The 72,089-nt window shown below is 32.7% G+C and overlaps 11 protein-coding genes across 13 annotated transcripts in view; 7 read left to right on the top strand and 4 right to left on the bottom strand.

Moving 5' to 3' along the window:
• The first annotated feature begins 3,181 nt into the window (after positions 1 to 3,181).
• Positions 3,182 to 4,170, top strand: LOC117914278 (putative [ribosomal protein S5]-alanine N-acetyltransferase). Its single transcript, XM_034829532.1, has 2 exons — positions 3,182 to 3,261; positions 3,574 to 4,170. Exon 2 carries the CDS (start codon positions 3,589 to 3,591, stop codon positions 4,033 to 4,035), a length of 447 nt encoding a protein of 148 aa, XP_034685423.1. The 5' UTR covers positions 3,182 to 3,261; positions 3,574 to 3,588; the 3' UTR covers positions 4,036 to 4,170.
• Positions 4,171 to 4,338: 168 nt separating this feature from the next.
• LOC117914275 (uncharacterized N-acetyltransferase p20-like) lies at positions 4,339 to 5,153 on the bottom strand. The gene has a single exon (XM_034829529.1). It carries the CDS (start codon positions 5,077 to 5,079, stop codon positions 4,537 to 4,539), a length of 543 nt encoding a protein of 180 aa, XP_034685420.1. The 5' UTR covers positions 5,080 to 5,153; the 3' UTR covers positions 4,339 to 4,536.
• A 1,213-nt stretch (positions 5,154 to 6,366) lies between these two features.
• On the top strand, positions 6,367 to 9,914 carry LOC117914277 (uncharacterized N-acetyltransferase p20-like). The gene is made up of 2 exons (XM_034829531.1): positions 6,367 to 6,533; positions 8,816 to 9,914. Exons 1-2 carry the CDS (start codon positions 6,483 to 6,485, stop codon positions 9,281 to 9,283), a joined length of 519 nt encoding a protein of 172 aa, XP_034685422.1. The 5' UTR covers positions 6,367 to 6,482; the 3' UTR covers positions 9,284 to 9,914.
• Positions 9,915 to 23,263: 13,349 nt separating this feature from the next.
• Positions 23,264 to 24,135, bottom strand: LOC117914274 (uncharacterized N-acetyltransferase p20-like). Its single transcript, XM_034829528.1, has one exon. The coding sequence runs from the start codon at positions 24,038 to 24,040 to the stop codon at positions 23,498 to 23,500; it is 543 nt and encodes a 180-aa protein (XP_034685419.1). The 5' UTR covers positions 24,041 to 24,135; the 3' UTR covers positions 23,264 to 23,497.
• Positions 24,136 to 33,704: 9,569 nt separating this feature from the next.
• Positions 33,705 to 50,816, bottom strand: LOC117914273 (uncharacterized N-acetyltransferase p20-like). The gene is made up of 2 exons (XM_034829527.1): positions 50,114 to 50,816; positions 33,705 to 33,890 (listed from the first exon to the last, which is right to left on the bottom strand). Exon 1 carries the CDS (start codon positions 50,705 to 50,707, stop codon positions 50,165 to 50,167), a length of 543 nt encoding a protein of 180 aa, XP_034685418.1. The 5' UTR covers positions 50,708 to 50,816; the 3' UTR covers positions 33,705 to 33,890; positions 50,114 to 50,164.
• Positions 33,845 to 34,652, bottom strand: LOC117914272 (uncharacterized N-acetyltransferase p20-like). Its single transcript, XM_034829525.1, has one exon. The coding sequence runs from the start codon at positions 34,482 to 34,484 to the stop codon at positions 33,942 to 33,944; it is 543 nt and encodes a 180-aa protein (XP_034685416.1). The 5' UTR covers positions 34,485 to 34,652; the 3' UTR covers positions 33,845 to 33,941.
• Positions 35,876 to 37,094, top strand: LOC117914276 (uncharacterized N-acetyltransferase p20-like). The gene has a single exon (XM_034829530.1). It carries the CDS (start codon positions 35,946 to 35,948, stop codon positions 36,462 to 36,464), a length of 519 nt encoding a protein of 172 aa, XP_034685421.1. The 5' UTR covers positions 35,876 to 35,945; the 3' UTR covers positions 36,465 to 37,094.
• Positions 49,317 to 49,688, top strand: LOC117914483 (putative [ribosomal protein S5]-alanine N-acetyltransferase). The gene has a single exon (XM_034829826.1). It carries the CDS (start codon positions 49,317 to 49,319, stop codon positions 49,686 to 49,688), a length of 372 nt encoding a protein of 123 aa, XP_034685717.1.
• A 1,343-nt stretch (positions 50,817 to 52,159) lies between the features above and the next one.
• LOC117914482 (uncharacterized N-acetyltransferase p20-like) lies at positions 52,160 to 53,587 on the top strand. The gene is made up of 2 exons (XM_034829825.1): positions 52,160 to 52,334; positions 53,298 to 53,587. The coding sequence occupies exons 1-2, from the start codon at positions 52,160 to 52,162 to the stop codon at positions 53,585 to 53,587; spliced, it is 465 nt and encodes a 154-aa protein (XP_034685716.1).
• Positions 53,588 to 63,611: 10,024 nt separating this feature from the next.
• Positions 63,612 to 66,400, top strand: LOC117914665 (FCS-Like Zinc finger 8). The gene is made up of 3 exons (XM_034830093.1): positions 63,612 to 64,499; positions 64,594 to 65,447; positions 65,819 to 66,400. Exons 2-3 carry the CDS (start codon positions 64,630 to 64,632, stop codon positions 65,922 to 65,924), a joined length of 924 nt encoding a protein of 307 aa, XP_034685984.1. The 5' UTR covers positions 63,612 to 64,499; positions 64,594 to 64,629; the 3' UTR covers positions 65,925 to 66,400.
• Positions 66,401 to 68,873: 2,473 nt separating this feature from the next.
• LOC117914664 (folate-biopterin transporter 1, chloroplastic) overlaps positions 68,874 to 72,089 on the top strand; it is a 26,025-nt gene continuing 22,809 nt past the window's right edge. For all 3 annotated transcript variants that reach the window (XR_004651299.1, XR_004651298.1, XM_034830092.1), the window contains exon 1: positions 68,874 to 69,169. Coding sequence is in view for 1 of the 3 variants with exons in the window: in XM_034830092.1 (XP_034685983.1) it covers positions 68,917 to 69,169 (253 nt within the window). In the remaining 2 variants the exon portion in view is untranslated. The remainder of the gene's footprint in view (positions 69,170 to 72,089) is intronic.

Here is a 72,089-nt window from a genome sequence, read left to right as displayed (position 1 = left end):
ATGTTAGCTTAATATTAAAATATCAAGTGATATAAATAAGAGGATAGATAATTAATTTCATCACTTATTCTATCTCATATTTAGTTGAACATAGGATAAAATAAATGTAGTTAACCAAACATAATGTTAGACCATATTTTGTTAATAAGATATGTATATCATAATATTATATCTTATCGGATAAGAAATGAAATACATATCCTAAGATATTATATCTTAGGATAAGATATGTATATCATATAATATCCTAAGGTAATATATTCAATGGAATATATTAGGTTATATTATACTTATATTTAATTTGTGAAATAAATAAATAAAAAAATAACATAAAATATATATTGTTTTTCAATTTTAAAATAAAATTTATATTACATTTCAATATTTTCTATTTAAAAAATGGAATTTCTCTTATCTCTTAACAATATTCATTATTAAAATATTTAAATTTTATAAGTAAATTTTTTTATATTATGTTATTTAATATATACATATACATATATATTAGTATTATTTTTTTATCATAAATTTAATTTATAATAAAAAATTATTTTCCTAATGAGTTTATAAAAAAATAAAAATTTGATTAGAAAAACTAAAGTTATGATATATGAGAAATGCATATCATATATCTTAGCATAAGATCAACATATTCTATGTAGAAGTGATATAAAAAAAAAAAAAGTTAATATATCATTCTACTTATCATATCTCATATTTGATTAAACATAAGATAAGACATAATATACTTCTTTTATCATATCTCATACTATATCCATTCAACCAAACATGACCCTAGAGTTTAAATTGTATCTCATCTTTAATCTTATCTCAATATTATATCTGGTCAATTAAATATGACCTGAGACTACATTTAGTTAATAAGATAGGATAAAATATGTATATCCTAAAATGTTATATCTCATTAGATAGAAAATAGATATCCTAAAATATTATTTTCAATGGGCTTTGATATTTTTTGAATACACATATCTTATTAATATGATATTTTAAAGTAATATGTCCAATGAGATATACTATGTTATATTATGTGTATATTTAATTTGTGAAATAAAAAAAATATTATGAAATATATATTATTTTTAATGTTTAAAATAAAAATTACATCACATTAGTTTTTATTCATTTAATAAATTAAATATAAATATAATATAATATAACATATTTAATTAGATATACCACCTTAAAATATCATGTTCATAAAATATCTATATTCAAGGATATCATATTCCATTGAAAATAATATTCTATAATATATACTTCTTATTCAATGTGATATAATATCTTAAGATATACATGTCTTATCGTATCCTATCTTTTCAAATGCCAACCAAACAGAGTCTTAGGGTTTAATGAGAGGAATAAGGTATAAAGTTTATGACAGTGATAATAAAATAAAAATATAAAGAAATAAGATAAAAGGAAAGAAAAGATAGAAATCTTAGGCTATTTAGGAATTATTTTTAAAAAGAATTTTTTATCCTTAAAAAAATACATTTGAAAAAAAAAAATTGTTTTTTTTTAAATGATTTTTTGTGCTTAAAAATAAAAAATAATTTTATATTCTTAAAAACAAAAAATATAGTGTTTTTTGATAATATCTTTTAGTTATTTTTTTTTCTTTCACTTATTTTCTAAGAGTTATTTTGAAAAACAATTATACAAATTTAGAGAATGATTAAAAATAAAGCATTACACACAAAAGTTATTATTTAGACATATTTAAAAATATAGAAAACTCAGGTTCTTAAACAGACTTTTATTTACAAAATATCAAAGAATAGTTTTCAAAAGCGGTTTTAAAAAAAATTATTCTCAAAAATTGTTTTTCACAATTTGTTTTTTAAAACACTTCTTAAACTAAGCTTTAGAATGTCACTAACGTCCTCTAGGAATCTTATCTAGAAGAAAAAAAAAATGGAGTCAGGATCATTGAGAATTGTAACACTTGCAATATCTTGATTTTACATCAATTAACTTTATTTATAAGCTTCTTTAAGAAATCCAAATTCTACTAAAATTCTAATTACCTATCATGACTTTAATAATTAGCTACTACTATTTTAAATACTCTAGCAAATACTAATCCTATTTTAATTTCAACTAACATTAATCTTACTTAAAGTTTATTTATTTATTTATTTCCTTTCTTAAATATACTTTAAAAGGCTTTATCCCATTAATTCTCTCTAACTTAGAGAACACAACTTTAACAAGTTAGATCCTTGATATAATAAATAGAAATTAGGTTAAGCATATGAAAATCCATTATTGTAATCTATGCATTTTTTGTGATGTGATTTGCCTTGCCATTTTACCATAAGTTTTTTATATCACCTTACGTAAAGTAGACACAAGTTGATCATAAAAAAAATACTCAGTCTTAGGACTTGGGGATAGGATTAGGTGGCATGGCAATTAAAGATTTAATTCTACCCTTACTTATCTTGATGACCATGGTAGACAAATAAATTTTCCATATTAAATATTAGACTAACATGCAATCTTGAAGAAAGCTTGGGAAAATTAGAAATTCTCACCCAATCCTTAGCACTCAAAATGGATTTGCTTTTTTAGTTCAAAGCTTTTGATATGTGTCGAGATAAGATATTTCTAGGTGTAAATGAACCACTAGTAGATGACCTTATTGAAACTAAAACTACATATATCCAATATGTATATGTTGCATTTTTATAGTTCTTAGTGCTAATTTTGATTTTCTTTTTTCCTCATGTCTTTTCATGTGTATTTTTGTATAAAACGTGCAAATGCATTACCATCGATCTTGGTTAGTGCAAAAACGAGGTGATGGTACATTTAGTAATGACACATTGTATTTCACATAAAAGAGAAAATTCATTAGGTAATTTTATCATTTTATGTCATTAGTTTAAAAAAAAAAAGAAAAAAAAAAGTTTCTATTTAAAGATAATTTTAGTTTTCATGCTCTATTTTTCAAATTTTCAAATTGACGTATCAAAAGATCTTCTTATGCCCCTTATGCATCAAAATATATGTATTTTCATAGTAATCATATATATATATATATATATATATATATATATATATATATATATATATATATATATATATATATATATATGTAAATCCCTTTTCTCTTCCCACCACATTACCCCTTTCCTCTTCACACCACATCTGGATAGACCTCCAACCTAGCCCAATCATCAACGACATTTGATCGGTCGATGGAAATCACTCTGCGTCCATATCAGCTTGCAGATGCAGATATTCCTTACTTTCTCTTTAAACTTCTCCACTTCTCAAACCATTTAAAGTAAAGATAATTTTAGTTTTCATGCTCTATTTTTTAAATTGACGTATCGAAAGATCTTCTTATGCCCCTTATGTATCAAAATATATGTATTTTCATAGTAATCATATATATATATATATAAATTTCTTTCTCTTCCCACCACATTATCCCTTTCCTCCCTCTTCACACCACATTTGGATTAACCTCCAACCTAGCCCAATCATCAACGACATTTGATCGGTCGATGGAAATCACTCTTGGCCCATATCAGCTTGCAGATGTAGATGTGACTCATGGAATGGGCCTGTGACAATAAGGTGACCAGAAGTTGCAGACTGAGGCACCACTCCTCTAAGGACGATACATTGAACTATCTGAAGGAGGATGCCATACCCCACCCATTGGTACCGAGCCATATGCCTGGGTGGCCGCCCAATTGGATTCATTTCCATTATGCCAGGTTCTTCCATGGGGAAATGCCGGGGAACGATCAGCTATACTGGGGCCGAGGCATAACCACACTGGCTGTGAAAAGGGCTGTTTCAAGTGCGTTTGAAGAGTTCCCAGATCTGGAGAGAATTGAAGGTATTGTTGATGTGAATAATAAGGCCTCACAGAGGGTATTGGAAAAGGCTGGGTTCCTCAAGGAAGGTGTCCTCAGAAAATATCTCTGTATCAATGAAGAAACTATTGATTTTGCTATGTATTTCCTTTTATCCACTGATCCAATTTTACGTTAGAACAACATCTTTCTTCCTTTCTGTTGAAATAAGACTAGTTTTTTTCTTTGGGTTCTAAGATCTGAAAATGGGCATGTTATTAGTTATGGATGGAAATAATGTGTAGTTTGGGGGCTATTCAAAGTCTTGATATCACTTGTTGCCCAATGATCCCATGATCAATACTCTAATTAATAGCTTGTGTTGAAGATCAGTCAATTTTCTATGATCCTCCAGGTCCAAAAATCAATCAAAAACCCTAAATTTCAACAACCAAACAAGCCATTTATCAAAAAATGGCTTCACCTCATGTGAACCCTGAACTAGTCTCATGGAACTTTTCCATTTTCATTCTTTTGTACATCCTTATCTCACATCAACAATCAACCACTTTTTGGCAGGTAAATTACTAAAATTCAGCAACAAGCATCAATCAGATGGAAATATCCTAAAAAGCATGCATCAATCAACCACATTGTCCATGTAGAATTGGCACAAACATAAATCATGAAATACACAGAATCAAGGTTGGGGATCAGTAGACAGGAGACTATAAATCACCATATCTCTACATCTGCCCTTCAGAATAACGAACTTCCTAAGAACACCTTCTCTCTGGAACCCAACCTTCTCCAGCACCCTCTGCGACCCACCATTCTCCACATCCACCAGCGCCTCCAGTCTCTCCAAATGTGGCCACTCATTAAATATAGTAGAAGCCACCAATTTCACGGCCCTGGTCACAATCCCCTTTCCCCAGTACTTGGAAGCTAGCACATACCCAAGTTCACCTCTACATCGATCGTTGCCATTGTTTGCGGACACTGAAATAGCCCCGATCGCCTTATTGTCAAGGCAAATTGCTTTGAACCATGGGTGAGGAATGACGATGTTTTTTATATAATCGATGCCAGCTTCCTTGGAAGTGTAAGTGTCCCAAGTGCAGAAACGACTCACCTTGTCATCTGTGGCCCAGACCATGAAATCATCTATGTCAGAAAGATCCAGCGGCCGAAGGGAAAGCTCTGGGGATCCCTCCTGGCCTTGTTTTCCATCCGCTTCCATGTGTAAGCCTTTGCTAAAGTCGATTGAAGTAGTCAAGCTTTGATGAAAGGCAACAAGGAGATGAGGTGTGGTCTCAAGCTGTTGAATCTATGGCTTTTATATAGGAAAAGTTTTCCAGGAGAGGTAGAGAAGTTGCCTAGAAATTGGCTAAGAAATAAGGTCAATTCTAAAGAACCATGCGTGAGGTTGAGTGGTCAGCAAGAATGTTGATTTACAAGCAGGGCAACCGAAGATCATAGCCGCCTTAGTGGACGATTTCAGAGATGAGATGCTTGGCCCACAAGCCACACTCATGTGGGGAGCTCATGGCGTGTTACATGTTTCATAATTAGGTCGTGTTTCTATTGAACTAATGTATTACATTTACAAAATCAAAATTATTAAAAATATTTTAAAAATTAAATCAATTTTATCATTTCAATTAAACATATTTAAATAGATATTTAAGACTATATTTAAAATACTACAATAATTTTAAAAAATGTTTTTAACATTTATAATAGTCGAAAGATAAAATATTTTAAGTCTTAAAAATATAATGAACACTTTTTAAAATTATTGTTAAACTTATTCTTTGTTTTTTGAAAACACTAAATAAAAGTAAAAAATATTAACGAAAAATATTTTTCTATATTTGATGACATTATTAAAAAAAATACTAATAAAATCAAATGTAATAAAAATTAGTTTAAAATTTATATATTTTAAAATTATTTAATCTTTATATAAATGAATTAAAATAAGTATAAGCATAAAAATAATATTTTATTTTTACTTTCTTTTTCTATTTTATCTTTTTCTCAGTGCATTTGATGTTTGAAAATTTCGAGGGAAAATATAAAGAAAATATAATGGAAATAAAAAATATAGTACGATAAGAAAATAAAAAAATAAAAAATAAATTTAAAATCAATAAATTATTTTTATTAAACAATTTAATTTATTTAACTCATATAAAGATTAAATAATTTGAAAATATATAAATTTTTAATTAATTTTAATTATATTTGATTTTTTTTTCCCATAAAATAACCAAATTTAATTTTTTTTAGTATTTTCATTTCTTTTCTTAATACTTTTCTCGGAAACCAAACATAAGCACGGATCCCCTATCTGAATTTGTGTTTGCATTGCAAGAAGAGATGCAACTTGTGCATCCAATCCTTCTATTGACACTCGTATCTTGTCAAGAATGGCTGCTTGCAACTTGGAAAATTGGTCATCCACCAAAATGCCTAACGCCTGGAGGACATGATACGTGTACATAATGATCTATCCGGTGGAATGGTGGTTTTAGGGTATGGGCCGGCCATATATGGTCCCCATCCAATTACTCCATCTTATATACATGCCTGGGTAACTGGGTTAGCTCGGAACCAATCTTGAAATTATCGTGGGATTTAATGGAGTCCTCCAGAATCTCTCTCCGACCATTCAACCTTTCCGATGTGGAGGTGTCACGACCCAAATTCCGGGCAACCCAAAATTTGACCCGTGACCCCAGGTCAAAGGTTTGACCCTAAGGGTTTCTCCTATTCCACGTTGGCAGTCAACCAAAACACTCTGGATTTTTTTTTTTTATATATATTTTTTTTCATACATCCCACTAGAATTCTCATAAACTATAATATCCCAAAACTACTCAAATAACAAGATTAAATAAATATTCATTATAATCCAAAATAAAAGTTCCCAATTAACAAATTTATCAAAATAAAGCTTCATAACAAATCCATGAGTCATAATCACTAAAACAAATCCCAAAATCCAAAAAGAAACACAATAACAAAAAAATGCCACGCTCCACTAGGCCGCTCCAGGAGCATCCTGAAGTCCTCCCTGCCCCACCTGTGGATCCTCATGAGAGATATCTGCATCTAAAAAGGTATAACAAGGAAGGGGTGAGCATTTCCATATTGCTCAGTAGGGTGCCTAACACCCAAGGGGTTAAGGGGATTACTAAGTTTCAAATAATACGAAAAAGACACTTCAACACAAAAGGAACAATTCAACAGTATCAATCAATCACATAGTTTAATATATAATATTATACACAATTTCACAATATTCAACAATTACATGAATGCACATGAATGTGTGACACACAGTCATACAATGCACTATTGTTCTCGGGCTTTCACCGAAGGATACGCGTCCGCACCCAAATACACTCCCCATTCGGAGTCTTCCCGGGGTAACTTTTGGGTCTTTCACCCTAGGGATCTCTCTCCCTTCTTAATTCGCCCCACACGGGCTTCCACTTCTCATCTCTATTTCATTTTTTTCCATTTCATACACTTTTCACAATCTTCATAATTTTATTTATTTATTTCACATAACCATGATGCACATGAATGCCATAATTCCAATGTTCCTCAATAATTCAACAATCTCAACATTTCCCAATAATCCAATAAAATAATTTCACACATTAAAGTTTCCGATAATAACTCAAACAAATATTCAAAAATTTGCATATCAAAAATCTTGAAATTTTACCACACTTACAAAATTTTTCAACCATTATAATAATTTCTAACATCCGAAATTAACTAACTTTTTACCCTAAAATTTTCGAAAATATTCTAACCAATGCCTAAAAATTCACAAATCATTATATTTGAAATCTAACCCAAATTTTGGAATTTTCCAACCCATCTAATAATTTTTAACATTTCAAAACAATTAATTATCAATCAAAATCAATTTCCCGAAATTCTAAAAATTCCAAACAAATTCCAAATATTCTAGAAAAATTCATACAACACCTATTATTCCTAATTAACTCATAATGACAATATTTACAATTTTTTTCTCAAGGGAAAAACATAAAAATTTAAGCTTTAGGGTTAGGGTCCCCTACCACAAATTTGAGAATCTGGCCGTTAAAAACGAAATCAGCCACCGTAGGCTTGTTCCTCTAATCGAATAGAGTACTTCCTCCGAATTTGGTCCAAAACGGAGATCGTTTGGCCGTCCAAACGGCCGGTCAAAGATCCGGCGAGTGCCCTAATTCCACAGCCACTATTCCTTTCCTTCTTCTCCCCGCGTTCTGGCCGTTTCAAAACTCCACCTTTTCCCTTTTTTTTTTTTTTTAAACAGCCCACTTGGCTTTTAAAAGCCACCAGCCCACTTCACATGGCTTTCAAAAGCCACCGGCCACTTGAGCCCACATCCAAGCCCAACTCAAAATCTAAGCCCAATCCATTATTATTATTATTATTTTCGTTTACAACCCATTATCTTACAACCAATATTCAAAGCCCATTGCATATATTTATTTTATTTCTTTTATTTTCTTTTCTTTTGTTTATTCTAATTGTTTTATTTTATTTCCAATTCATTTTTTTTTAACACACAAATTTATTTATTACTACCAATCTAAAACTAGTTTTTCTCAATTTTATTATTCATCAATTTAATTTAATTGATTTATTTATTTTTCTTAATTAATTCTAATTAATCTTAATTTATTTATTTTTCATTTTCGTTTTCGTTTTTCGTTCCCGGAAATTTCCAATTTCTAAAATCCTAAGAAATTTTCTATCCTAAGGCTGACATGGCATAAAATTTCAACTCGTCTATTTGACCGACACAATAAAACGAAATTCACCAATCCGAAATTGACACGTGTTCTCCAAACACTTTTCTTTTTGACTTTTCAACCATTACACAAAATAAGACTTTTCAAACTAAAAATGCTAACGTGTCATAAAATACCCGGTCATTACAGGAGGACTTCATGTCATGGGCTGGTGATGATAGAGTAACGCGCTATGTAAGATGGAACACCATCACCTCTAGGGAAGAGGCCTTCAAGTATCTGAAGGAGGTGGCTATACCCCACCCCTGGCGTCGATCCATATGTTTGGACGACCGGTCCATCGGATACATTTCTGTGAAGCCTGAATCAGGCGACGACAGATGCAGAGCACACATAGGGTATGCGCTGGGCTGGGAGTACTGGGGACAAGGGATAGTCACAGTGGCATTGAAGATGGCTCTCTCTATTGTGTTCAAGGAATTCCCAGATTTGGTGAGGGTGCAAGCCTTGGTAGAAGTAGAAAATAAGGGGTCCCAAAGGGTGCTAGAGAAGGTCGGGTTCCTGAAGGAAGGGTTGCTGAGGAAGTATGGGTTTAATAAAGGTGAGGTTAGAGACATTTTCATCTATGGCTTCCTGTCCACCGACCCAATTCCTGATTGATGTGGCCTTTACAAAAATCCTCATTCTTCTGCCTAAAGAGTATGAATGGGGTAGACAGAATATTTTTTTCAGTCTTCTATTCAGTTTTGCTTGTGCCTGTGGCATGTAACGTGTTACATTTTCTTTTCCTGTTCTTGTTTTCTCGAACAACATTAGTCCAAGTGAGCCTGGTGGAGTCAAGGTCTAGATTCTTTTAGCCCAATCTGAGCCCACATTGGATAGAACTATTGAAATTACAGGGTAGATGTTCAGTATTACAAAGGGCCAGTGACAAAGGCTGTGTGGTCAATGATCTGGGCCTGAAACAGCCCAAGCCCAACGTCTGAGTTAGGGGTGTAGAGGACTAGATTTCTATCCCTATAGTAGGCAAAGTTGTGGGTATTGTTCCACCATGGGAGTTAAGATAAGAAAAGACGTGATGACGTATCCCCTTGGCAAAATTGGTATTGATTGATATTGTTACTAAAGAAGATAAAAATGGAAGTCTCAATAGAGATATTTGAGGATGAAGAGGACATTCAAAATTGGTTAAGTGAAATTAGTTTGAAGGTATTCAACTATTTTGCTTCCAACAAGGGTGTTTTGGTACCATGTAAACAAATTCAAAAGTGAATGGTATTAAGGTTGTGTATTTTTATTAATGCATATACAATGTTGTTGATCAACAAATCAATATCCATAATTGTAGTAGGTAGTGAAAGTCATTCAAAAGAATAAGGAAACTAATTGTAACATGTCCAAAAGAATCATGAATGAGTGTTCCTATAATTATGGTATATTAGACTTCAATTTAAATTCAAATCAGGTTTTGAAGTGAAACCCTACATGATTTAGGGAAAAAAAAAATGAAAAATTTGCCTACATTCACCAAAATGTTAGGTTAAGTTTAGATTGATTGAATGAAACCTAATCAATTGGTATATAAAAAAAAAAGGTCTAAACCCAAAGTCTTAAGTTCAACTTAGATTGGTCGAATTCAGCCCACAATGTGGGGGCTATATCTCTTAAAAAAGGGAAAAAAAAAAGTTTATACATGTATAAAATCAAAGAGCCCGTCATAGATTATGATTAATAATCCAATACCTCCAAATTTAGAGATATAAACCACCTCATTAAGCATGTCATAGATTATTTAGATTTTATTTTTATATAAACAATGGACAAGAAACGAGGGGAAAAAAATATCATCAATAATCCAACTAATTTCAGCATTAGAGTGTCCATATCAAGCATATTTTTAAAGTAGTCTTTTTCAGGTCTAAAACATTTTGTTACTTGAAGATCCATCAACCCCAACAAAAATGATGTCTACACAAAAATATGGAAACAAGAGCATGTCTCACCCATAGATCTTAACATTTAACAATGTAAAGATGGTTCACATAAGTGCTACAAAGAGACACAAATATACATTTATATATACATAGGGTTTGTATTTTATTGCTGGATATAATTTTTTGAATTTTTATATTTTATTTTTATTGGATATTCTTTATTTTCTCTTTAAATTCCTCTATTTCTCAAGCCATTTAGACCGAGACTAATTTTAGTTTTTATGCGCTCATTTTCAAACTAGCACATAATGAACACTTTTTGTATTGTGTCTTCTCTAACTTAATTTTCAATTGGTGAAACTTCTTTTATTAGACAAAAGATCTTTTTATGCCCTCTGTATATGAGAGTATATATATTTTCATACTCATCATGTTAAACTCTTCTAATATATATATATGGAAAATGTTGTGAATCTTCTTATCTTTTCACCTTTAAGGACAACTAACAAACATTGCACTATAAGACTATGTCTTTCTATCATATTATCATAGTAATCACATTCTTTACTATGTTCACCTCCTCTTCCTTTGGATAATTTTCCAATTCCAGTTTAGGTTCTTAAGCATGAAAGTGTAAACCTTTGCTTAGGCATGCAACAACATAATGACCATGTACACCACACTTAGACCATATCCATGCTTATCATTTTGTCTCCAACGCTTATTGAAGTTTTATCCTTACTAGCATGTGTAGTTGACACATTCAAAGCTAGTTGATTGTTGCCCCTACTATTCATCACACATGAGTAGAAGTTTTGAAATTTGTTGTGCTTAAAGGTTTGCTTCTTAACTGATAGGAGAAAGTGCTCCTAATTTGTGGATTCTTGAATATCTAAAAACTCAAAACTTAACTTATCCATCTATTTTAAGGACTAACTAGTGGATAAACATCATTCATTGTATAATTGTGTGCAACTATCTAGAGGAAGTAGGATATCGGTCCAGCACAACACTCTGTTGGGAGGGATGTATATTTGAGAACAATGATTAATACTTTTGACATGTATTTACCAAAACTGTAGAGCATTAAATTGTTCAATTAGGCACATATATCATACCAACATATTCAACTAAATTTAGTATCACTCAGTGGTCAAAAGACGCATGGGAGATTTTGCCACATCAAGTTTAACTAATTTCGGGGGGTAGGTAGCCACTGCCGCGCTTTGTCTTCCACTCCCACTAGAGCATGGCGCACCCCAACCAAATGATATATAAACATTATTCATATCTCTGCATGTGAGTGTAAGCATTTTTAAACACTCGAATTCCAACATGGGCTGTGGGAAATCAAAAATAGATGATTAAATAAGAACGTCTTCTTTTGATGGTCATGATACATAGAAAAATGACACTTTTTTAATAACCTGATGGAGCAGTTGGGTGGGAAAGTGCCATGCATGACCACACTGGCCGTGAAAATGGCTGTTTCAAGTGCGTTTCAGGAGTTCCCGGATCTGGAAAGAATTGAAGGTATAGTTGATGTGAATAATAAGGCCTCACATAGGGTATTGGAGAAGGCTGGGTTCCTCAAGGAAGGTGTTCTTAGGAAATATCTCATTGTCAAAGGGGAAACTATTGATGTTGCTATGTATATCCTTTTATCAACCGACCCAATTTTGCATTAGAACAGCATCTTTCTTCTTTGCTGTTGAAATAAGACTAGTATTTTGTTTGGGTTCTAAGATCTGAAAATGGGCATGTTATTAGTTACTGATGGAAATAATGTGTTGTTTTGGGGCTATTCAAAGGTTTGATATCACTTGTCTATGATCCCATGATCAATACTCTAATTAATAGCTTCTGTTGAAGGTCAGTCAATTTTCTATGATCCTAGCTCGATGTCCAAAAACAATCAAAAACCCTAAATTTCAACACCCAAACAAGTCATTAGTGTCTCCTGTGAAAATCAATCTTCAAAGCCAAACTTCATAACATCTATGAAAAAATTGACCTCCAAATGAAAAACTCTAAATTACAAATACTTTTTTTAACTAAATAATCTATTGTTTTATTTGTTTTTCTATAAATGTAACCATAAATAAAAACATTAAGGTCTTGAATTATCTTCCAAATATCTTCTATTAACAATATAATAGAGTTAGGAATACTACTCTTCTTGTTATAACTATTTGTTACTACTTTTATGAAATCACCTTCTGTCTTTAGATTTAAGAACTCATTGTTCTTAACAACTAACGCATCATTTCTAAAAGTCATATATTATGTAGTAATTATTGACGCATTGTTCATATGCCTACTTGCAACTATTTTTATTATACTATTAGAATCTAATAACCCATCATGATGCACTTACTATTCTCTACCCTTGAATCATTAAAATTTAATTTGAAATTTCCATTAATTGGAGGAATCCAACAAATCTATTTTTCAACCACTCAAGAGACACAGTATCTTTCATTCTGAAGATGAGATCAATCACATACTCTTGTAGATTTTGAAAGTGAGAATTAATTTTCTCAATTAGGATAACCAATGGCATAACCTAAAGAGGTTTGATGTAAATACATTTATTTATTATTGATTTAAATTTCATCGATTAGTATTCTTATAAATTTATTATAATTATAAAATTTAGTTTTTAAAGAAATTTTAGGTAAAAAGATTTTAAGCATGTATATTTAACAATTTTCTAAAAGGAAATTTGATATATCAAATATATTTGTAGGAGTGTTAATAGATGAAATTTGAAAATTGATGTTGGCTTAATATATTTATACTAAACATTAAAGGATATTAGCGAAATTAACTCAAATAATATACGATAGTCACACTCTATAAATTGTAATGTTTAAGTAATTTTTAATATTAATCATAAAAATATTTAAAATTAAACAACTAAAACATTAAGGACATTGAAATAAAGTTTTAGATTTTATAAAAAAAAACTAAAGAAAATATAAAGGAATGTTTCAAAAGAATTAAAAATAATAATAAGAAAAATTATTAGAAATTTTATAATTTTTATAGCAAAAAATCCTTAAATTTTTTTTAAAAATTCCATAATTTCTCTTATAAATTTTGAGATTTTCAAAATAACTAAATATAAGACGCTTAAAATAAAATTTGTATTATATTACAATATTTTCTATTTAATTTTATAATAAAAAATTTATTTTAAAAAATAAGTAATATAAAAAAGCTAAAAATTAATATAAATAAATAAATTTATGTATATCCTATATGTTAGCTTAATATTAAAATATCAAGTGATGTGAATAAGAGAATAGATAATTAATTTCACCACTTATTCTATCTCATATTTAGTTGAACATAGGATAGAATAAGTGTAGTCAACCAAACATAATATTTGACCATATTTTGTTAATAAGATATGTATATCATACAATATTATATCTTATCGGATAAGAAATGAAATACATATCCTACGATATGTATATCATATAATATCCTAAGGTAATATATTCAATGGAATATATTAGGTTATATTATACTTATATTTAATTTGTGAAATAAATAAAAGATAACATAAAATATATATTGTTTTTCAATTTTAAAATAAAATTTATATTACATTTCAATATTTTCTATTTAAAAAATGGAATTTCTCTTAGCTCTTAACAATATTCATTATTAAAATATTTAAATTTTATAAGTAAATTTTTTTTTTATATTATGTTATTTAATATATATATATATATATATATATATATATATATATATATATATATATATATATATATATATATATATATATATATATATATATATATATATACATATATTAGTATTATTTTTTAATCATAAATTTAATCTATAATAAAAAATTATTTTCCTAATGAGTTTATAAAAAAATAAAAATTTGATTAGAAAAACTAAAGTTATGATATATGAGATATGCATATCCTATATCTTAGCATAAGATCAACATATTCTATGTAGAAGTGATATAAAAAAAAAAAAAAAGGGTTAATATATCATTCTATTTATCATATCTCATATTTGATTAAACATAAGATAAGATATAATATGCTTCTTTTATCATATCTCATACTATATCCATTCAACTAAACATGACCCTAGATTTTAAATTGTATCTCATCTTTAATCTTATCTCAACATTATATTTGGTCAATTAAATATGACCTGAGACTACATTTAGTTAATAAGATAGGATAGAATATGTATATTCTAAAATGTTATATCTCATTGGATAGAAAATAGATGTTCTAAAATATTATTTTTAATGGGATATGATAATTTTTTAATACACATATCTTGTGAATATGATATTTTAAGGTAACATATCCAATGAGATATACTATATTATGACACTGATAATAAAATAAAAATATAAAGAAATGAGATAAAAGGAAAGAAGAGATAGAAATCTTAGGCTGTTTGGGAATTATTTTTAACAAGAATTTTTTATCCTTAAAAAAATACATTTGAAAATTAAAAAAAAAAAAAAACTGTTTTTTTTAAATGATTTTTTGTGCATAAAAATAAAAAATAATTTTATATTCTTAAAAACAAAAAAATATAGTGTTTTTAGATAATATCTTTTAATTATTTTTTTTCTTTCACTTATTTTCTAAGGGTTATTTTGAAAAACAATTATACAAATTTAGAGAATGATTAAAAATAAAGCATTACACACAAAAGTTATTATTTAGACATATTTAAAAACATAGAAAACTCATATTCTTAAACAGACTTTTATTTTACAAAATATCAAAGAATAGTTTTCAAAAACGGTTTTAAAAAAATTATTCTCAAAAATTGTTTTTCACAATTTGTTTTTTAAAACACTTCTCAAACTAAACTTTAGAATCTCACTAAGGTCCTCTAGGAATCTTATCTAGAAGAAAAAAATGGAATCAGGATCATTGAGAATTGTAACACTTGCAATATCTTGATTTTACATCAATTAACCTTATTTATAAGCTTCTTTAAGAAATCCAAATTCTACTAAAATTCTAATTACCTATCATGACTTTAATAATTAGCTACTACTATTTTAAATACTCCAACAAATACTGATCCTTTTTTAATTTCAACAAACAATAACCTTACTTAAAGTTTATTTATTTATTTCCTTTCTTAAATATATTTTAAAAGGCTTTATCCCATCAATTCTCTCTAACTTAGAGAACACCACTTTAACAAGTTAGATCCTTGATACAATAAATAGAAATTAGGTTAAGCTTATGAAAATCCATTATTGTAATATATGCATTTTACATGATGTGATTTGCCTTGCCATTTTACCATAAATTTTTTATATCACCTTACGTAAAGTAGACATAAGGTTATCATAAAAAAGATACTCAATCTTAGGACTTGGGGATAGGATTAGGTGGCATGGCAATTAAAGATCTAATTCTACCCTTACTTATCTTGATGACCATGGTAGACAAATAAATTTTCCATATTAAATATTAGACTAAAATGCAATCTTGAAGAAAGCTTTGGAAAATTAGAAATTATCACCCAATCCTTAGCACTCAAAATGGATTTGTGTGGACCCCGCATTTCGGGCTCAATGCGTTTCCCACTCGATGGCGAAACTCGCTTTTTATTTGAAAAATTGATTTTTATTGATTAAGAAAATGACTTGGAGTCGCCACTTATTTTTGTTTTATTTTTAAAGGGTAAACAAAATAAGAAAGAAAAACCCTAAGTGTGACTCCTTATTTTTGGAAAAGGTGGTCTGTGAAAATCGGATCGGGTTCGGGGGTCAGATTACTTATTGGGAAGGTACGATAAAAACCGTAGCACCCCTCTAAGTCCCTAGAAACGGGTCTCTACTAATGAGATGAAGCAATCATGACAATGGATGAGTAAATCAATGGATACCCCGAATAAATCATGCACATGTGAGAATCAGAACATGCATAAATGATGATCAAAATGGATGTAGAAGCGTACCTGGGCAATGATCCTCAATGCGCTATCAAGAAATGAGGTTGGTGCACAATTAAGGAATAATTTCGAGCATGTCATATAGCAGAATACAATCAATCATGCATGCCAATTTAATCGATCAATCAATCAATCAATCAATTATAAAATCAAGTATGTAGGGCCCCCACCAAAGCCCGTTTTATTTTGCATGAATTAATTCCAATAAAACCATTATTCGGAATTACGGAATTTAATTCTTGCTTATTTTCAAAACATTTTAAAAGAACATGAAAGATTTGAAAATTGCTTGCCGAACGGAAAGTGGAAGCAAATTTTATTAAAATTGATATTTTGAGGCCTAATGAAACTAAAACTAAGGATGAAGATTTGAAAAAGTTAAAACTATTTGAAAATTGAGAAATTAGAAACTATTTGAAAACAGGAAATTTGGAAATTATCTTAGAATTGAAAGTAAAGAAATAAATAGGTAAACAAATAAATAAATAAAGGACACGTGGCCCAAAAGGTGGTCATGCACAGCTGCCTGGGAGAGAATGGGTCTCGGGATGCTTCAGTGGGGTGGATCTCAACACTTTATCCAGAGCTACACCGATGAGAATAGCAAGGTAAGACTAAGGACCCTCATGCGCCTATAATCCAATTTTTCACTTTCACTGCTGATGGAGTTCCACTAGCTTTGTCTGCATCCGTTCATCAAGCCATGATTCAGAAAAATGGAGAGTCACACAATCATGATCAGCCATGCCAGCCTAGTCACTGCCGAACCTGCCGGAGCCACCACCAGCGTTGCTGTCTGTGCCACATCCCAAAGACTTATCTAACCAAAACAGTGAGTGGCAAACCGAAGCATCTCCAGTGGCAAAGGACTGTGATGGAATCCCTGCTGATTTCTTCTTCAGCGAAGTACACAAGACTTCATCCTGCGTGGGCGCCCTCTCTTGAATCTTGTTTTGCGCTCCCACGGGATCTAGAGCCGGACCTTGGATCTGGGTACTGAGAAAACTGTGATCTCCTTTGGATTGCTAAGCATTCAATGCAGTTGTAGCACAGGCTAGGCTTGTAAAATCTACGAAACAAAAGATAAGAGGATCTCTGCCACGATGCTTGGATTCTTTGCTCACGAGGCTTACTTCTTTCTTCCTGGAAGGCCTCCATTCCCATTAACACGAACAGGAAGGCAGTTTGTTTCAAGAAAGCCGTTAACGTCTGCACCGATCTGCTTAAGACCTATGATTAGATCCCCAATTGGTATTTCTCTCATGCGCAACACCCCGTCAATTACATGGCTTGCATTTCCACCAGTAACTGTAACTACAGCTGTCAATGGACGCATTGCTGTTCCAGCATTTGAATCCAAGTCGCGTTGAGGAGAGGACCACAACCTCTTCATGTTATTCGCTATCTCTGTTACTGTCAATCCCCATGAACATCCCTCTGACCGGTAAAACCAATGTTTCGATGTGACGACAATGCACCCAGCTCCCAAGGTATAATGGGGCCACTGATAATCATGTCAGCATCTAAAACCACAATCCGATCAACATCCTTTGCATTTTTACTATGTTTAAGCCAATGGGTGATTCCAGCTGGTTTATTAATTGCAGGATACCAGTCACTAGTTATGGGGTGGCTGCTCATAGAAGGAACCTCCAATGTGGGAGCCAAATTCATCTCTCTGTAATTCCTCAACATCCTATGCACTTCGCATTCGGAGCATACCCAGTGGAGTTGAATGAAGTGAGCTCACAGTTCCTCATCAAAACCAGGTTCAAAAGCCTCATTGTTAACGCGGAACCTCATTGTATACCTTCAGCTTCTGGCGCTTTTCCAAACAACCATGCGTGTTTACTTCGATCACGCTGATGCCTAGAAAGAGTCATCTCCTTGTAGAGGTACTAAATAAAATTCATTGGTGCGCACTGTCAAATGCTTCGAGCATTGAGCTATGTGTATACAAATCTGACATGAGGGAAATACCGCCACCATCCATGCATATAATAGAAGCAAACAACAGCATCATCGGTGGTCCTACATCGACACTTGGCTGCCAAATCTGCAGGACAGTCTGAATATGAAACATGCTGTCTCCTTATGAGCTTTTCAGTCTCATTGCCACTTGGTGTTGGGTTGCCATTACATCTTTTGCAGCAGATTCATCCAAAGGAATGCGTTTCCTTGCTGCACACATATGAACATTCTCCCAATTAAAGAAAGCCAATGCAGCTACCTCTTGGAATTTTGGAGCAAAGATACTGGAAACTGCACTGGTACTACTGCTACTGCTGCTGGAGCTGGTCGCTGTGGTGGTGGTGGTGATGGCGGAGGCGTTTCGCCGCCGGCGGCAAGCCGCCGGCGTCGTTCGAGGACAACTTCTCTACCAATAAAAGCAAGGGCAAGATCCACAGGCTGCTGATCTTTCTCCCCAGGGCACAGCAAGTTTGATCAGCCCTCTTCAGACACAACAAACTTGGTTAAATCCCTTTGAGAGAGTGCCTGATAACTAACAACTTTCTTCATTTCAATCTGGTGAGGGGGCCACAGAAATACCGGAACAGTGGATGGCAAAGCTGGTAAATGAGGTCAGAAGCATTCCATGATATCCTTGTTCGAGATCCCTTAGCATTCATTCCAGCAGCTATCGATTTGCACCATTCAGTAAACATTGCTCGGGTAAGGACTGTAGCGCAAACGGTACCATCTCTTACTACATTATTAATGGTATTTGCAACCAGTTTCACAAGACTTGCACAAGTATTCTTGGCTGTGGCGTCAAAGGCTCGAGCCTCAACCCCGAATCTGATGTCTTTAGCAGTATGGTTTCTGCCCCAGTTCAGCCTACTACCGATCGAATGGGTGTTGTGAGGATTAGAGAATACTCATCGAGCGGGCGGCACAGCTTCTGGTCATACTGAAGGAGAGTGATTAGTCTCGGCATCTGGATCATGAACATAAGAACCAGTGCCTAAGTCCACAAGTTGAGGTGCATGCGTAAAGATTCTTTGGGAGTGTGTCAAGGGGCACCTCACGGTTCAACCTCAAACTCTTGAGATTAGGACATCTTGCCACCAAGTCTTTCAAGGGCAGTCAATTTGACTTTTCCCTTGAGGCATGCAAAATTCAAGGAAATTAGTGATGTGCTGCTGTCATCTATCCTTAGAAACTTCATCTGGTGCATCTTCATTTTTGCGAATTCTCCTTTTTTTCCATCCATAAAATATGAGATTGCATTTGAGATGCAATATTAGATCCTTGAGGTGCAAACAGTTAAGCGTTCTACTGTTGAGAAAGGAATCCTCGCTCCATGGACAGCTTGTAGGTGAAACAAATGAACTGGGAGTGAGAAGCTCCTCCTAATATTAGATGTCTTTGTAACATCAGATCTTGCAAACCCTCCACGCTGGGAGTGATTAACAAGGCGTAAAGGCTGTAGTCCAATCTTTGATTTTGGTTTATATGAAGGACTTGGCACCAGGGTTTTAGGCATGGAAATCACAGCACCGGAGCGAACAGAGAGGGGGAGGGACTTGAAAGGGTCACCAAGGAGAAGCTCCCATATTTGTTCCTTATAAGATGGAGTAAGAGCACCACTTTCAGAACCTTTTTCCTGCAAGGGTTTTGTGCAAGCATAAACCCAATTGGTGTTATTTTTAAAGCATGTTTGATCCTTCCAGGATGAAACAAAAGAACAGCTTCCAGAACTTATTCCCCACTCAACACAGGTCACAGCATCCTCATTAGACTGAGGGTGATTGCTACCAAAGCCAAATGAAAATGCCTCCTGCCAAAATGCCGACCATGACCCAATTTCCAATACCATGCTCCTGCCCTTCCTGTACAAGATCGAAGCTGGCAGCCAACATCACACCAGCAGCCATTCCATTGCATATTCCAGCCCACTGGGGATCAATCTCGACAAAGAAAAATGGGACTGCACCTAATCATGTGGCAGCAGCCATTGCCAGAGGAAATAATGCAACTATGGACACCGTAACTCTGGTGGTACCTCCTTTCCTCTCACCCAGCACACTTTACCATCTTCTGACCGGAAGGCAGTCTCTGTTTTTGACCCATCTATAATATTATCTCCTACATTCCTATATGGAGCAGTTCTTAATTTTGGCAAACTTTCTGTTTCTGACTCTGCTTTAACACAACCAGATAGCACCAAGGAAAAAGAGTGAAAATGACAGAAACTGTTGGAATCCCAGCTGCATTGTATTGATAGATACTTCTCATCAAGAAAAGAAACAATTCGATTCTTCAACTTCATTATTTCAAGGGATCCCTAAGACAATATTCTTGTAGAGGCAAAAGGAAACATCAGTGAGGCTGCTCTCTGCAGATTTTTATGCTCAAAATGGAGAAACAGAGGAGCATCATAAACTGCAGGCCCAGAAAAAGAATCTGCATTAATCCCCTTCACTTCATTTCATGACATTGCGTGCCCTTTCACAACCTGAGCCTCGGTACTCAACTCATCAATTTTCCCTGGAACTGGAAGTCTCCAGCTATGATCCAAATAAATTTCTTGGATCTCCATGGAAGCATCGTTCTCATTCATCATGTCCCAAGCTTAGAAACTGTACCCAAATGGAGACCAATGGCGATGCTAACAAAACTCTTCTCCTTGGGAGTTCGAATGGCCTCCAAAATAAAGAGTAAACAGCAAGGGAGCAAACACAAAAACAGAGGATCAACTGAACCTAAGAAAACACTGACCCGAGCTCCATTTCATGCTGGAATCAATGGGCTTATACATGGGTGGGAAAAAAAAAACAGGGGGAGCTAGTATCTCAAACATCTGGCTCAAACATTCAAATGAGAGCTATAAAGGAATCAGATTATTCTAAAACAAATTTTCTATGAAGAACAAAGCATGGATGCATTATCACATAGTCACAACAGCCCCAAAGATATCAAAGTCAAGCAAAATGTGGTTCAGCAAACGTACCTGAGGATGCTCTTTTCCTCTATTATCTCCTCCTTCAGCTGAATAAACTCCTCTGTAAGTCCTCCCCAAGCCAAGCAGCCTGCCACCCTCTTCAGCTCTCTACAGCCGGAAAAAAGTATCCTCCCCCTCTCTCATACGCTCCTCCCTGCCAGAATCCATGCTCTTTTTCACCCCAAAAATCACTAAACCAAAGGCCCTCCCCCCAGCAAAAGATCCCTGCAGCCTTTCTAAAACAACCTACCTGCAGCAACAGCCATCACTCCTTTTTCTCTCCCAGATTTGCCCCTCTAACCATCTCTGCAACCACAAACACCTCCTCCACTAACCTGTAGCTGCCAGCCTTCACCCCTCCTCACATGCAGCTGGCAACGTCCTAATAGAAAAAAACAAATAAGCTCCTCCTTCTAGAACCTTCCTCCAAGTGTCCCTCTCCTAGTGGTTCTCAAAACCACTACTTTGTTTCCACCACAGCCCATCTCGGATTGACACATGGCCACCTAAAGTGGCGACACCTGTCAATCTTGGCTGCAGCAAAGCAGACCCTGAATGGGGGTCTACAATTTGCTTTCTTAGTTTGAAGCTTTTGATATGTGTCGAGATAAAATATTTCTAAGTGTAAATGAACCACTAGTAGATGACCTTATTGAAACTAAAACTACATATATCAATATGTATATGTTGCATTTTTATAATTCTTAGTGCTAATTTTGATTTTCTTTTTTTTCTCATGTCTTTTCATGTGTATTTTTGTATAAGACGTGCAAATGCATTATCATCGATCTTGGCTAGTGCATAAACGAGGTGATGATACATTTAGTAATGACACATTGTATTTCACATAAAAGAGAAAATTCATTAGGTAATTTTATGTCATCAGTTAAAAAAAAAAAAAAAGTTTTTATTTCTATGAATATTCCTTACTTTCTCTTAAAACTTCTACACTTCTCAAGCCATTTAAAGTAAATTATGCCATTTAAAGTAAAGATAATTTTAGTTTTCATGCTCTATTTTTCAAATTGACGTATCAAAAGATCTTCTGCCCCTTATGTATCAAAATATATGTATTTTCATAGTAATCATATATATATATATATATATATGTAAATTTCTTTCTCTTCCCACCACATTATCCCTTTCCTCTTCACAACACATCTGGATAGACCTCCAACCTAGCCCAATCATCAACGACATTTGATCGGTCGATGGAAATCACTCTGCGTCCATATCAGCTTGCAGATGTAGATGTGACTCATGGAATGGGCCTGTGACAATAAGGTGACCAGAAGTTGCAGACTGAGGCACCACTCCTCTAAGGACGATGCATTGAACTATCTGAAGGAGGATGCCATACCCCACCCATTGGTACCGAGCCATAGGCTTGGGTGGCCGCCCAAATGGATTCATTCCCATTATGTCAGGTTCTTCCATGGGAAATGCCGGGGAACGATCAGCTATGCTCTTGGATCAAAGTACTGGGGCCGAGGCATAACCACACTGGCCGTGAAAAGGGCAGTTTCAAGTTGATGTGAATAATAAGGCCTCACAGAGGGTATTGGAAAAGGCTGGGTTCCTCAAGGAAGGTGTCCTCAAAAAAAATCTGTGTCAATGAAGAAACTATTGATTTTGCTATGTATAGCCTTTTATCCACTGATCCAATTTTACATTAGAACAGCATCTTTCTTCCTTTCTGTTGAAATAAGACTAGTTTTTTCTTTGGGTTCTAAGATCTGAAAATGGGCATGTTATTAGTTATGGATGGAAATAATGTGTAGTTTGGGTTCTAAGATCTGAAAATGGCTTCACCTCATGTGAACCCTGAACTAATCTCATGGAACTTTTCCATTTTCATTCTGTTGTACATCCTTATCTCACATCAACAATCAACCACTTTTTGGCAGGTAAATTACTAAAATTCAGTAACAAGCATCAATCAGATGGAAATATCCTAAAAAGCATGCATCAATCAACCACATTGTCCATGTAGGATTGGCACAAACATAAATCATGAAATACACAGAATCAAGGTTGGGGATCAGTAGACAGGAGACTATAAATCACCAGATCTCTACATCTGCCCTTCAGAATAACGAACTTCCTAAGAACACCTTCTCTCTGGAACCCAACCTTCTCTAGCACCCTCTGTGACCCACCATTCTCCACATCCACCAGCGCCTCCAGTCTCTCCAAATGTGGCCACTCATTAAATATAGTAGAAGCCACCATTTTCACGGCCCTGGTCACAATCCCCTTTCCCCAGTGCTTGGAAGCTAGCGCATACCCAAGTTCACCTCTACATCGATAGTTGCCATTGTTTGCGGACACTGAAATACTCCCGATCGCCTTATTGTCAAGGCAAATTGCTTTGAACCATGGGTGAGGAATGACGATGTTTTTTATATACTCGATTCCAGCTTCCTTGGAAGTGTAAGTGTCCCAAGTGCAGAAACGACTCACCTTGTCATCTGAGGCCCAGACCATGAAATCATCTATGTCAGAAAGATCCAGCGGCCGAAGGGAAAGCTCTGGGGATCCCTCCTGGCCTTGTTTTCCATCCGCTTCCATGTGTAAGCCTTTGCTAAAGTCGATTGAAGTAGTCAAGCTTTGATGAAAGGCAAAAAAGAGATGAGGTGTGGTCTCAAGCTGTTGAATCTATGGCATTTATATAGGAAAAGTTTTCCAGGAGAGGTAGAGAAGTTGCCTTGAAATTGGATAAGAAATAAGGTCAATTCTAAAGAACCATGCATGAGGTTGAGTGGTCGGCAAGAACGTTGACTTACAAGCAGGGCAGCCGAAGATCATAGCCGCCTTAGTGGACGATTTCAGAGATGAGATGCTTGGCCCACAAGCCTAACTCATGTGGGGAGCTCATGGCGTGTTACATGTTTCATACTTAGGTCGTGTTTCTATTGGCCAATGTATTACATTTACAAAATCAAAATTATTAAAAATATTTTAAAAATTAAATCTATTTTATATTGATATTTAAGACTTGTAGACCCCCTCTTTTTAGTTTTGGTTTCCTTTATATATATATTTTTTGTTTTTTTGTTTAGTGGGAAGCGCCTGGGAGAGAACGTTTGAAGGGGACCGGGCTTCTAAGAAGTGAGCCGCATGGAACGCGTGGGGGAGCAGGTGACCGTTGCCATGGCGGTGGTTGAGGCTCCTGAGGATGCTGAGCAGTGAACAGTGGAGTAGCTAATAGCTTGCGGGGGAAGATAAGAGAAAGGGCAAGAAAAAGAGGAAGGAGCGGCGACAGATGAAAGAGGGGGGACTCTTTTACTCGGAAAATTTTTTTGCTTGAGAGGATTCACGCAGGTTTAGCATTCTTACGTCTTAAGTTTCTCCATTATTACTGTTTTGCTATGCTTTTTTTGCTGATATCCGAATACCTGCTTTGATCATCTAAGATGTTAAACTCACTTTTCATGGTTACTTGTCGAGTCTCTGTTCTTTTTCTAAGTGTACTGTATGATGGTTGCGCTACTTATTCATGTGTTAGGATCCCCCACTAGCTTCTTTTGAAAGCTTCTTAATCTTCATTAAAATAGGTTTTGGAGTTAAAGGCATCATCCTCTCTCCCGCATGCTCTGTTTCTTCATTCTATTTTCCTCTGTTTTTGTTCTCTTTCTTTCTTTGAGTGTTGGGCATCTCGTTTGAGTTTGGCTGTCTGGATTGGGGTGTTCTTTGAGGGGGTCTCTACATCAGAATCTTTGGGAAATTGCCATGTTTCCTATTAGACAAGCTGAAAGCCAACAAGTTAAAGGCACTGAGAAGGCGTCAATAACTTTGAGCAGGTTCTTTATGACCTTCCTGTGGATTTTGTGTCTTCCGTAATCCATGAAATGAAAATCATATTTGAAGAATATTCGGATTGTTAGTATGGTGTCATTGCTTGCAACTCCCACTGATGTTATGGTCGATGTTGGTATTAGAGCTTCTCTGAATGTCCTCACCAAAGGTGACCGAGCATTAGGAAGTGCTCATATGCCGAATTGCACCACGCCTGATGGAGATATTGACTGGGACAACTTTTGTGTTAGTCTATGGGGTCCCGTACCTATTAGCTCACTTCCAGATGCAACAACGGAACCTCCTCGGCAAGGTAGCAGAGAGCTATTACTTGGTAAATTGTTTCTAGCTGCTTGTAGCTCCGTATACGCTGTTTTCCCGCGTGGCCAAGAAAACCAGGGACAATCCTTCATTTCCAAGCATTCATACCCATTCCCTCGTACTCATTCTCGATGCTATACTCTCCACAACCCACTCACCTTATATTATCACACCCATCCCATGAGCAAGGCACCGGAGATGACATGGCAGCATGATACGTTCACGGATCAGGCGGCGACCTATCCTGCGCAAGCCGAGGTTGGTGACCTGAAAAGGTATTCAGTCCATTATGATCGGAGTAGGAGATTGAAGGGAACGACAGAGGTTGTCTTCTCCCTACGAAGAGGTGTTGTAGCAGTTGTCAAGAGACAACAACATTCAGCTTGATGGGAAGCCAATGAAGATAGAAATTGTGGGAACAAATATTGCAACACTTGTTGCTGGTGTTTCCCTCTTGCCTGCGATACATGCATGCATGGCTGTATGAAACACTCCACCCCTCACCCCTTCGAGAATCCATACACCCATCATCCTCACTTGAACTAACCCATTCTTCTCCTCATTTCCATACCCATTTCTCGTTAACTCACATCGCCAAATACCATTGACTCTATGCACTCACTGTATCCACCATGCTTTCTCTCACTACACCACGTACATGACCGAATCCCACAACCCTAACCTATGGTGCCCACGTTTTCATTTCTTTCAAATGCCCATCGAATTTGTTTGGTAACCTCAACGAATCTTCAGACAGCGGCATCAATGAGGTTGAGAGCAATTGAAAATCTGAAGAACAACCCATCAAGGTTGTTGTGCTGGTGCCCCCTGCAGTCAAGCCTGCAGTAGTGAAAGCGAAGCCTACTGTGAGTGCCCCCCCCCCCCCCCCCCCCCCCAGGAGATTGCATAATTTATATTAAAGAGTACAGTAAGTTCCCATGCAAATTGAAAATCTGAAGAACAACCCATCAAGGTTGTTGTGCTGGTGCCCCCTGCAGTCAAGCCTGCAGTAGTGAAAGCGAAGCCTACTGTGAGTGCCCCCCCAGGAGATTGCATAATTTATATTAAAGAGTACAGTAAGTTCCCATGCAAAATATTAGTTTTCTTCAAAGTTACCTATTCACTTTTTTGACTTTGATTCTTTATTAAAGTTGATGCTGACATATAAATAAATTTTTATTGGTAAAAGGGCATTCACACTCTCAAACTTACCCAAAGCCATATGTTACATGTCATATAAATGAAAAAAGGCCCGGTTTTCACTAACCCAAAGCCATATGTCATTTTATTTATTTATTACTATTATTATCTTCTTCACCTTTTGATCCCAAAATTTAATTTTAAAAACTTTAATCTTCAAATAATTTTCCTAAACTCCAATTTCTTCTAAATTTAAATTCCAAATTCCCAAATTTTAATTTTCACACCAGTTTATTTAATCATTGTCATTTTATTCATTTATTTATTTGTTTATTTTTAAAATTCCATCTTTAAACAAATTCTTCAAAATTCCGTCTTTCGAATTTAACTTTCATTTTCGAAAATTCCAATATTCCCATTCATTTATTTAATCATTATTTTCGTCCTTATTATTTTTATTCAATTTATTTATTTATTTTAAAATTTCATTTTTTTTTAACATTTTTTTCAAAATTCCAATTTCCAAACTTAATTTCCGATTTCCAAAATTCTAATTTCTTTCTAATTTAATATTCAAAATTCCAATTCTTAAATTTAATTCCCAAAACTTCAATTTTCAAATAATTTTCAAGACTTCAATTTCCAAATAAATTTCAAAAATATAATTTTCCCTCGAACAGTCTTAATTCTATTATGGTTTTCAAATAACCTTCTATTTCTCTATGCTTTGCATAAGTAAGAACGAATTTTTTTTCATAATTATGAAATAATGAAAGTTATCAAATTGATTCATGCAAGATAAATTGGGCTTCGGTGGAGGCCCATGATCCGAGTTTTAAAAATAAATTTGAGTGAAGTGCGAAGTGCCATGCGTGCCATTAATGATTGGGTATTCTGTTTAGTGACATGCGAACTATTTTTTGTATTCATTAATTGTGCACTAACCCCATTTCTTGATAGCGCATTTGTGGCTCGTGGCCGAGGTACGCATCCACTCCCATTCTAGTCAATCTCTATTGCGTGTTTTGATTCTCATATGTGCATGACTGATTTGAGTATCCATTGATTTTCCTTATTGATTGCCACATCAGCTTCATTTTATTAATAGAGATCCGACTTTAGGGACTTAGAGGGGTGCTACGGTTCATACCGTAGCTTCCCGATAAGTAACCTCACCCCCGAGCCCAATCCGGTTTTTCACAAACCACCTTTTTCCAAAATAAGGTGTCGCACTTAAGGTTTTCTTTCTTATTTTATTTACCCTTTAAAAATAAAGCAAAAATAAGTGGCGACTCCAAGTCAATTTTCTTAATCAAATAAAATCAATTTTTCAAAATAAAAATCAAGGTCGCCATCGAGTGGGAAACGCATGAGCCGAAATGCAGGGTCCACAAGACTATATGTAAAATGCGATAATGATTTTAAAAAATGTTTTTAACATTTATAATACTTGAAAGATAAAATATTTTAAGTGTTAAAAATATTATAAACACTTCTTAAAATTATTGTTAAACACACTCCCAATTTTTTTGAAAACACCAAATGAAAGTAAAAAATATTAACTAAAACGATTTTCTTATATTTGATTATACTATAAAAAAATATTAAAAAATTAAATATAATTAAAATTAGTTTAAAACTTATGTATTTTAAAATTATTTAATCTTTATATAAAAGAATTAAAATAGGTATAAGAACATAAAAATAATATTTTATTTTTACTTTTTTTTTTTTTTTTTTTCGGTGCATTTGATGTTTGAAAATTTCCAGGGAAAACATAAAGAAAATCAAATGGAAATGAAAAATATAACAAGATAAAAAAAATGAAGGAAAATAAAAAATAATTTTAAAATTAATAAATTATTTTTATTAAACTATTTAATTTATTTTAACTCATTGATATAAAAATTAAATAATTTGAAAGTATAAATTTTTAATTAATTTTAATTATATTTGATTTTTTTTTCATAGAATAACCGAATTTAATTTTTTTAGTATTTTCATTTCTTTTCTTAATACTTTTCTCGGAAACCAAACATAAGCACGGATCTCCTATCTTAATTTTTTTTTGCATTGCAAGAAAAGATGCAACTCTTAAACACCAACTTGTGCATCCAATCCTTCTATTGACACGTGTATCTTGTCAAGAATGGCTGCTTGCAACTTGGAAAATTGGTCGTCCACCAAAATATGATGCACTTACTATTCTCTACCCTTGAATCATTAAAATTTAATTTGAAAATTCCATTAATTGGAAGAATCCAATAAATCTATTTTAAAACCACTCAAAAGACATAGTATCTTTCATTCCAAAGATGAGATCAATCACATACTCTTATAAATTTTGAAAGTTAGAAGTAGTTTTCTCAATTAGGATAGTCAATGGCATAACCTAAAGATGTTTGATGTAAATACATTTATTTATTATTGATTTAAATTTATTATATTTATAAAATTTAGTTTTTAAAGAAATTTTAGGTAAAAGGATTTTAAGCATGTATATTTAAAAAAATTTCTAAAAAGGAAATTTGATATATCAAATATATTTGTAAGAGTGTTAATAGATGAAATTTGAAAATTGATGTTGGCTTAATATATTTATACGAAACGTTAAAGGATATTAGCGAAATTAACTCAAATAATATAAGATAGTCACACTCTATAAATTGTATTGTTTAAGTAATTTTTAATATTAATTATAAAAATTTTAAATTAAACAACTAAAACATTAAGGACATTGAAATAAATTTTTAGATTTTATAAAAAAATTTAAAGAAAATATAAAGGAATATTTCAAAAGAATTAAAAATAATAATAAGAAAAATTATTAGAAATTTTATAATTTTTATAGCAAAAAATCCTTACATTTTTTCTAAAATTTTATAATTTCTCTTATAAATTTTGAGATTTTCAAAATAACTAAATATAAGATGTTTAAAATAAAATTTGTATTATATTACAATATTTTCTATTTAATTTTATAATAAAAAATTATTTTAAAAAATAAGTAATATAAAAAAGTTCAAAATTAATATAAATAAATAAATTTATGTATATCCTATATGTTAGCTTAATATTAAAATATCAAGTGATATAAATAAGAGAATAGATAATTAATTTCACCCCTTATTCTATCTCATATTTAGTTGGACATAGGATAGAATAAGTGTAGTCAACCAAACATAATATTAGACCATATTTTGTTAATAAGATATGTATATCATACAATATTATATCTTATCGGATAAGAAATGAAATACATATCCTACTATATGTATACCATATAATATTCCAAGGTAATATATTCAATGGAATATATTAGGTTATATTATACTTATATTTAATTTGTGAAATAAATAAAAAATAACATAAAATATATATTATTTTTCAATTTTAAAATAAAATTTATATTACATTTCAATATTTTCTATTTAAAAAATGGAATTTCTCTTATCTCTTAACAATATTCATTATTAAAATATTTAAATTTTATAAGTAAATTTTTTTATATTATGTTATTTAATATATACATATACATATATATTAGTATTATTTTTTTATCATAAATTTAATTTATAATAAAAAATTATTTTCCTAATGAGTTTATAAAAAAATAAAATTTTGATTAGAAAAACTAAAGTTATGATATATGAGAAATGCATATCTTATTTCTTAGCATAAGATCAACATATTCTATGTAGAAGTGATATATAAAAAAAAAAAAAAAAGGTTAATATATCATTCTACTTATCATATCTCATATTTGATTAAACATAAGATAAGATATAATATACTTCGTTTATCATATCTCATATTATATCCATTCAACCAAACATGACCCTAGAGTTTAAATTGTATCTCATCTTTAATCTTATCTCAACATTATATCTGGTCAATTAAATATGACCTGAGACTATATTTAGTTAATAAGATAGGATAGAATATGTATATTCTAAAATGTTATATCTCATTGGATGAAATAGATATCTTAAAACATTATTTTCAATGGGCTTTGATATTTTTTTAATACACATATTTTATGAATATGATATTTTAAGGTAACATATCCAATGGGATATACTATGTTTTATTGTGTATATATTTAATTTGTGAAATAAAAATAATAATATGAAATATATATTATTTTTAATGTTTAAAATAAAAATTACATCACATTAGTTTTTATTCATTTAATAAATTAAATATAAATATAATATCATATAACATATTTAATTAGATATACCACCTTAAAATATCATATTCATAAAATATCTATATTCAAAGATATCATATTCCATTGAAAATAATATTCTATAATACATACTTCTTATTCAATGTGATATAATATCTTAAGATATACATGTCTTATAGTATCCTATCTTTTCAAATGCCAACCAAACAGAATCTTAGGGTTTAATGAGAGGAATAAGGGATAAAGTTTATGACAGTGATAATAAAATAAAAATATAAAGAAATAAGATAAAAGGAAAGAAGAGATAGAAATCTTAGGCTGTTTAGGAATTATTTTTAAAGAGAATTTTTTATCCTTAAAAAAATACATTTGAAAAAAAAAATCTGTTTTTTTTTTAAATGATTTTTTTGCTTAAAAATAAAAAATAATTTTATATTCTTAAAAACGAAAAATATAGTGTTTTTAGATAATATCTTTTAGTTATTTTTTTTTCTTTCACTTATTTTCTAAGAGTTATTTTGAAAAACAATTATACAAATTTAGAGAATAATTAAAAATAAAGCATTACACACAAAAGTTATTATTTAGACATTTAAAAACATAGAAAACTCAAGTTCTTAAACAGACTTTTATTTTACAAAATATCAAAGAATGGTTTTCAAAAGCGGTTTTAAAAAAAATTATTCTCAAAAATTGTTTTTCACAATTTGTTTTTTAAAACACTTCTCAAACTAAGCTTTAGAATTATTTCACTAAGGTCCTCTAGGAATCTTATCTAGAAGAAAAAAAAAAATTGGAGTCAGGATCATTGAGAATTGTAACACTTGTAATATCTTGATTTTACATCAATTAATCTTATTTATAAGCTTCTTTAAGAAATCAAAATTCTACTAAAATTCTAATTACCTATCATGACTTTAATAATTAGCTACTACTATTTTAAATACTCCAACAATAACCGATCCTTTTTTAATTTTAACTAACATTAATCTTACTTAAAGTTTGTTTATTTATTTATTTCTTTTCTTAAATATACTTTAAAAGGTTTTACCCCATCAATTCTCTCTAACTTAGAGAACACAACTTTAACAAGTTAGATCCTTGATATAATAAATAGAAATTAGGTTAAGCTTATGAAAATCCATTATTGTAATCTATGCATTTTTCGTGATGTGATTTGCCTTGCCATTTTACTATAAATTTTTTATATCACCTTATGTAAAGTAGACACGAGTTGATCATAAAAAAGATGCTCAATCTTAGGACTTGGGGATAGGATTAGGTGGCATGGCAATTAAAGATCTAATTCTACCCTTACTTATCTTGATGACCATGGTAGACAAATAAATTTTCCATATTAAATATTACACTAAAATGCAATCTTAAAGAAAGCTTGGGAAAATTAGAAATTCTCACCCAATCCTTAGCACTCAAAATGGATTTGCTTGCTTAGTTTGAAGCTTTTGATATGTGTCGAGATAAAATATTTCTAGGTGTAAAAGAACCACTAGTAGATGACCTTATTGAAACTAAAACTACATATATTTAATATGTATATGTTGCATTTTTATAATTCTTAGTGCTAATTTTGATTTTCTTTTTTCCTCATGTCCTTTCATGTGTATTTTTGTATAAGACGTGCTAATGCATTATCATCGATCTTGACTAGTGCAAAAACGAGGTGATGGTACATTTAGTAATGACACATTGTATCTCACATAAAAGAGAAAATTCCTTAGGTAATTTTATGTCATCAGTATAAAAAAAAAAAAAAAAATTGTATTTCTATGGATATTCCTTACTTTCTCTTTAAACTTCTCCACTTCTCAAGCCATTTAAAGTAAAGATAATTTTAGTTTTCATGCTCTATTTTTCAAATTGACGTAACGAAAGATCTTCTTATGCCCCTTATGTATCAAAATATATGTATTTTCATAGTAATTATATATATGTAAATTTCTTTCTCTTCCCACCACATTATCCCTTTCCTCTTCACACCACATCTGGATAGACCTCCAACCGAGCCCAATCATCAACGACATTTGATCGGTCGATGGAAATCACTTTGCGTCCATATCAGCTTGCAGATATAGATGTGACTCATGGAATGGGCCTGTGACAATAAGGTGACCAGAAGTTGCAGACTGAGGCACCACTCCTCTAAGGACGATGCATTGAACTATCTGGAGGAGGATGCCATACCCCACCCATTGGTACCGAGCCATATGCTTGGGTGGCCGCCCAATTGGATTCATTTCCATTATGTCAGGTTCTTCCATGGGGAAATGCCGGGGAACGATCAGCTATGCTCTTGGATCAAAGTACTGGGGCCGAGGCATAACCACACTGGCCGTGAAAAGGGCAGTTTCAAGTTGATGTGAATAATAAGGCCTCACAGAGGGTATTGGAAAAGGCTGGGTTCCTCAAGGAAGGTGTCCTCAGAAAATATCTCTGTATCAATGAAGAAACTAATGATTTTGCTATGTCTAGCCTTTTATCCACTGATCCAATTTTACATTAGAACAGCATCTTTCTTCCTTTCTGTTGAAATAAGACTAGTTTTTTCTTTGGGCTCTAAGATCTGAAAATGGGCATGTTATTAGTTATGGATGGAAATAATGTGTAGTTTGGGGGCTATTCAAAGTCTTGATATCACTTGTTGCGCAATGATCCCATGATCAATACTCTAATTAATAGCTTGTGTTGAAGATCAGTCAATTTTCTATGATCCTCCAGGTCCAAAAATCAATCAAAAACCCTAAATTTCAACACCCAAACAAGCCATTTATCAAAAAATAGCTTCACCTCATGTGAACCCTGAATTAGTCTCATGGAACTTTTCCATTTTCATTCTTTTGTACATCCTTTTCTCACATCAACAATCAACCACTTTTTGGCAGGTAAATTACTAAAATTCAGTAACAAGCATCAATCAGATGGAAATATCCTAAAAAGCATGCATCAATCAACCACATTGTCCATGTAGAATTGGCACAAACATAAATCATGAAATACACAGAATCAAGGTTGGGGATCAGTAGACAGGAGACTATAAATCACCATATCTCTACATCTGCCCTTCAGAATAACGAACTTCCTAAGAACACCTTCTCTCTGGAACCCAACCTTCTCTAGCACCCTCTGCGACCCACCATTCTCCACATCCACCAGCGCCTCCAGTCTCTCCAAATGTGGCCACTCATTAAATATAGTAGAAGCCACCATTTTCACGGCCCTGGTCACAATCCCCTTTCCCCAGTACTTGGAAGCTAGCACATACCCAAGTTCACCTCTACATCGATCGTTGCCATTGTTTGCGGACACTGAAATAGCCCCGATCGCCTTATTGTCAAGGCAAATTGCTTTGAACCATGGGTGAGGAATGACGATGTTTTTTATATAATCGATACCAGCTTCCTTGGAAGTGTAAGTGTCCCAAGTGCAGAAACGACTCACCTTGTCATCTGTGGCCCAGACCATGAAATCATCTATGTCAGAAAGATCCAGCGGCCGAAGGGAAAGCTCTGGGGATCCCTCCTGGCCTTGTTTTCCATCCGCTTCCATGTGTAAGCCTTTGCTAAAGTCGATTGAAGTAGTCAAGCTTTGATGAAAGGCAACAAAGAGATGAGGTGTGGTCTCAAGCTGTTGAATCTATGGCTTTTATATAGGAAAAGTTTTCCAGGAGAGGTAGAGAAGTTGCCTAGAAATTGGATAAGAAATAAGGTCAATTCTAAAGAACCATGCGTGAGGTTGAGTGGTCAGCAAGAATGTTGATTTACAAGCAGGGCAACCGAAGATCATAGCCGCCTTAGTGGACGATTTCAGAGATGAGATGCTTGGCCCACAGGCCACACTCATGTGGGGAGCTCATGGCGTGTTACATGTTTCATAATTAGGTCGTGTTTCTATTGAACCAATGTATTACATTTACAAAATCAAAATTATTAAAAATATTTTAAAAATTAAATCAATTTTATCATTTCAATTAGACATATTTAAATAGACATTTAAGACAATATTTAAAATGCGACAGTAATTTTAAGAAATATTTTTAACATTTATAATACTTGAAAGATAAAATATTTTAAATGTTATAAATGTTATAAACACTTCTTAAAATTATTATTAAATACACTCTTAGTTTTTTGAAAACATCAAATGAAAGTAAAAAATATTAACTAAAATAATTTTTTTAATATTTGATTATATTATTAAAAAAAATACTAAAAAAATCAAATGTAATTAAAATTAGTTTAAAATTTATATATTTTAAAATTATTTAATTTTTATATAAAATAATTAAAATAAGTATAAGCATAAAAATAATATTTTATTTTTACTTTCTTTCTATTTTTTCTTTTTCTCAATGCATTTGATGTTTGAAAATTTCGAGGGAAAATATAAAGAAAATATAATGGAAATGAAAAATATAGTACGATAAGAAAAATAAAAGAAAATAAAAAATAAATTTAAAATCAATAAATTATTTTTATTCAACTTATTAATTTAAAAATAAATTTAAAACCAATAAATTATTTTTATTAAACTTATTAATTTATTTTAACTCATAAAAGATTAAATAATTTGAAAATATATAAATTTTTAATTAATTTTAATTTTTTTTTTTCCCCATAAAATAACCGAATTTAATTTTTTTTTAGTATTTCATTTCTTTTCTTAATACTTTTCTCGGAAACCAAACATAAGCACGGATCCCCTATCTGAATTTGTGTTTGCATTGCAAGAAGAGATGCAACTCTTGAACACCAACTTGTGCATCCAATCCTTCCATTGACACTCGTATCTTGTCAAGAATGGCTGCTTGCAACTTGGAAAATTGGTCATCCACCAAAATGCCTAACGCCTGGAGGACATGATACGTGTACATAATGATCTATCCGGTGGAATGGTGGTTTTAGGGTATGGGCCGGCCATATATGGTCCCCATCCAATTACTCCATCTTATATACATGCCTGGGTAACTGGGTTAACTCGGAACCAATCTTGAAATTATCGTGGGATTTAATGGAGTCCTCCAGAATCTCTCTCCGACCATTCAAGCTTTCCGATGTGGAGGACTTCATGTCATGGGCTGGTGATGATAGAGTAACGCGCTATGTAAGATGGAACACCATCACCTCTAGGGAAGAGGCCTTCAAGTATCTGAAGGAGGTGGCCATACCCCACCCGTGGCGTCGATCCATATGTTTGGACGACCGGTCCATCGGATACATTTCTGTGAAGCCTGAATCAGGCGACGACAGATGCAGAGCACATATAGGGTATGCGCTGGGCTGGGAGTACTGGGGACAAGGGATCGTCACAGTGGCATTGAAGATGGCTCTCTCTATTGTGTTCAAGGAATTCCCAGATTTGGTGAGGGTGCAAGCCTTGGTAGAAGTAGAAAATAAGGGGTCCCAAAGGGTGCTAGAGAAGGTCGGGTTCCTGAAGGAAGGGTTGCTGAGGAAGTACGGATTTAATAAAGGTGAGGTTAGAGACATGTTCATCTATGGCTTCCTGTCCACCGACCCAATTCCTGATTGATGTGGCCTTTACAAAAATCCTCATTCTTCTGCTTAAAGAGTATGAATGGGGTAGACAGAATATTTTTTTCAGTCTTCTATTCAGTTTTGCTTGTCCCTGTGGCGTGTAACGTGTTACATTTTCTTTTCCTGTTCTTGTTTTCTCGAACAACATTAGTCCAAGTGGGCCGGTGGAGTCAAGGTCTAGATTCTTTTAGCCCAATCTGAGCCCACATTGGATAGAACTATTGAAATTACAGGGCAGATGTTCAGTATTACAAAGGGCCAGTGACAAAGGCTGTGTGGTCAATGATCTGGGCCTGAAACAGCCCAAGCCCAACGTCTGAGTTAGGGGTGTAGAGGACTAGATTTCTATCCCTAGAGTAGGCAAAGTTGTGGGTATTGTTCCACCATGGGAGTTAAGATAAGAAAAGACGTGATGACGTATCCCCTTGGCAAAATTGGTATTGATTGATATTGTTACTAAAGAAGATAAAAATGGAAGTCTCAATAGAGATATTTGAGGATGAAGAGGACATTCAAAATTGGTTAAGTGAAATTAGTTTGAAGGTATTCAACTATTTTGCTTCCAACAAGGGTGTTTTGGTACCATGTAAACAAATTCAAAAGTGAATGGTATTAAGGTTGTGTATTTTTATTAATGCATATACAATGTTGTTGATCAACAAATCAATATCCATAATTGTAGTAGGTAGTGAAAGTCATTCAAAAGAATAAGGAAACTAATTGTAACATGTCCAAAAGAATCATGAATGAGTGTTCCTATAATTATGGTATATTAGACTTCAATTTAAATTCAAATCAGGTTTTGAAGTGAAACCCTACATGATTTAGGGAAAAAAAAATGAAAAATTTGCCTACATTCACCAAAATGTTAGGTTAAGTTTAGATTGATTGAATGAAACCTAATCAATTGGTATATAAAAAAAAAAGGTCTAAACCCAAAGTCTTAAGTTCAACTTAGATTGGTCGAATTCAGCCCACAATGTGGGGGCTATATCTCTTAAAAAAGGGAAAAAAAAAAGTTTATACATGTATAAAATCAAAGAGCCCGTCATAGATTATGATTAATAATCCAATACCTCCAAATTTAGAGATATAAACCACCTCATTAAGCATGTCATAGATTATTTAGATTTTATTTTTATATAAACAATGGACAAGAAACGAGGGGAAAAAAATATCATCAATAATCCAACTAATTTCAGCATTAGAGTGTCCATATCAAGCATATTTTCAAAGTAGTCTTTTTCAGGTCTAAAACATTTTGTTACTTGAAGATCCATCAACCCCAACAAAAATGATGTCTACACAAAAATATGGAAACAAGAGCATGTCTCACCCATAGATCTTAACATTTAACAATGTAAAGATGGTTCACATAAGTGCTACAAAGAGACACAAATATACATTTATATATACATAGGGTTTGTATTTTATTGCTGGATATAATTTTGAATTTTTATATTTTATTTTTATTGGATATTCTTTATTTTCTCTTTAAATTCCTCTACTTCTCAAGCCATTTAGACCGAGACTAATTTTAGTTTCTATGCGCTCATTTTCAAACTAGCACATAATGAACACTTTTTGTATTGTGTCTTCTCTAACTTAATTTTCAATTGGTGAAACTTCTTTTATTAGACAAAAAATCTTTTTATGCCCTCTGTGTATGAGAGTATATATATTTTCATACTCATCATGTTGAACTCTTCTAATATATATATATATGGAAAATGTCGTGAATCTTCTTATCTTTTCACCTTTAAGGACAACTAACAAACATTGCACTATAAGACTATGTCTTTCTATCATATTATCATAGTAATCACATTCTTTACTATGTTCACCTCCTCTTCCTTTGGATAATTTTCCAATTCCAGTTTAGGTTCTTAAGCATGAAAGTGTAAACCTTTGCTTAGGCATGCAACAACATAATGACCATGTACACCACACTTAGACCATATCCATGCTTATCATTTTGTCTCCAACGCTTATTGAAGTTTTATCCTTACTAGCATGTGTAGTTGACACATTCAAAGCTAGTTGATTGTTGCCCCTACTATTCATCACACATGAGTAGAAGTTTTGAAATTTGTTGTGCTTAAAGGTTTGCTTCTTAACTGATAGGAGAAAGTGCTCCTAATTTGTGGATTCTTGAATATCTAAAAACTCAAAACTTAACTTATCCATCTATTTTAAGGACTAACTAGTGGATAAACATCATTCATTGTATAATTGTGTGCAACTATCTAGAGGAAGTAGGATATCGGTCCAGCACAACACTCTGTTGGGAGGGATGTATATTTGAGAACAATGATTAATACTTTTGACATGTATTTACCAAAACTGTAGAGCATTAAATTGTTCAATTAGGCACATATATCATACCAACATATTCAACTAAATTTAGTATCACTCAGTGGTCAAAAGACGCATGGGAGATTTTGCCACATCAAGTTTAACTAATTTCGGGGGGTAGGTAGCCACTGCCGCGCTTTGTCTTCCACTCCCACTAGAGCATGGCGCACCCCAACCTAATGATATATAAACATTATTCATATCTCTGCATGTGAGTGTAAGCATTTTTAAACACTCGAATTCCAACATGGGCTGTGGGAAATCAAAAATAGATGATTAAATAAGAACGTCTTCTTTTGATGGTCATGATACATAGAAAAATGACACTTTTTTAATAACCTGATGGAGCAGTTGGGTGGGAAAGTGCCATGCATGACCACACTGGCCGTGAAAATGGCTGTTTCAAGTGCGTTTCAGGAGTTCCCGGATCTGGAAAGAATTGAAGGTATAGTTGATGTGAATAATAAGGCCTCACATAGGGTATTGGAGAAGGCTGGGTTCCTCAAGGAAGGTGTTCTTAGGAAATATCTCATTGTCAAAGGGGAAACTATTGATGTTGCTATGTATATCCTTTTATCAACCGACCCAATTTTGCATTAGAACAGCATCTTTCTTCTTTGCTGTTGAAATAAGACTAGTATTTTGTTTGGGTTCTAAGATCTGAAAATGGGCATGTTATTAGTTACTGATGGAAATAATGTGTTGTTTTGGGGCTATTCAAAGGTTTGATATCACTTGTCTATGATCCCATGATCAATACTCTAATTAATAGCTTCTGTTGAAGGTCAGTCAATTTTCTATGATCCTAGCTCGATGTCCAAAAACAATCAAAAACCCTAAATTTCAACACCCAAACAAGTCATTAGTGTCTCCTGTGAAAATCAATCTTCAAAGCCAAACTTCATAACATCTATGAAAAAATTGACCTCCAAATGAAAAACTCTAAATTACAAATACTTTTTTTAACTAAATAATCTATTGTTTTATTTGTTTTTCTATAAATGTAACCATAAATAAAAACATTAAGGTCTTGAATTATCTTCCAAATATCTTCTATTAACAATATAATAGAGTTAGGAATACTACTCTTCTTGTTATAACTATTTGTTACTACTTTTATAAAATCACCTTCTGTTTTTAGATTTAAGAACTCATTGTTCTTAACAACTAACGCATCATTTCTAAAAGTCATACATTATGTAGTAATTATTGACACATTGTTCATATGCCTACTTGCAACTATTTTTATTATACCATTAGAATCTCTAATAACCCATCAGATGCACTTACTTTCTACCCTTGAATCATTAAAATTTAATTTGAAATTTCCATTAATCAGAGGAATCCAACAAATCAATTTTTCAACCACTCAAGAGACATAGTATCTTTCATTCTGAAGATGAGATCAATCACATACTATCGTAGATTTTGAAAGTTAGAAGTAATTTTCTCAATTAGGATAGCAATGGCATAACCTAAAGAGGTTTGATGTAAATACATTTATTTATTATTGATTTAAATTTCATCAATTAGTATTCTTATAAATTTATTATATTTATAAAATTTAGTTTTTAAAGAAATTTTAGGTAAAAAGATTTTAAGCATGTATATTTAACAATTTTTTCTAAAAAGGAAATTTGATATATCAAATATATTTGTAGGAGTGTTAATAGATGAAATTTGAAAATTGATGTTGGCTTAATATATTTATACTAAACGTTAAAGGATATTAGCGACGATAGTTACACTCTATAAATTGTAATGTTTAAGTAATTTTTAATATTAATTATAAAAATATTTAAAATTAAACAACTAAAACATTAAGGACATTGAAATAAAGTTTTAGATTTTATAAAAAAAAATTAAAGAAAATATAAAGGAATATTTCAAAAGAATTAAAAATAATAATAAGAAAAATTATTAGAAATTTTATAATTTTTATAGCAAAAAATCCTTAAATTTTTTTAAAAAATTCCATAATTTCTCTTATAAATTTTGAGATTTTCAAAATAACTAAATATAAGATGTTTAAAATAAAATTTGTATTATATTACAATATTTTCTATTTTATTTTATAATAAAAAAATTATTTTAAAAAATAAGAAATATAAAAAAGTTAAAAATTAATATAAATAAATAAATTTATGTATATCCTATATGTTAGCTTAATAATAAAATATCAAGTGATATAAATAAGAGAATAGATAATTAATTTCACCACTTATTCTATCTCATATTTAGTTGAACATAGGATAGAATAAGTGTAGTCAACCAAACATAATATTAGACCATATTTTGTTAATAAGATATGTATATCATACAATATTATATCTTATTGGATAAGAAATGAAATACATATCCTAGTATATGTATATCATATAATATCCTAAGGTAATATATTCAATGGAATATATTAGGTTATATTATACTTATATATAATTTGTGAAATAAATAAAAAATAACATAAAACATATATTGTTTTTCAATTTTAAAATAAAATTTATATTACATTTCAATATTTTCTATTTAAAAAATGGAATTTCTCTTATCTCTTAACAATATTCATTATTAAAATATTTAAATTTTATAAGTAAATTTTTTTTATATTATGTTATTTAATATATACATATACATATACATATATATTAGTATTATTTTTTAATCATAAATTTAATTTATAATAAAAAATTATTTTCCTAATGAGTTTATAAAAAAATAAAAATTTGATTAGAAAAACTAAAGTTATGATATATGAGAAATGCATATCTTATATCTTAGCATAAGATCAACATATTTTATGTAGAAATGATATATATATATATATATATAAAAAAAGGTAATATATCATTATGTGAAACCAAGGTTTGGTTAATCTTGATTTTGATGATAACAAAATAAGGTTTAAAACTAATGATCATATTTCAAGTGTGATTAGGCAAGACAACTTCCAAAGTGGCAATCCAAAAACAAATCAAGCCAAGGAGAAATCATGAAGAAGAAGACCACCTCAAAGAGAAGAGTTTTTCAAGACCAAAGCTTCTTAGGATCTTTTTGTAAGGTTGTTGGTGCACTAGGACTTTCATTCATTTCATTATTTATTTATGCACCAAAATCATCCAAGAGTAATATTGTTTTAAATATCTTAAGAATTTGATGATTTCATGTTTTCAACTAAAACCTTATGTTAAATGATTTTCAAACTTGTGTTAAAAGATTTTAAGTTGAAAAAGGTTGAGTGTTGAGTCAAAAAAATGACTCAACCGGTTCAACCGGTCGACCAGTTGTGCTCATCCGGTCGAGGACCGGTTGAGGAAGGCCAAAAACTTTCTCTCTCTCCCAGTGGCCTTCTCTTCCCGGTCAAGGTTGAACCTCAACCGGTTGAGGTCCGGTCGAGATCCGGTTGAGGTCCGATTGAGGCCTAACGGTCACTTTTCCTAACAGCTAGTCAACCGATCGAACCCCCAACGGCTAGTATGACTTTTTTCTTCTATAAAAAGGCTCCAAACTTCATTGTTTCATAAGCTAAACCTTCCCAAATCATTCTTGATTATATTTGAGCCTTGGAAGAGTGTTTTTTAGTGCACCATTGTTTCATAACTTGCATATCTTTAGTGCACCATTCAATCCTAGTTTTTCTTGTATCTTTGAACCTAAAGTTTTATTACTAGGATTTTGAGAGATCATTATTTGTATATCTTTGTGAGGAATTTTCTCAAGTGAGGGGTATCACTTGAGAGGTTGTTCAAGAGAGGGATATCTCTTGAAGAAGTGTAAAGAGTGCTTGGAGCCAAAAGTCCAAGATGGTGAATTGGAACCATAATCCAATTGTAAAGAGATTGAAAACTTGGTTGAAGCTTCAAGATAGTGGAACCCTCACTCGGTTAGGAGGTTAAGGAGAGTGGACGTAGGCAAGGAAGTGCCGAACCACTATAAACTCTCGTGTTTGCACTCTCTCTTCCCTAACTCTTTTCAATTATATGCAATTGTGTTTATTTTGTTTATTATATATTTGCATATAATTGTCTCTTATTTTTGCATAGTTTAAATTTGTGAAAAATAGACCATCACCCTATTTACCCCCCCTCTAGGGTGATTACCATAACACATTCTACTTATCATATCTCATATTTGATTAAACATAAGATAAGATATAATATACTTCTTTTATCATATCTCATACTATATCCATTCAACCAAACATGACCCTATAGTTTAAATTGTATCTCATCTTTAATCTTATCTCAACATTATATCTGGTCAATTAAATATGACCTGAGACTACATTTAGTTAATAAGATAGGGTAGAATATGTATATCCTAAAATGTTATATCTCATTGGATAGAAAATAGATATCCTAATATATTATTTTCAATGGGATATGATATTTTTTTAATACACATATCTTATGAATATGATATTTTAAGGTAACATATCCAATGGGATGTACTATGTTATATTATGTATATATTTAATTTGTGAAATAAAAAAATAATATGAAATATACATTATTTTTAATGTTTAAAATAAAAATTTCATCACATTAGTTTTGAGAAAACAAAGGCTATGTTTAGTTAAGAAAAACACCCAAAGAGGGGGGGGGGGGGGGGGGGGGGGGGGGGTGAATTGGGTTTTTCAAATCTTTTCAATCATAACAAAATTAAACAAAATATAAGCAAAGTAAAGAGATAGAGTTGAGAGAATTCAAACTCGGGTTTATAATGGTTCGGCACTTCCTTGCCTACGTCCACTCTCCTCAACCTCCTAACCGAGTGAGGGTTCCACTAACTTGAAGCTTCAACCAAGCTTCCAATCTTCTTACACTTGGATTCCGGCTCCAATGGGCTCTTACACAACCTCTTCAAGATTCAACCCTCTTGAAGGCTTTAACACTCAGATTGTTACAAAATATACTCACTCAACCTAGCTTAAAGATGGCTCAAATACAAGGCAAAGCTAGGATGACAACAAGAGTGCACTAAAGGATATGCAAGTGGTGATTTAATGCACTTATGAAATAAATGAGAGCTTTTTTATCAAGAATAGGTAGGTGGGCTTTGAATGCAAGTGTTCTCTTGTCAATAAATGAAGTGAAGCTTTCAATTTATAGGTTTCTAAGCTCGGGAGTCAAAAACAGTAAAAGGCAACCTCGTCCGATCGAGCTAGGGGTCGACCGGTTCACTAGCCGTTGGAATATTTAATGCATGACAGGTTACCGTTGCCTCAACCGGACCTCGACCGGTCCTCGACAGGGAAGAGAAGGCTACTGGGAGAGAGAGAAGGTTTTTAACCTTCCTCGACCGGACGACCTAAACCGGTCGATCGGTTCCTCAACCCGTTGACCGGTTGGCCATAGCCTCGATTGGTTGAGCCTTTTTTGCCCCGAAAAACCTATTTTTTGATTCCTTTCTTTTCTAACACTTAGGCAAGGTCTTTAGGTAAATTATTAAGTCAATTTTGAAACATTTTGCCTAAGGTAAATTAGTTAAAAACTCGGGTTTTAATGAAGTCGACGTTTTAAAGAATAAACCGAGTTTTCTAAGATGCATAAAAACATATGAAAATCCTAAGTGCACTCATGCATTCATCTTACATTAGTTTCCTATGATTTTAAGTCTTCCAAGAGTCTCGATCTTGTATCTATTTGGTCCTTTGATGAATTTTCGAGTTTATACATGATATTCTTAAACTTTAAACCAATTAGTTACTTAACCATGGTTTGTTATCATCAAAACTTGATTAGGAGAACCCTTGGGCTAACAAGTTTTTATTCATTTAATAAATTAAATATAAATATAATATAATATAACATATTGTAGACCCCCACGTAGGGTCATTTTTTATGATACTTATTTGGCCAGGTGGAGCAGCTTCAGGAGGCCACGTGTTGCCTCTTCATTGGCTTCTGAAGAATCAAGTTAATGGGATTAGGAAGCCAGTGAGAAGATGACACGTGTCCAAGGAATCTGCAAAAGCTGCAGACCGTTTTGCCAGCTGCAGGGATCCTTTTTCTGGCCGTTGAGGAGATATTTTGAGGAGAGAAGGGAGAATGATTCCGGGAGCTGCGGAGGAGGATAGTTTAGCTGGAGAGGTGAGGGAGGCAAGCTAAGAAAAACAGAGCATGTTTCTGGAGAGAGGGTGTTGATTTTGCAGTGAGCAGGCTGCTAAGGAAGAGAAGGATTTCTTTTGGAGAGGTGATTGAGTTTGGAGAGCTTGAGAGGGAGGAGAGAACCAGAGGGAGGTGGAGGTTTTGAGAGATCCAACTATTTTTGCTTGAGGTAGTATTCAAGTAAGTTCATCACGTATCCTTTGCTTGGGGGAATTCCGGGAGCTCAGGTGGGTTACAAAGGGGCATTGGAGAATTTCGGGCAGCAGCTGGGAGCTGAGAGATAGGTTTTTTTGGGGAAGGAAAAAGAGAGAGACAGAGAGCAGCTGAGGAGAAAAATCTGAGGAAGAAGGGGGAACACACGGGAAAAAATGATTTATTTTTAGAGTGGTGGGCCAAAAAAATAAAAAATAAAATATGGAGAGTTGAAGTGAAAACGGGTAGCAGCTGGGCGGTATTTTGGAAGCGGATCGGTTCATGTTGGAAGGAGCATTTCCGGAGGAATCAATCTCCTGAAGCATTTGCCTCCAACAAAGATCTGGTTTGTTTTTTTCTTCACTTAATCTTTTAGGGCTTTGATATCTTTGAGCATCAAAAAACATTTGTGCTGCCTAGTTCTTATTTGTGCTTTGCATAATGGTGATTTTTCATGATATTGATGTTGGGTTTTTATCTTGTTTCTCCATGAATGGTTTGGTTTGGATTTGCTGAATGAAATATTACCCTCCAGTGCATTTTATGTGGCCACGTGCCATCTTTTTTATTTTATTTTTATTATTTTATTATTTTAATGTTAAAAGTTTTGTTTCTTTGATTATTTTATTTATTCTTTTTTACATATATATTCTCCAATAACTCTTTAAAATTTCCTAAATTTTCAAAGTTTCAAATTTATTTATTTTAAAAATACCATTCTCGAAATAGTTTTCTAAAATTTGATTTTAAATTTAGTTTTCAAAACTTTAATTCTCAAAATCCACTCTTCCAAAACTCTATTTTTTAAAAATTTAATCCTTTAAAATTCAATTCTCGAAATAATTTTCTAAAATTATAATTTTAAATTTAATTCCTCAAGATTCAAATTTTTAAAATTTAATTTTTTGAAAATTCCACAACTCCGAAAATTCCAAAATCCAGAATTTAATTTTTATTTTTATTTTTTACTTTATTTTATTTTATTTTATTTTATTTCTATTTTTTTATGCCACCTTCAAATAAATCTTTGAAACTCCAATTCCTTTTTATTCATTTACTTATTAATTTTTAAAAAATTCCATTTTTTAGATAATTCTTCAAAATTCCGATTTTCGAATTTAATTCTCAATTTCTGAAATTCCAATTTTCTAATTTCCGAACGTAATTTCTAATTTTTAAAATTCCAAATTCTCAAATAATTTTTAAAGTTCCAATTTCTTTCAAATTTAATTTTCGAAACTCCAATTTTCAAATAATTTTCGAGACTCCAATTTTCAAATAATTTTCGAGATTCCAATTTTCGAATAAACTTCAAAAATCCAGTTTTCTCTCGAGCAGTTTTAACTCCACTCTGATTTTCAAATAACCTTTTGTTCTTCTTGACTTTAAATAAGCAAAGATTAATTCCCGTAATTCCAATCAATGGATTTATTGGAATTAATTCATGCAAAATAAAATGGGCTTTGGTGGGGGCCCTACATACATGAATTTATAATTGACTGATTGATTGATTTATTTAATTGTCATGCATGATTGGTGCTATTCTACTCTATGACATGCTCGAAATTATTCCTTAATTGTGCACTAACCTCATTTTTATGGTAGCGCATTGATCGTTCGCGACCCAGGTACATATATTCTCGCATCACGGTCACTCCTTATACTTGTTTCTAATTCTCATACGTGCATGATTGATTTGAGTATTCATTGACTTTCTCATTGGTCGTCATGTCAGCTTCATTTTATTAGTAGAGTCCCGACTTTAGGGACTTAGAGGGGTGCTACGGTCTATACCGTACCTTCCCGATAAGTAACCTGACCCCCAAACCCGATCCGGTTTTTCGTAGATCACCTTTTCTAAATAAGGAATCACACTTAGGGTTTTTATTTCTTATTTTGTTTACCCTTTTAAAAATAAAACAAAAATAAGTGGCGACTCCAAGTCATTTTTCAAACAATGAATAAAATCAATTTTTCAAATAAAAATCGAGTTCGCCATCGAGTGGGAAACGCATGAGCCGAAATGCGGGGTCCACACATATTTAATTAGATATACGACCTTAAAATATCATGTTCGTAAAATATGTATATTTAAGGATATCATATTCCATTGAAAATAATATTCTATAATATATACTTTTTATTCAATATGATATAATATCTTAAGATATACATGTCTTATCGTATCCTATCTTGTCAAATGCCAACCAAACAGAGTCTTAGGGTTTAATGAGAGGAATAAGGGATAAAGTTTATGATAGTGATAATAAAATAAAAATATAAAGAAATAAGATAAGAGGAAAGAAGAGATAGAAATCTTAGGCTGTTTGGGAATTATTTTTAAAAAGAATTTTTATCCTTAAAAAATACATTTGAAAATAAAAATAAAAAAAAATCTGTTTTTTTTAAATGATTTTTTGTGCTTCAAAATAAAAAATAATTTTATATTCTTAAAAACAAAAAAAAAAATATAGTGTTTTTAGATAATATCTTTTAGTTATTTTTTTTCTTTCACTTATTTTCTAAGGGTTATTTTGAAAAACAATTATACAAATTTAGAGAATGATTAAAAATAAAGCATTACACACAAAAGTTATTATTTAGACATATTTAAAAACATAGAAAACTCAGGTTCTTAAATAGACTTTTATTTTACAAAATATCAAATAATAGTTTTCAAAAGCGGTTTTAAAAAAATTATTCTCAAAAATTGTTTTTCACAATTTGTTTTTTAAAACACTTCTCAAACTAAGCTTTAGAATCTCACTAAGATCCTCTAGGAATCTTATCTAAAAGAAAAAAAAAAATGAAGTCAGGATCATTGAGAATTGTAACACTTGCAATATCTTGATTTTGCATCAATTAACCTTATTTATAAGTTTTTTTAAGAAATCCAAATTCTACTAAAATTCTAATTACCTATCATGACTTTAATAATTAGCTACTACTATTTTAAATACTCCAGCAAATACTAATCTTATTTTAATTTCAACTAACATTAATCTTACTTAAAGTTTATTTATTTATTTCCTTTCTTAAATATACTTTAAAAGGTTTTATCCCATCAATTCTCTCTAACTTAGAGAACACAACTTTAACAAGTTAGATCCTTGATATAATAAATAGAAATTAGGTTAAGCTTATGAAAATCCATTGTTGTAATCTATGCATTTTTCATGATTTGATTTGCCTTGCCATTTTACCATAAGTTTTTTATATCACCTTTAGACACAAGTTGATCATAAAAAAGATACTCAGTCTTACGACTTGGGGATAGGATTAGGTGGCATGGCTATTAAAGATCTAATTCTACCCTTACTTATCTTGATGATCATGGTAGACAAATAAATTTTCCATATTAAATATTAGACTAAAATGCAATCTTGAAGAAAACTTTGGAAAATATTCTCACACAATCCTTAGCAATCAAAATGGATTTGCTTTCTTAGTTTGAAGCTTTTGACATGTGTCGAGATAAAATATTTCTAGGTGTAAATGAACCACTAATAGATGACCTTATTGAAATTAAAACTACATATACCCAATATGTATATGTTGCATTTTAATTTATAGTTCTTAGTGCTAATTTTGATTTTCTTTTTTCCACATGTCTTTTCATGTGTATTTTTGTATAAGACATGCAAATGCATTACCATCGATCTTGGCTAGTGCAAAAACGAGGTGATGGTACATTTAGTAATAACACATTGTATCTCACATAAAAGAGAAAATTCATTAGGTAATTTTATGTCATCAGATTTAAAAAAAAAAAAAAAAAAAATTATTTCTATGGATATCCTTACTTTCTCTTTAAACTTCTCCTCTTCTCAAGCCATTTAAAGTAAAGATAATTTTAGTTTTCATGCTCTATTTTTCAAATTGACGTATCAAAAGATCTTCTTATACCCCTTATGTATCAAAATATATGTATTTTCATGGTAATTATATATATATAAATTTCTTTCTCTTCCCACCACATTATCCCTTTCCTCTTCACAACACATCTGGATAGACCTCCAACCTAGCCCAATCATCAACGACATTTGATCGGTCGATGGAAATCTCCTGCGTCCATATCAGCTTGCAGATGTAGATGTGACTCATGGAATGGGCCTGTGACAATAAGGTGACCAGAAGTTGCAGACTGAGGCACCACTCCTCTAAGGACGATGCATTGAACGATCTGAAGGAGGATGCCATACCCCACCCATTGGTACCGAGCCATATGCTTGGGTGGCCGCCCAAATGGATTCATTTCCATTATGTCAGGTTCTTCCATGGGGAAATGCCGGGGAACGATCAGCTATGCTTTTGGATCAAAGTACTGGGGCCGAGGCATAACCACACTGGCAGTGAAAAGGGCAGTTTCAAGTGCGTATGAAGAGTTCCCAGATCTGGAGAGAATTGAAGGTATTGTTGATGTGAATAATAAGGCCTCACAGAGGGTATTGGAAAAGGCTGGGTTCCTCAAGGAAGGTGTCCTCAGAAAATATATCTGTATCAATGAAGAAACTATTGATTTTGCTATGTATAGCCTTTTATCCACTGATCCAATTTTACATTAGAACAGTATCTTTCTTCCTTTCTGTTGAAATAAGACTAGTTTTTTCTTTGGGTTCTAAGATCTGAAAATGGGCATGTTATTAGTTATGGATGGAAATAATGTGTAGTTTGGGGGCTATTCAAAGTCTTGATATCACTTGTTGCCCAGTGATCCCATGATCAATACTCTAATTAATAGCTTGTGATGAAGATCAGTCAATTTTCTATGATCCTCCAGGTCCAAAAATCAATCAAAAACCCTAAATTTCAACACCCAAACAAGCCATTTATCAAAAAATGGCTTCACCTCATGTGAACCCTGAACTAGTCTCATGGAACTTTTCCATTTTCGTTCTTTTGTACATCCTTTTCTCACATCAACAATCAACCACTTTTTGGCAGGTAAATTACTAAAATTCAGTAACAAGCATAAAAAGCATCAATCAACCACATTGTCCATGTAGAATTGGCACAAACATAAATCATGAAATACACAGAATCAAGGTTGGGGATCAGTAGACAGGAGACTATAAGTCACCAGGTCTATACATCTGCCCTTCAGAATAATGAACTTCCTAAGAACACCTTCTTTCTGGAACCCAACCTTCTCTAGCACCCTCTGCGACCCACCATTCTCCACATACACCAGCGCCTCCAGTCTCTCCAAATGTGGCCACTCATTAAATATAGTAGAAGCCACCATTTTCACGGCCCTGGTCACAATCCCCTTTCCCCAGTACTTGGAAGCTAGCGCATACCCAAGTTCACCTCTACATCGATAGTTGCCATTGTTTGCGAACACTGAAATAAACCCGATCGCCTTATTGTCAAGGCAAATTGCTTTGAACCATGGGTGAGGAATGACGATGTTTTTGATATAGTCGATGCCAGCTTCCTTGGAAGTGTAAGTGTCCCAATTGCAGAAACGACTCACCTTGTCATCTGTGGCCCAGACCATGAAATCATCTATGTCAGAAAGATCCAGCGGCCGAAGGGAAAGCTCTGGGGATCCCTCCTGGCTTTGTTTTCCATCCGCTTCCATGTGTAAGCCTTTGCTAAAGTCGATTGAAGTAGGCAAGCTTTGACGAAAGGCAACAAAGAGATGAGGTGTGGTCTCAAGCTGTTGTATCTATGGCTTTTATATAGGAAAAGTTTTCCAGGAGAGGTAGAGAAGTTGCCTTGAAACTGGATAAGAAATAAGGTCAATTCTAAAGACCCATGCGTGAGGTTGAGTGGTCAGCAAGAACATTGATTTAAAAGCAGGGCAACCGAAGATCATAGCCGCCTTAGTGGACGATTTCAGAGATGAGATGCTTGGCCCACAAGCTCATGGCGTGTTACATTCATAATTAGGTCGTGTTTCTATTGAACCAATGTATTACATTTACAAAATCAAAATTATTAAAAATATTTTAAAAATTAAATCAATTTTATCATTTCAATTAAACATATTTAAATAGATATTTAAGACTATATTTAAAATACTACAGCGATTTTAAAAAAAAAATTAACACTTATAATAATTGAAAGATAAAATATGTTAAGTCTTAAAAATGTAATGAAAATTTTTTAAAATTATTGTTAAACGTATTCTTTGTATTTTGAAAACACTAAATAAAAGTAAAAAATATTAACGAAAAATATTTTTTTATATTTGATTATATTATAAAAATGTTGATCTTTTCATATTTAATAATATATTTTGAAGGTTGAAATTTAAAGTTGGGTACGATAACTTATCTGATTTTATATTCTCCTTCCGTGGGCGTGGGATGTAACATGTGTGTGATTGCGACCAATCAATTCCAACAAGTTGAGCATCATCATTTATTCCCTTTCCAGATCTTGTTGCAGCAGGCAGCAGCCCATGTGCCGTGAAAGCAAGCAAAATCCTGGTACAAGTTGTCAGGTGGCTAAGCATTGTTGCTTATTTGACCCGCTTAATTTATTCAATTTTAGTTTTGATGATCAACTCATTTTACACATCACCAAAAATATAACATTAAATTTCAATGCCATAAATGTTGTTTATCTGAATTTCGACATGAATTTCAAAGTTTTGCTTTTATTTATTGATATTCAGGTTTTATATATATATATATATATATTTTTCATTGAATAATCTAATATTGATGATGCTTAATATGAAAGATCATCAGTTTTTTTTTTTTTTTTTTTTCATATGAGTTAATAGAATTTTATTTATTTTTAAATAAAAATAAATGTCAATTTCAAACAAAAATATCTTTTCAACATCAAAATAAAATAACAGTGTAATGTACAAGCATTAGGGAATAGATGTGGACAAATTTTAGAGATTTTACTAGCCTTTAGTTTTAATTAATTATCTTATTAAGATGTTTTATATGTATTTGTGTTATACATGATTGGGTATAACACAAATACATATATGTATTTGTATTACTCCATCTTACATACATGCCTGGGTAACTGGGTTTGCTCGGAACCAATCTTGAAATTATCGTGGGATTTAATGGAGTCCTCCAGAATCTCTCTCCGACCATTCAAGCTTTCCGATGTGGAGGACTTCATGTCATGGGCTGGTGATGATAGAGTAACGCGCTATGTAAGATGGAACACCATCACCTCTACGGATAAAGGCCTTCAAGTATTTGAAGGAGGTGACTATACCCAGGATGAAAATATCGGTAATCACGGATATATCGCTACTTCGATTTTACGGATATATTGGATAGATATTTTTTAAAAAGATATCGATAAGCTTAAAATTGTTAAAAAAATCATAAAAATATAAAGAAAACCTCATAATAATATAATTAGAAGTATAATAGATATTTTAAAGTTATTTTATTAAAAATTTTGATATATGTATAACATGATTTATCATATTTGATAATAATATCGTATGCATCGATAAAAATATGAATTTTATAAGTGTACATTTATTATTAAATTACATATAATATTATGATATTTGATTATAATATGTCTAATTTTAAAATATATATTAATATTAAAATATGATACATTTAATTCAATTGTATTAAACAATATAAAATAAATTATAATATATATATATATATATATATATATATATATATATATATATATATATAATTTTTTAATATTTAATTAATTATTAATGATATTAAAAACATTATGAAGAAAATTATATAATTTTTATATTTTTGGTAATTAATTAAAAGAAAATTTTACATTTAATTATAAAATAATTATAATTAATTTGCTCTTTAAAATATTTTTTTAATATTTTTTTTATATAATGACTTTAAGTATATATATGTTTGGTGCACTTTATATTATAAAGGCAAGTTAGCCCAGATGGCAAGTGGAGTGAACCCCAAACCTTTTGGTTTGGGTTTCAAATTCTCTCGGAAGTGCACGGCACTGTACTACATTTGACTTCATTGTAGCGCATTTGACTCCGTTGACCCACATTGACCATGCTATATATCGGGGGAAATCGCCGATATATCGCGAGATATCGCCGATTTCTCGATATTTATCCCAAAATATCGTCGGACCGATATCATGATATCCTTCAATATCGCCGAAATATCACGACAGGCGCCGATCCATATGTTTGGACGACAGGTCCATCGGATACATTTCTGTGAAGCCTGAATCAGGCGACGACAGATGCAGAGCACATATAGGGTATGCGCTGGGCTGGGAGTACTGGGGACAAGGGATCGTCACAGTGGCATTGAAGATGGCTCTCTCTATTGTGTTCAAGGAATTCCCAGATTTGGTGAGGGTGCAAGCCTTGGTAGAAGTAGAAAATAAGGGGTCCCAAAGGGTGCTAGAGAAGGTCGGGTTCCTGAAGGAAGGGTTGCTGAGGAAGTACGGGTTTAATAAAGGTGAGGTTAGAGACATGTTCATCTATGGCTTCCTGTCCACCGACCCAATTCCTGATTGATGTGGCCTTTACAAAAATCCTCATTCTTCTGCTTAAAGAGTATGAATGGGGTAGACAGAATATTTTTTTCAGTCTTCTATTCAGTTTTGCTTGTCCCTGTGGCGTGTAACGTGTTACATTTTCTTTTCCTGTTCTTGTTTTCTCGAACAACATTAGTCCAAGTGGGCCTGGTGGAATCAAGGTCTAGATTCTTTTAGCCCACATTGGATAGAACTATTGAAATTACAGGGCAGATGTTCAGTATTACAAAGGGCCAGTGACAAAGGCTGTGTGGTCAATGATCTGGGCCTGAAACAGCCCAAGCCCAACGTCTGAGTTAGGGGTGTAGAGGGCTAGATTTTTATCCCTAGAGTAGGCAAAGTTGTGGGTATTGTTCCACCATGGGAGTTAAGATAAGAAAAGACGTGATGACGTATCCCCTTGGCAAAATTGTCAAAACATGCGGGGCCTACAGTCTCTGCTTTTCAAACTTATGAATCAACTTAAATAAATGGAGTCATCTCTTTATCAGTCTCTCCTAAACTCAAATCAGGTTACAGTAAGCTCAAAGTACTTTTAAAAGAGACATCTGGCCCCAACAGAGTGGAAATCATTCAACTACTATAATGCAGAAAAATGGGCAATAGCCTATAACACTACCCTATGTCCCCAAAAACTTAGGCTGAGATCATCATCCCATATAGTTGTCAAGATGATTGAGTTGAAAAATTGTTCCACACAAGTTTCCATCTCACATGAGTTTAGGCCATGATACTTATTTATGACATGTGATATAGCTTTATTATAACATTCGTGTAACAAGACATCCTCATTTCTCAAATTGAGTTTTATATAGAGTTATTTCTTTTCTTGATCAATGTCGAATATCGTAACTTTTCGATACTCATTTGTTTAGGACATGATATTTATGACATATAATGTTATTTAGTTATATCATCTCATGTGACATCCTCGTTCATCAAATGGAATTTTATATCGGATTTGAGGATTAATTTTAATATCTTTTTGTATTGACTCGTCTTTTCTCTTATAAATATTTTTCATTCTAAGTCAGACAAGCTCTAATTTCATTATTTCAAGATTTGTCTACATAATTACAAAAATTTCCAACGTATACTTCTTTTCTTAATGGATACGGGACATCATGGTCATTGGATTCCTTTCGTATTTTAATATAAAAAAAAAAGGTTTGGATTAGGTATGTTTACACCGTGTGAACTTTCAAGATCTTCTATTTATTCGTCTATTACCAACTTTAAGAAGAAACTTAAAAATAATAATTATAATAATGCAAAGATATTCGGGCCAACAGGATAGACAAAGTTAAGGGTCTTTTACAAACAACTAGTTTTTATTTTACTACCAAAAAAAAATTAAAAGATTAAAACAACATGCTGATTAAAAGAATCGAATCTTTCAAATAGTCATTTCATTAGTAGTTCAACTGCATATGATTATACCATAGAAATATTCTAAGTGAAGCATGGTATGATATTTGTCCATAGGGACACACAGTGTGTGCCACAGTTATCAGTACAAAGCATGCCACCCATAAAAACATAATCCCTATATTAAAGATTCGATCACCTCAGACAAGATGTCCATGAAAGTCAGTAACCACCAACCTTTCAAACCCATGTATATGGCTAACGACTGGGGTGGACAATTGTTAAAACCAATAATCTAATTAAAGAAGAATTAATGTGATGAAAAAGCCAAGAAATGAAAGATTGTCCTTGCCAACAGCCAAGCCACCCAATAAATGTACTTGACCAATAGTGGTTTTGATTAAAGCCCACATAGACAATGACAAATCTATATTAGCTTTCTCCTCTTTTAATGCTATAGACATCTCTCTTTCTTTGGTGTTTCTTCAATCTTCGCTCTCACTCTTTATGATTAACTTTCTCTTAACCTATTCTCAAATGGGGTTGTGTTGGCCACCCCACATATCATGGCCATGGGGAGGGGTTTAGTCCCATGCATGTTTGTGACTTTTTCAAAGGTTTTGTCATCAAAGTGTTCTTGTTTCCCATGTAATTTCCTTTTCTTCTCTTTCTTTTTTACCCTCTTCTTTTCTCACCCTTTTCAAAACCATGGGCATATTCTCCCTTCTCTCCTTGCCTTTTTCTCTAGAATTGTTTGCCTTTTCTTTAATATGGTCAAGAGACATAATCAAAACCGGATTGGAATATTTGAAAGCACAAATCTAAGCCATTGTTCTTTTTTAAGAGATGTTTATTCTAGGCAAAAACCAGTGGGAGGAAGACGAATCATGGCCCTCCATCTTTCCTTGTTTACTTGGTTTGAAGTACACATTGTTTTTTCCACCAAATGGTCCCTAATGTGGCCACCAAAATGTACTCCATTGTCCACACTTGGTATTAAAATTAAGCTTCAATGGAGGCCATTAGTGGCCGAATGCTTGATTGAGCAAAAGACATACCTTGTATTCAACCAGTTTGTGACAACAATTTTCATGACCCAATCAAAATTAGACATGCCCATGAATTGAAAATGACTGGAAGACCTTTGGAAGGGGACATTTGAATGGTCCCGGCCACTTGGTTGTTGCCATGTGGAATTTCCAACAATTGGAAGAAGCTATGCCACACCCACTTTTTTTTTTTCACTTATTCCATTTGAGTGAAAGTATATATGTACGTGTCTCTAGGCATGTGAAGGGGGTTGATCATGTGGACAAGGCAAAGTAAATTGTGAAGGAACTATTGTTTCATCCATGCTTGAATCAAATGAAAAAAAGGGAGGTGAGCATGCCTTTGCTATCTTTTTCTAGTGTTGATATGCTATACAAAGACTTGAGATGGTAGCATCTATTCAATAAAGAGGCATGGCATATTATCCATGTTCAGAACATGTAGTAATGCAAAGACTTGAGAATATTGTAGCATCTATTCAATAAATAGACATGGCATATAATCTATGTTCAAAACATATAGGCACTTTTATATGTCATGTTAGAAACATATAGGCATTTTTCTTCCCTTAACCTCTTCTATTGAGAATTGGTAGTATTAGGAAGAAGTCTTTCTCTACAAGATTAATAACAGGTATGAAATAACAAATAGATTGATATACACAAAATCTATAATAGTTCATTTTTCAATGTGAGAGTTATGACCATTTTATCATTGTGGATTTTCATTATAATAAAAATATGTATAAGATGATATCACATTTTACGATAATCTTTTCTTATTTTTTCATTCTTAAAAACTTAAGGTTCGTTTGGCCATATTTTCTTATTTTTTAAAAAAAAAACAAATTTTAAAAATAAAATTAAACGGATTCATGTTTTCCTTTTATTTTTAAAAACCGGTTAAAACAACTTTTATTTTATCACTAAAAAAATTTAAAACAGCTTTTTATTTATTTTTTTTAAATATATATTTAAATTACACAATCAAACAGACTTTTAATCATCTTAATAATTTCTTATATACTTAAAGAATAAGGAAATATACATATCACCTAAAATATTCTTTAAACATTCCTCTCATAGGCTCCATGCAACTCTAACAAGTGGATGATAAAAGATGTAGTATCATATAAGAATGGAAAAGAAAAAAAAAACGTATAGATATGTATAGTGAAGGTAAAATCTTTCCAAAACCACCTAATTTTAGGTAAATGAAGTTTCTACTTAAGGCAAAGGTATTGCACTAGAATTCGATCTTGAGTGTTGTCCATTCCAAGTCTCATCGGCCCTTTAGCTGGGCCCTTTGTCAAAGAATCGTGTCATGCAGAAATCCTCATCAGCAATAGAGAGGGATATAAAATAGTGATGAAACAAATGTGGGACCCAAGTATGGGCACACCCTTGCATCATTAGAAGCCCTTAATGTGGGTATTTTGATTAACAACTCCTCTCCACCACCATTACTCCAAGTCCTCCTGAAGTGACATAAACCACCACCAATGCAATAATACAAAGGGTAATTTGAAAAGGACACCCTAACAGGGGTGCCCCACCCCCCAATAACACAACAAAGATAGGGTCATCTTCATTCCTCACTATCTTAATTTTATGTTGTCATAAGCTTGAAGTTCTTCAGGCCTATGAATGTCTTCCTCTAACTAGGGTTACATCATTGGAAAAAAAAGCTTAGAGTAACCTCACTTGCCTCAACTAAGGTTAAGGGTTTAGGTGACATGATGTGGACATTACACTATTTCTTCCATTTTAGCCCTAACATGGGTTAAGAGTTAACCCACTTTGATTTATTTTAGTTGGGTCAATCAGATTAATAAAGCTTTACAAGGAGCAGATTAATGTAATGTCAAAAGCTCTTTGTTTTAGTGTGGTAAAACCCACGAGGGTTTGTACTTATTTACTTAAAAATCTGCATAAAATAAAATAAAATGTTGCAGAAAACAGGGTGGTCAGTGAGACCCTATTGACTATTGGGCAATGAAACATTAGAAAAATGGGGTCTTAAGCTCATGCTATGTAGAAGTGCTTTAGCTTAGTGTAATGAGACTCTCATGGGTGTTTTGATTTTGTCAAAATCCGTACCCCAACATTTAAAAATTAAAAATAAGAACCTCACATGAATTTGAATATATTATTCTAACTAGGTGAAATTATAAGAATGAAAATAGTACATAGAATAATAATAAAAATTAATCAATGTTTAGAGCCTGTTCCCTTCCCCAACACGAGACTCCTATGGGTGGAACCCTTGTGTTGTTAGTATCGTTCTTCAATTAATCAAAGACATTTCTCAAGAAAGAGGGTTCTGGTATTAATTCTTGGATCGGATTTAGATCGTCTCATTTAAAAATTAATTAGTATTTTATAAGGATAAATTAAGTTTTTTTACGACATTCACCCATTATTATTTAGGTGATCCATTCCTAAACTTAAAAGCGATATTATTTCACATAAATAATAATAATAATAAGTTAAAATGAATAAATAAATCAATCATCATATTAATTATTAAAGATCATAACCACCTCCAAGAGATCAAGTCTTTTTATTTATTTATATTCTCATTTTAAGTTTTCTTATTGATTCGACAATATGGAATAATCTTCTTTCAAGATTTCTTATCAATTAAAAAATTAAATGGCAAGCAATGCATTTTGTAGTGTAGTGAAACTCTCTCATTTTTAAGTTGTCCTCTTCCAATATTAATGTATAAAAGTACCATGAAAGTATATCACAATTTGCATCATTTATTACTTTATTCTAAGTAATCTAAATTTAAAATTTAACCATCTTGGAATCAGAGATAGTCCATCCACTCAAAATCAAAACAAACTACGTAAGATTAGCTCATCAAACTTTGATTAATATGGTAATTATTATTTATCAAACAATTTTCACATGCTACATGAATACATTATATTCGATGCAATCATATATTTAATAATTATACTAGATTATAGATATTGATGAAGATTTGATTAGTTTATAAAATCGAACGATTATTCTAAAATCAGGCACCGATTTGTGCACTAAGGTTGCATTATTTCATGTAATCTTGGTTTTTGGTTAATGAAGGATTAAAATAAAACCTAAGATTAGGTGTGCTTTGGTGAGAGTTTGTGCAAAACCAAGTGGGAGTTTTGGTGTCTTCTAGATTAGAAATGTCACCATAGTGTGATTAAATAGTTGGTAATGTAGCTAGGTATATGTATAAAGTAGAGGGCCCAAAGGAGATTATAAGAAACCCTAGGTTAATCAATGCTTTGTTAAATATTATAATTTGATCCCATCCATGATTGCCCTTTTTTTTTTCTACCTCTAATAATTGAAGGAAATAAAATAAATGAATATTTAGGGCTTTATAGTTTATATCAATATTTTAGTGTAATGTTGCAATCACTTCATTTAAACACTCAAGTACTTTCCTTGATTTAGAAAAATTAATAAACAATTTCTCAAATCATTTAAAAGAGTTAATTTCATCCAGACGTCTTAAGTTTAGTATAAATACATTAAGTCACCACCGATCTCAAATTTTATTAATTAACATCTTTATAAATATATTTTATATATAAATTTTATTTCTTAAAGAATAAACTTTAGTGTTTAGAGAATTATTAAATACTTCTATGTAAAATATTTTTATTTAAATCATTTAAAAAAATTAAATTTAATAAACAAATAAATTTATAAGAGTGTTAAATCTCAAGAGTCTCAATAAAATTAATCCTATTTAAACTACAAGTAAAAATTGCATTTTAACCAAAAAGTTATTTTAAAAAACAGTTATTTTTCGTGTTTAGTTTATTATAAAATATAAAAATAAAATATAATTAAAATTAATTAGAAATCGATGTTTTCTTAAATAATTCAATCTTCACATATAACAATGAAATTAAATGAAATAAGTTAAATAATTGATAAAAAATAATTTATTCATTTGAATTTTTTTTATTTTTCTTTAATTTTATTTATTCTCTTTATTTTCTTTCTTATTTTTTCTACAAATTTTTAAATTAAGATTTTAGTTTATTAATTAGCATTTTTAATACTCAAGCATTAATTAATTCTCATAAAAAAAAATAATAATAAAAGCATGCCGGTAAAAGTAAAAAACACTTCAAAAAAAAAATTGCAACGTAGAGGGCAATTTAGGTTTTGAAATAGATTGCATGGGGATGGGCGTTGGCAGTTTCACTCACCCCCATCTGATTGATTTCAGTACTTTTCTTATTATTGTAATCAGAGTCTGAATCAAGTTTCAGACGTACGATTTGACTGTTCCGTAGGTCCACCTCGGAATCCTTCCACGCGTACGGCTGGGATGCCCTCCAGCTTTGGAGAATAAAACAGATTATAGCTGTTGAACATGTGAGAGAGCAGTGCGCGTTATGATCTCCTGGCTTTGGCTCCAGGCGCGGGCTCCAGGCGCGTGCAGTGGAAAAGGTCAGAAAAAGGCTGACCTTGGGATCATAAACCTTATTCATGATTTAACTGAGCGTGGGTTGGAAGGTGGGCCCCTCATTTAAATTTTTTTGAAAATATTCCCTATCTTCTATTTTAATTTTTTTTTTAATTTTTTTTGAACTTTTATATCGAAGTACTTATAAATACCCTTGACTATTCTATTTTAAAATAAATATTTTTTTTAACACTTAAATACTAAAAATTGAATATCTATTCCAAAATAAAAATAAATAAATTTTATTATTATTATTTTTCAATAAAAGAAACAATTATAAGATCATATTTGAAACTACTTTTAAAAAAAATTTATATTCTTCAAAAAAAAATATTTTTATGATGGAAAAAAGTTTTAAAACATATTTTAATTATTTACCTATTTTATAAGGATTATTTTAAAAAAATAAATACAAAAAATATGCATAATGATTGAAAGTAAGCATTATAAATAAAAATAATTTTTAAAAATATTTAAAAGCATTAAAAGCAAACTAAAAGTCTAAAATTTCTAAATAGATTTGTGTGGGATCCACATTCATCTGGACCAAAGCTCATTTTCCAATTCATGCTTCAAACAAACAAAAGATTGTTGGGACAATGCCTATATTCATTGCACAAGTAATAAATGTTTCGAAACGTTACATCGAGAGAAATATGAGTGTAAATGTTTGACTTTAAAATTGAAAATCTTATTAATAAAGTTAATTATTAGCATTTTAAATAGTAAAAAATCAAAACTATGAAATATCAAAATTAAGGTATGATAAAAGTTCCTTAAAAAGCTAGAGTTCTTATATTTAAAAAACAATCAAAACTATAAGATATCAAAATTAAGGTATGATAAAAGTTTCTTAAAAAGTTAGAGTTATTATATTTCAAAAACAATCAAAACTATGAGATATTAGAATTAAGGTATGATAAAAGTTCCTTAAAAAACTAGAGTCCTTATATTTCAAAAACCGACTTGATGTTGAGGGCTTCCTCGAAAAAACTATTCAGACACGCCTTATCATAGGAAGTTTGTTGTTTATTTGAAAAAAGTTAGTCAAAAAAAGAAATTGTTGATCATGTGCCAACAACTTTTAATTCAAAAAATATAATAAAACTACTTTTTTCAACGGTTGTTTTTTACAAACTATTTTTAAAATATTCTTAAATAAACCCTAAATATTTGAATTATTTTCAAATAAGCTATTTACAAGTCCTCAATATATATATTTGAAAGGGAACACTTTTTTTCAAGAACTTTTGGAAAATTCATTACTACAATTTCTCTTTGATATTAATTTTATTTAAAAAAATAAAAATAGGAATTAGTTTGTAGTTTATTCTAAGTGCAAATACCACACTCCATCTACCATTATATTTAGGCTTATTTATTTATTTATTTGTTTATTTTATGAGGCCAACCTATTAAAAATATATATGGGATTAAGTATGTATGCGTTTTTTTTTTATACTTTTTATAAAAGTATGAGAGTTTTTCATTTATTTTTTATTTTAGATTATCTTATTTAACAATTTTAAAATTGAAGAATTTTTACAATTTTTACAATATCTTTATAGAAATAAATTGAAAAACTTGTTTTTTCAAGTTTGCATATATGAATCCAATTTTATTTTTTTAAAAAGTTGAAAAATGTTTAAAAAATTATAAATTATTGTATGAGAATTCACTAAAACAACCTCTTATAAATTTTAATTTATAATCTATTAAATCAAGATTATTGTAGACAAAAATAATTTTCTTTATTCGGTTGTTTTGTTGGAAATTCCATTTGATGAAAATAATTTTTATTTTAAATGATGTAAAATTATGGTTTTTGGAAGGCCAAAACACCTGCATGGTAATTCGTGTCTATTTGTTCTCAATCAAAACTTACGTAAAACGTATTGAATTGGTGTAGTATTGACGAATTATATCAAACTTTAGGCGTAGCAAAAACACCCTCAATGCAATTGGGTCATGTGGGTCCGGATGAACCTGCTAAGCTTTAGCATTTGGAGGCGACTATTACGGGAAAACGAGAGAACACAACCCGGTTCATCCGGATACTTTCTCAATCCCTCTACTTCAAACTCCCACTTTCAAAAAGAAAACAGAAAAGAGCGGGTCCGGATCCGGGTGGAGGAAGGGCATCAATTGGGGCGGGGCCATAAGAATCTTTTGGGTCAGAACTTTTAAGCCAGGGGGGTGTTTGAACTTTGGAATCACGTGGTAAATAGATGAATGCTGGAAGGGCAATTGTGGGAAATACGATAATGAAGTGGGGTCGAGATGATGATGTGGGGGCGGGTGAAGGAATCGGAGCTAACTGGAGTTAAAGTGGGGCCCATAAATAATGGGTTTATATGTAGATGTGATGGGGCTTGGGGCTTGATGACGATGCTGATGATGGTGATGAATGGATGATGATGATGGGTACAGAAGGAGGAGGAGGAGGGTGTACAGCATGGTCCGTGAACCTCTCCTATTTTGGTAAACAGATGTGTGGGCCCCACCAACCCCCTCTCCACCCCCTTTCTGTGCGGTAAAAAGCGACTCCGCTTTACACGTTTAACCTCATCCTTCGCTCGGCTTCCCAATTTGGCTTCTTGGCTCCCTTTTTTGTTTTTCTTTTTTTATAATTTTTTATTCTTAAAATAAAATTTGACAAATTTAGATAGCATTTTTTAATTATTTTTTAAAAATTGCTTTAAAAAATATCTATGAAAATTGAAAAATAATTTAAAATAAAATATCATATATAAAAATATTTTTAAAATATATGTAAAAACACAATTCTCAAATAAATATTTATTTTATAAAATATGAAAGAATAAAATTGTTTTGGAAAATCAGGGGTAATCTGATATCTACCATATGCTGACCACGTGATGCACGGACTCTGAAGCTTAGCTGGAGAGTGAAGGTAAGCCGACCCATTGCAGAGTGGGGTAAAGAGAAAACGAAGTAGTGTGGCGTCAGCCTACGAGTGTGTGAGCGGTTTTTATATATTGGGCATCCTGCCATGGCAAGAACGACGATCAGAAATCCATAACCAGAGGACACAGAGGGAGAAAGAGGAGTTTCTCAGGCAAAATCCGACGTGGAAAAATTGCCATTTCAGGTGGGGAGAGAGAGAGAGAGAGAGAGAGAGAGAGAGAGAGGTGGTTTTATCAAAACCCACTGATTCCCACGCACAAAAACCCCTCTTTATATCACCCACCAACCCCCACTCTCCTCATTCCCACGATTGCTTCTCTCTCTCTCTCTATAACACACGCACTTTTCTCTGCAACTTCATGGCAAGTCAGAAAAATAACTGAAAATGAAGAGCAGAGAAAGAGACCCATTAAACAGAAAAGGAAAGAGAGAGGAGCGATAAACACTTTTTTTTTTTTTTTCCCTTTTCTTCTTTTTTGTTTTAGTTTTGTTTTGATGTTGGGGGGTTTTTGATTTATGGGTACTGTCTGCATCTGAAGGGCTTGAATCTTTTGATGATAACAAACCATTTTTGCTGAAATAGCAGTGAAGTGAAGGACGTAAACAAAAGAGAAAAGCAAAAGCAAGGGGAAAAAAAAAAAAGAACAAAAATACAAACTTTTTTTGTTGCCTGTCTGATGCACGTCTGTGCTTTGATCATGACTCGTGAGGTTTTGTTTGCATGTCGATTCTGAGTCGGTGACTGATTCTTAATTTGCTCAGAAGAAATAAATATATTAGAGCTAAGAAAGTGCGAGAAAATCGGGGAAAAAGTGTCCCTTGTTTTCTTGGTCTTTCTCACTCTGTTTGGGATGGAGGTTACAGAGGCATGGGGTCTCTGGGTTCTGTGAAGATGATGCTTCTGGTCATTATCTCACCATCACTTGATCGATCGCTCTCTTGTATAAACGCCATTAAAAACACGCCTTTCTTCTAGACTGGAGCTGGTGAAGCTGGAAGGTGGCTTTGCTCTTACCCTCCTCCTGTAATCCATGGCGATTACCGAGTAAAATTATAGAACTCTTCAGGTGAGTTCTACTGTCACTCCGTCTGTCTATCTTTGAACCTCGTTTCCAGATAATAAAGTCTTAGTTTTTGGATTTCTATCTTCTTAATTTGCAGTAGAACTGCTGTGGTTTATTTGAATCAAGAGGAATTATGCTGAGAAAGAGGTCCAGAGCGTCAACCAGCAAACAAGCTCTAATGGCGGATTGCGGTTCTCTACCATCCCCCACAGACAAATACAGGAGACCCCCTTCATCATCTTTCTTCAGTTCTCCACGGCTCTTCACTGGTTTCTCCTCGAAGGTCTTCTCTGAAACTGAAACAATGATGAGCCCAACCTCCATACTTGACAGCAAACCGTTCTCTGGCTTCCGAAACCCTTTCACGAACACCACGTCCACCATCAAACCCTCAGAACCCGAACCCAGACGCCACTGGGACAAATTGGATTCCAGAATGATTGGTCTCGGCATTGTAGATGCTCTTACCCATGACGAATCCGACCCAAAACTCTCCAAACCAGAAAGCAGAATGGTTCTCTTTGGATCACAGCTCAAGATCCAAATCCCTCCTCTCCCACCCTCAGTCCTCTCTCCGGCCGAATCTCCAAAATCTCCAGCCGATTTCGGCATCAAAACTAGGAATTCTCAACTCGGTCCCTTCTCCCCTTGCTTGTCTCAATCTCCGGCCAAGAAATCAGGATTTGGGTCTGCCAATACCGGCCTCGAAGCACCCAACTCTCCCCGGATTTTCACTGGCTGCCTCTCCGCCACCGAAATGGAGCTTTCTGAAGATTACACTTGTGTTATATCCCATGGACCCAATCCCAGAACTACCCATATTTTTGACAACTGCATTGTTGGCTTCTCTGCATCAAGAAAAGAAAACGATGTTTTCCCGGAAAGTTTCCTCAACTTTTGCCACTCTTGCAGGAAAAACATTGGGCAGGGAAAAGACATTTACATTTACAGGTTAGACCCAATCACCCCCACCCCACCACAATCCCGCCCCGCCCGCCCGCCCGCCCCCCTCTTTTAGCATCTGTTTACATTCTTTTCATATAATCTTTTGTGCTCTTATTTGGATTATATTTTTGATACATATTGGCCAAAGTTGGAGTTGGGCTGGTAGAACACCCCATGTTTGAGTTCTTGAAAAGGAAATTCAGTTTAAATTTTGACACACCCACTTCCGATTATTAGTTGATCCGTAGGAATCTACTGATGACAACCAAGGATTAAGTATCCCAAACATAGTCTTGATTGGACCCATTTGGTTTACAACATTTGTGCATCTGGTGAATTTGATTGTGATGTCTGATCATTCTTTTGTGTGATTTCAGGGGCGAGAAAGCCTTTTGCAGCAGCGAATGCCGGCAGCGGGAGATTATGTTGGAGGAGAGGATGGAAATATTGGAAGGTGGTGATGTTTATGGGACTTGTTCCTGATAGTTATACCCATCTCTGGTCCTCTCCATTGTTTCTAAAATCAATCTCGTCCAAGAGATTTACCAACTTCATAAGGATAAATCCTATATCATCATTTAGAGTGGGTGGCCATATTCGTGGAGACAGAATTTCCAACGGCACATACCTACATATACATATGAATTAGTGGGGGAAAAAAAAACAAGATGGTATTCGAGCATCCATCCATTGAATCGGTTTCAGTGTTCTTTTTCCCTCATTTTCCTCCCTTTTTTTTCTTTTTCTTTTTTTATTCTCTCTCCTTTCTAGTGTTTCTAATACTCTCTTTTGTAGAAACAGAGGGGCTGAAAGGCTGAGACATTGTAGAGTTGATTTTGTTGGATGATTGCTGATGGGTTTGTCCACAGTTTTTGGTTTTGAAAGTTGGTAATGATATCGATGATGTTTGAAACTTTGAATTTATCTATTCAAGCCCATCTCATAATTAAGGACCAAAATCCGATTCCTTAGTTTTTTTTGTCCTAATCTTTTGCGTTCTGATGACACCCATTTGATGAAGATTTGTTGTATAGTTTATTCAGGCCCATTTTATTGGTTTATGACACAGCTCAGTATAAAACTGACCAATGAAGGGAATATTCAGTGATATACATATACTACAGCAGCTAAAAATAGCTGTGGGGATAGACCTAACTTTAAAGATATATGGCATGCATTTTGGGTCAGGAGAACTGTCTGGATAAGCTCAAACTAGCTGAGATTCAATCTACTGATGATCCAGCCCATGGATCATCACAGCAGCTAAAAATAGCTGTAGAGGATAGACCTAACTTTAAAGATATATGCATGCATTTTGGGTCAGGAGAACTGTCTGGATAAGCTCAAACTGGCCGAAATTCAATCTACTGATGATCCAAGCCCATGGATTTGGAAGTGGGAGCTGGATTGAATTGTCATTTGTCAAGAGCACGCATCATTGATTCATTGCTTGCCATATGAGAAAAACCCTCATTTTGGGAGTTGGGCATCACATAGGATGGTATCCAAAACCTTTTCTTTTAACCATACATGCCATTTCCGGTGCGCATGGACCTGCTGCAGTATGACTAAACGTACTATAACTAAACCATTGATGCCAGCTCTCGTAACTAATCCCACAGCAAAATGGTCAAGTTGTGAGTTTGGTATGATGAAACAAAACATTTAATCCAATATGATGTGGGTGCAAATTTGACAAAAAACCATACATGCCATCTGCTAAAGCAAGGGACCTTGGCATATTAGCGTTGTTTGTGGAAATTTGACAAAAAGCCTGAAACAGTGACCATGATGCCAACTCGCACAAGTGCGAGGCGACCACGGGAAGACTCGCGACCCTTGATACAAGTCTAGGGGCCAATGTGCAAATGATGACCATAAAGGGCAGAATGGGTGAGGAATGGGAAGAACAGTTGGAGGCTGGAGCAGTCGTGAAAAGACACGAGTTGTCAGTGTACGCGTTTTTGTGTATCGCTAATTCCAGGTCAAAATTCTCATGATGTCCTCCTATTTCAATTGCGGGTTAAAATTCACATTGTCTTCTCTTAGTTCAATTACATCAAATCATTTTCCTTGAATTCTTGTCATTTCCAAATTATTCATCATTAGAGATTGTTAAAGGAAATAGTACGTGTTTTTAAGGTGGTAGATGATATCAACATTGATCAATCAATTATTTTGTTGAAAATGGAATTGAAATTTTAGAGTATTATTAACGGTTATCGATCGATCAAATTAAATTAAAGGTAATAATTTCTATTGTACTCAAAATTTCATAGTCTCGTCTAATCAATTAGGATTCAATCGTATCTGCAAAATCTTTTTTCTTTTTTTTTTTTCAAAACAAAATTCAATTGTTTGATGAGTTTTAAAACCCTACTACTCATACCTTATTTTAGAAGAGGGTAACATGATTGTGAGGGCTAGGTGGCTTCCCTTGAGTTTCTAGTTCTTGATCTATTTTGGGGGTATTTGGTTTGAAAGAAAATTTTATGGATGTTGAATTGAAAATCATCTTTTGGGTGAGAAAAGATATTTCAAAATGGGTTAATTTAGTGTAGGTCTCATTCTTACTTTCATATTCTCTATCTTTTCATTTGTTTAACTCGGATGGATTCAAGAAAAGGTCTAGATTTAACTTGGTGTGGACAATAAATATACTCCAAAAGAAGAAAGTGGGTAGTTGAAGTTTGATGGTTCTAGGTAAATGGTTCAAAAGAGGATTGAATCATTGGACTAGGTAAATCATTGTACTCGGTTTATTTCTTCATAGTGGATGCTTTTGATCCCTTAGAAACCTATGATTTTTTTTCTCACTTTGGAGGTTTTTAGCATGAAATCTTAGTGTTATTGTTTCTTTATTTTTATTTCATCTTTTCATTTGTTTATCTTAACTTATAAATTTTTATTGATTTGATATGTTGGTTGTTTGAGGTGATAAGCTAAATTTGGATCATTTAATCTTTAGAATAATGTGAAATAATTTCTAACTTGGTTTTTATATTAATGGATATGAGAAAATTTGTTTTGAATAGTTGAAATTAGTTCACCAAGATTAAATCTCATGTCGGAGTTACTATAATTGGATCACTAAGGGCAAATTGTATAAACTCTCAACCGAAAATAATATTAAGCATATACTTAAATTTAAATTTATTTTTTATTTTTCTTCATCTTTCCTTTCTTTCTACCTTTCTTCTCTAATTTTTTTTACTCTCCCGTTTTCCTTAAACTTTTCAGAACCGAGCATATATATATATACTGTGAAAGGATAGGCGCACATCAAGATGGGCCTAAGGGCTTATGCCGGTCCATGGGCCAGCTCGAACCTGAATCTAGCATTAGATGACACGCGTCAATCGCTGGAGGGTGGCACTAGAATGGTAATTTTATTAAGGACATGCACGTCATTTCACGAATGAGGTACGTATACAGATGATGAGTTCGTGAAGCAGCAGTGCAAGCCCTTATTTTAATGGCTCCATTAACTTCAACTCCAGTCTCATTATTACCCTTCCAAAACCCATTTTTGCCCTTGCTCTCCCTCTCTCCCATCCTCTCACAGATCCATCGGAAACCGGCTACGTTCCTCGCCGGAATCCACGGGATCACTCATCAGAAAACACGTCGTAAACCGCCGGAAAAGAGCATGTCTGTCAGCGTTCAGATGCCAACTCCGTCACACCGGCGGGACAGGGACGACGACACTGATGTGGATTCTAGAAATTGTAAGTTTTCTCTTTGCTCCGTTTGGTTGTCAAGAAAACGCGGAAAAAGAAACATGTTGGAGATTTTGAACCTAGGATTGGCTTGTTTTTTTATTTAAGCTTCTTATGAATGGGAGACTAAAGTCGAATTTTGTTTTCTTTTCCTTGGTTTTCTCAGCAACCAAACGGAGAATAATATCTTATTATCGTTCGTGTTTGCTTTAATATTAATTTTCTGTCATTCGTCTTTTCTTAATTTTGAGAGTTTGTCTAATTTAGTTGATGCAAACCATATTTTGGAGCACTGTGTTTGATGATTATGCACTTAAGAGCTGTGAGATATTAATTAGGTTCCAGTGATGGTTAAATCAAGATGGCGGAGGAGTAACAGTATAGGTGTGAGGTATCAAGAAGAGAGTGTCTTAGATAGTCCGTAATTTATCTCGGGCTTAAAACTTTGTGAAGGAACAGAAGTTTGTTGAATGCTTATCCTCTAAGAAGGGTTTTTGTAGATGACTTAGATAACAAAAGTCGGCAATGAGACATTCTAAAACATATTCAAATAATTTCTAGAACAACTGACGCAGAATATGTGGTGATACATTCGTAGTTGCTCCAGACCACACACAATCCCTGCCTTGTGCATGCATATCCATTGGGTCTATTTGGTTTAGTTTCTTTGCATTGCATAGGCCTCAATCCACCATTAAGCTTGTGCCTTTGCAAAGTTCTGAAGTTTGCCTCTTCTTCTGTTAATTTTCCTGTATGATTTCAAAATCATAGGCAATTGTATCATTCCCACAAGCAAAGACTAACCAAAATGGTCTTCACCACAAACAACGCAGAGACATGAACTATGCACATGAGATTTAACAGGTTGAATGATGATGAAAGTGGATTCTTAGACCATGGAACTACCTAGTGGGGGGAATAGATAGTCCAGACTTTTTAATGTCAAACTTCAAAATCTTCATCAATTCTTATCATACTTGACTATTTCAAGATTAAATTAAATTTAATGAAACAAGAATAATTAGAACAATCCACATAAGGAGACACATTCTATGAGGATACCGCCTACAAAGTCCCAACACAAACTTTATAGATGTGAAAGCCACAAGTCAAATGATAATAGATAAGCCACTAAATATGAAAAGAAGGTATACAGTTTTACCTAATCCGGATACTTTCAAAGGTCTTATACTGATAAGCACCTCTGTACTTCTTTCATGTCCTCAATGTAGGACCCTATGCTTCTTAGTGGATCCCCTCAACCTTGGATTGAGTATTTGAAGTCATTGTACGATATTGTCTTTCCATTGAAAAACTTTCAAGATTCGTTCTTAAAAGCTTTATGAGAGTTTGAAGATCAAGGTGAAACATTGATTATCCTCTCAATTATGCTCATATCAAATTCTAAGTGTTAAATCTAGGTGTTTATGGAAAAACTTTAAGACTTAAAAGATTTAGTTGGAACTATAGTTAAAAACTTGCAATACATGACACAATACAACGATATAATACATTTTCTACAAAAATAATATGTATTGCAATCCATATCTTATCTTACACATGTCTTATGATACACGATAAGACACATGATACAAGGATACAATGATATATATAACTTCAACCAATTTTATAATTTTTATTATATGTATTAAATTGTTTTTTTTGGAAGGAATGATGATGAATATGAAAAGTTGGAACTTTGAAGATGAGATATGAAGACATATGTATCAACAATACATATAGCTACATATGCCTTATTTGGAACAAAAAATCAAATAATTTTTTTTAAAAATTATTTTTGTAAATTTTGAGATGACCTATATATTAAACTCATATTTTGTTAAATTAAAATTTTCAAGACTCTAGTATTTAATGTTTTTATATGGTATGATATAATTTAACTTTTTAAATCCTACTATCTTGCATGAAATTGGTTATATATTACCTTATATGTCGTGCTTTTAATATATATGCACATATATTCATATTTTATTTATTTATTTATTTTTTACTATATAAAAAAAACTTACCATACACAATATGTTTTATGAGTTTATGACTATGATGTATAAAGAAAGTTTTATGGTTTGCTCTGTTGGTTAAAAACATGATACATGAAATAATTTTTTGACAGGCTATAAAAGGGAATGCATTAAAAAAGCTTTAAAAAGGCCACAAAAAGTACACATGATGCATACAATAAGAGTCAAAAGACAAAAATGGGAAGAGAAAGCAAGAAACAACCCCTTCTCCTTACATCAAGCACAACCAATTAATAAGACTTATCATGGTCAGAGATTGATTCTTCATATACAAAGTAATCCATTCCAAAAAGCTAGCCATAAAACAACATTTAATCACTTGACTCGAAAGTTCAACATTCTCAAACCACCTCTTGTTTCTTTCCATTCAAAGAGTCCAAAAAAGGCATAAAGGGGCAATCCTCCAAACTTTCTTTTGCTTTTTCTGATCAAAAACCCATGCTAGCAAGAAGATTCTCTTTGACTTTGGAATGCATCATCCACATTTAATACAAAGGCACATGATATAATAGAAAGATATGATACATTTTTTTTGACACATAGTGCATTCATATCTTATCTTGAGTGTATGTAACAATAAATATATGATACACGATACCACAATAAAACGATACATATTTATATTCAACCATTTTTCACAATTTTTAATAAAAATCAAATTTTTTTTTTCGTTAAAAGAATTATGATATTATTTGTTTTAAAAAATAATCCTACATAAAAAGTTATATTCTTGTTGTCAATAGCCATTGTGAAAGTACAGTAAATTTATTTTTACAGCAAACATTGAAGAATTTTCATTTGAATGATTTGCATGTTAGCATTGAAAATGACTGTGATTGGCGAATGAAAACTTTATTTAATAATTTGTTTTGGATTTCTTTTCATGG

This window comes from Vitis riparia, chromosome 5 (assembly GCF_004353265.1).
Source record: "Vitis riparia cultivar Riparia Gloire de Montpellier isolate 1030 chromosome 5, EGFV_Vit.rip_1.0, whole genome shotgun sequence".
NCBI classification, from domain to species: Eukaryota; Viridiplantae; Streptophyta; class Magnoliopsida; order Vitales; family Vitaceae; genus Vitis; species Vitis riparia.
Note: the sequence above shows the minus strand (reverse complement) of the source record. Positions and strands in the feature narration are given on the sequence as shown.

Coding starts and splice junctions, on each gene's coding strand:
- LOC117914278 (XM_034829532.1), top strand. CDS start 3,589: ATGGAATGGGCCTGTGACAATAAGGTGACCAGAAGTTGCAGACTGAGG.
- LOC117914277 (XM_034829531.1), top strand. CDS start 6,483: ATGGAGTCCTCCAGAATCTCTCTCCGACCATTCAACCTTTCCGATGTG. Junction 6,534..8,815: donor TCAACCTTTCCGATGTGGAG/GTGTCACGACCC, acceptor TCATTACAGGAG/GACTTCATGTCATGGGCTGG.
- LOC117914482 (XM_034829825.1), top strand. CDS start 52,160: ATGGAGTCCTCCAGAATCTCTCTCCGACCATTCAAGCTTTCCGATGTG. Junction 52,335..53,297: donor TACCCAGGATGAAAATATCG/GTAATCACGGAT, acceptor AGCCTGAATCAG/GCGACGACAGATGCAGAGCA.
- LOC117914483 (XM_034829826.1), top strand. CDS start 49,317: ATGCCATACCCCACCCATTGGTACCGAGCCATATGCTTGGGTGGCCGC.
- LOC117914274 (XM_034829528.1), bottom strand. CDS start 24,040: ATGGAAGCGGATGGAAAACAAGGCCAGGAGGGATCCCCAGAGCTTTCC.
- LOC117914276 (XM_034829530.1), top strand. CDS start 35,946: ATGGAGTCCTCCAGAATCTCTCTCCGACCATTCAAGCTTTCCGATGTG.
- LOC117914275 (XM_034829529.1), bottom strand. CDS start 5,079: ATGGAAGCGGATGGAAAACAAGGCCAGGAGGGATCCCCAGAGCTTTCC.
- LOC117914272 (XM_034829525.1), bottom strand. CDS start 34,484: ATGGAAGCGGATGGAAAACAAGGCCAGGAGGGATCCCCAGAGCTTTCC.
- LOC117914665 (XM_034830093.1), top strand. CDS start 64,630: ATGCTGAGAAAGAGGTCCAGAGCGTCAACCAGCAAACAAGCTCTAATG. Junction 65,448..65,818: donor AAAGACATTTACATTTACAG/GTTAGACCCAAT, acceptor GTGTGATTTCAG/GGGCGAGAAAGCCTTTTGCA.
- LOC117914273 (XM_034829527.1), bottom strand. CDS start 50,707: ATGGAAGCGGATGGAAAACAAAGCCAGGAGGGATCCCCAGAGCTTTCC.